At 44.1% G+C, this 72,089-nt stretch overlaps 2 protein-coding genes across 2 annotated transcripts in view; both read left to right on the top strand.

The window, feature by feature from the left end:
- Nucleotides 1-6,825: 6,825 nt before the first annotated feature.
- Nucleotides 6,826-50,802, top strand: T265_14111 (hypothetical protein; the record flags this gene model as incomplete). The annotated part of the gene is made up of 10 exons (XM_009172081.1): nt 6,826-6,881; nt 12,118-12,290; nt 13,750-13,825; nt 22,436-22,570; nt 23,626-24,055; nt 26,164-26,525; nt 28,398-29,180; nt 36,208-37,042; nt 41,932-42,328; nt 50,489-50,802. Coding segments are annotated over 10 exons (3,543 nt in total), but the record flags the coding sequence as incomplete, so codon positions are not given.
- Nucleotides 50,803-61,899: 11,097 nt separating this feature from the next.
- Nucleotides 61,900-72,089, top strand: part of T265_06736 (hypothetical protein) — a gene marked incomplete at both ends in the record, with an annotated part of 25,952 nt that continues 15,762 nt past the window's right edge. Inside the window, 2 exons of the mRNA XM_009172073.1 lie at nt 61,900-63,519; nt 66,184-66,239. Of these exons, the coding sequence (XP_009170337.1) occupies nt 61,978-63,519; nt 66,184-66,239 (1,598 nt within the window). The remainder of the gene's footprint in view (nt 63,520-66,183; nt 66,240-72,089) is intronic.

A 72,089-nucleotide genomic window follows, 5' to 3' on the forward strand; every position in this document is an offset into this window, starting at 1 on the left:
AGGAATTGCGCCAAAGCTTCAGAGCATTGATTGTGACACGGCCCAGCTAGTCTGGTGCCCTGATCTACGTTGGGCAGTCTCCGCAGCAATGCCAATGTCATACCAATGTTGAAACCAACTATCACTTTCAACCTGGAAATCGCAGGACCATTAGCTCCACCAATGTGTGGCCTGAGGCGATGACAGAAATTAAAACACAGTCTTTTTCCAACCGAATATGTTGACTAATTTGATGGCCCCTGCAACCAAGTTCTCCACAAAGCAGTTTTTTGTGCACTAAAAGTACTCCTGTAGACGGAATGCTCAACGAATTCAAAGGACGAGAAGATTATGTGGTGCACGATATTGCTCAATTTTTTGAAATAACTTTTGCCTGCTTCGCCGCCCCATTAGCTCGAAGGGGAAACTGTACGCTGGATCGGTATTATTGTCCAGGAAACTGGTCTCGATAGAGTTTGTATACAAATTCTCCTTTGCCAAAAATGTATTTCTTCTTAGCACGATCCGCGAGGCATTTTAAGGGTCCTATGGGTTCACATCGAGCGGCTTCTTGAATACACCAACGAAGGTTGCCTGCTCAATGTGCAGGAAAGATTTCAGTGATATTGCCAAGAGCGGGTGCCCGCTCTAAGCCCACCGAGNTAAGCCCACCGAGCACAAAACACGCCTGAACGTACCTGATACATCTATCCTGCATCGTCAGTCTCTTCATGGGGACAGCACTGTTAGGTAAGGTCTAGTCGATACGATATTTATTGCTGAACATATTTGGGCGCTAGCGTTTGTTGAAAAAAGGCATCCACCATTTTGGGTAGTTGGTGTGTGAGATAAACGTTGGGTCACAGTCTCAATCTGTGCCGGTGAGCCAGTTCAAGGCAATTTAATGTATGTTTTCTACCCGTTCTCGCGCGGGTAGTGTGGCCGTACCAGAGTAGATAAGCGGCGATGCACAATTTTTTAAACCTTTTTATGAGTTTACCAACAGAATGACAAGAAGTGGCTCGCATGACTGGTTTTAACAAACGAATCGGTGCAGTGCGTCAGTCCCTGAATTCGTGATCATATATACGCTGTTGAGCCCGCTGAAATTAAATTTCAAGGTCAGCCTGGTAAGGATTCCCAGTCTTCATCCTGTGTAATTATTGCTCGTTGGATTCTAACTAATTTATCATGCGACAATGATCACTGTTGTTTTTATGCAAATTAGTTATAAACTACTCTGTTGGTAGAAACGTTACCGTGAGTTGTGCGAGATTGTCATCTTGACTTCAATGAAACCGTTGACTTCGTCAAATATAATCTTTTCAAGGCCAAGCTACCCTCCTCAAAGATGGATATTGGCACTGCCTGTCCGATGGAAGAATGTCTGAGCGGTGCGTTCCCGATGCACTTCGGGGTCAGTTCTAACGAAAAATAACGACGAGTAACTGACTCTTCCAAGCCAGCCTTGGTTCCCCTACTATTTTGAATGTACGCTGATGATCTATCTTGGATGTTGAATTGTCGTTTTTTTTCTCTTTTCCTAGCTTTTAAAAATCGTGGGAAGCCAAACTAACGTGATTCACTGGGGCCTCAAGGGTAAAACCAACGATCTTCCCTCACTGCTTTCTGACACCGCCAAAATCATCCTACTTTCCAGGGTTATTGTGTTAGCGTACTCTTAGGAAATGTCAAATATAGCACAATCAAAAAAGATATCAAAGAAAGCATTAGAATAGTGCTTGCGAGGTGAACAAATGCTTTCGTCCACAAACTTCCGATCTGTATTTTCTACAGAGGAAAATGTTGGTTGCTCAGGTACGTAGATGGTTGGTCGTTGGCTTGTTCGCTGAGCTGGGCAATTTGATTTCAAACGTTTCATCACCAATCGAGGTGACATCATCACCACCAACCCACCGCTACGCACTACTACGCTCCACAATAACGCACTGATGACGTCACCTCGATTGGTGATGAAACGTTTGCAATCAAATTGCCCAGCTCAGCGAACAAGCCAACGACTACCATTCCGATCTCTATTTTACAGAAGCCACCACATCTTCAAACTGGAATAATCGCTCCCGCGAGACGTCTGAAGTAGGTTTGCAAATTCATTATCCATGTTAGTGCAGTGTCTGGTCTCCGGGATTGTCGGATGGTGGTGGACGCCACTGATGGTCGATCGAGTGACTTTGGATCGGTTTTTGTGAGTAGGCTAATTCGATTGGTTTATAAGGCTCTACTCTAGTTGGGATGTGTTTTGCTGTTTTTAGTTGAACTCGCCACATATGTCCCAACCCAGCTTGGGGGGCCAGGCGGTGGTATTCGGCATACCTCTTACGAGTGGCCAACCTGGTATGAACGACTCCGATTTCCTGGGGTTACGCCCCACTATTTACTTCGACGCTGGAGGGCCGTTCACCCCATAGCTGTTCTCTCCAAGCCCGGTCCTTGATGGATGCGACCGAGAGGTGGTCATTTTATCGCCCGGCAACATATCACTAAAACACTAACCAGTCAGATGGTCGTTGTTTGTTCACTGAGCTGGGAAATCTAATTGCGAACGTTTCCTCGTCATTGGAAGTGACAACATTCGTGCTAAGTTCAACTACGCTGCCTAACAGCTCATTGATGGTGTCGATTGGTGATGAAACGTTTGCAATTAATTTGCCTAGCTCAGCGAACAAACCAACGACCATCTACGTTACTTGAGCCATCAAAATTCCCATCAATGGCAAACCAGTTCGGGTGTACAGCGCTCGAGGAAGTTCGTCATAGGGAGAATTTCGCCATCCAACAAGCCTCTACACGTCATCAACCATACTTCCTACGTGAATGCGTACGTAGGAACGTGCGACCATCCAGTACTAATCACAGACCGCAACTAGACCATCCGCAGGCATGGGCCATAGCAAGGCAGCATGTCAAAAGAATGGTGAATTTAATGATCACAAACGCCTGGAGGTGTCTCAGGAAGTACGTACGAGTAATTGCTAACCACTCAAATCAGTCGGGTGGACGACTGCCGCCTCCCTGGATTGGGATTCCGGGATTCAAGTACATACTATTCAGGTTGAACCAGTAGGATATTGATACATTGAAACCCGTCACGCTCACTTTCACTCAGCCCTGACCGCGTGATTTTGTCATGTCTATCAGTGTCACTAACAGTTGACGAACTGAATCCTCGAGTCTCCATCCAGGGATGCGGCATTTGCCGACCCGACTGAGATGACTGGTTAGGTTTTCAGACTTCGTTACCAAGCCGCATGCTTTCTACCTCTCGGTTGCTTCCAGTCGGAAGAGGACTAAGCGGGGACAGATGTGTGAGTTAGAGCTTTCTTTTGCCTATGAAGTAAATGTCCTAACCATCGCAGCTTCATGGAAGAGTTCCTTTTTCCTAAACCGATCTCACTCACTTCAGTATTGATAATCCGATGTTCCTTCAAGACTCCCCCAATGCTTCAGAGACACCGTTTGTTGAACACCAGCAGCTTTTGTACGTCCTCTGCGAGTAGAGACCAAGTTTTTGATCCATGAAGCAGTATGAATCGCACCGCCGTTGTCCTTCACAGACAAACTAACGTTACATGGGCGCCATAAGTTTCGGACGGATACCGCGCAGTATAAATCAATGGATCGCGGAGGTATACAAACCGTGATACCACGGTAGGGTCTACTCTCTTCGTGTCAGACTAGGGACGAAAGCATATTATGTCCTGACACTCCTGTGCGTCCTCATGGAATGGAGATCAGGTGAAAAGAACCATACTGCTGAAGCACGGAATACATACCGACGACTAGCTCACTTTTTGATTCCTACTGACTTAATCATTACCAGAGCTTACGAACATGGTTGAGATGTTGAAAGATGTCATGCGACCATCACGCCCCTTGGTCAGCCCTGGTGGTATTGTTGAAGGAGAGAACAGAAAATTGTGTCTTTGTGATGACTAACAAAAATTAAATCATGTGACTCGACCTGATGTGTTTCCAATGCCAGGTGTCAACATTGAATTTGATCTTTGTGATTCCTGTTACGTTCCACCAGTAAAGTCCGCTCAACTGCGCTTGACCTTTGTATTCCAAACTTGTTACGCTGAGCAGTATCATATTAAAATTCTGGCATAAACCAAACCGACTCAGAACAGAGAATAGTCACCATTTACTTGGTCTAAAATAAGGACAACGTTCACTACGAAAAATGGTGGGCGTAATAAAAAGCAAATAGTGAATTTGTTACAAGAGAATGCAGATGTCTCCTGAGGTCCTCGTCATTCTAGTGGTCAGTTACCGATTGTTATTATATAATTGTTTTTATTTTGTTGTGTCGCCGATTCCTCATTTCCTTGTTCTCAAGACGATTAAAGCCTCCTTTCCAGGCGTGTCATTTTCCCATCCATACTCGTGAAATCTGCCTAGGACTTCTTTAACCATTTACTCGCAACACTGTAATCCTCTTGAAAATCTCAGAAGTGGAACGACTTTGATCAGGGCGTTTCGACAGGAACCACTCACCGCATTTACTGCTCAGCAGCGGACTCACCGGTTTCAGTTTCTTTTCTTTAATCAAATTTGGCGCTAGAAACAATAACAGGGTCTGAGAAGCGGACGCGAAGCGGCAGGTGTGCACGATGACTTGCTATTATTCAGTTAAATTGAGGCAAGGCTGATATACATGTGGTTGGAAGTTGCAGAAATGACGTCAACGAATTTGACAGTAAGGGACTTAAGTCGCGTGCTCTCCCTGCTGTATCCAGTAGGTAAATTGACCCGGCTATTGACATCACATGATGGTCAGTTTGTCATGGGATCACTCGTATTCGTACGGTGTACGAATATCAGAATTTCCTGTCTCCTGACTTTGCTGGCTACCAACAACCTATCTAAGTGGGAAAGCGGGTGCGCTGTGATGAAACCTCCCGATCAGTTTTGCCTCATGGCCTCTCGCTCTGTGGCTTCTAAGATACTGATTTTTAGTGCATTCCATGAGACGTGACGGAATGTTGCTATATCAGATAAAGTAACTCCTTTTGAAATTTCGGTCGAGTCCGGTAAGGATCTAGTCTACACACTATCACTGCATTAATGCCGGTCAATCTGATATGATTTAACCCGTATGTTTTAGGTAAAGCCAGTATTTGCTCACCATTCTCATTCAGCGTAATACGGTAAATGTTCAGTTATACTTTGGTTAATTTTGTAAGTTTTAGTGAACAATTAGTGGTCACATGTATGCAAACCCCTTACCCCCTTATAAACCTCATCTCAGTTCACCCATTTTTTATTTCTTTACAAAGGTCTGCATTTACCTTGTTCTTCCACCAATGTGTCGTTGGTTTTTCTATTGATGAGGTGGTACAGAGGTCCTAGCAAAAAGTTACTCCGAATCAAAGTGACGTCACATGAATCAGAGCTGGAGTTTAACCTTTCGGTACGTATTTTTCCTCATGGGTCTTCTACCTGTTTCTCTCCAGTCCAAAAGCACGGGCAAATATCTTTTCGACTTGGTGTGCAGTACAATCGGCTTGCGTGAAACATGGTACTTTGGCCTACAAAGCTACACATTATTGCCAAATGGAAGAATGCGTCTTTCACAATGGTTAAAGTTGGATAAGAGGGTAGATTACCCGTGCTTAGATATCCCCCTTACCCCTCTCAGATTGTTTCACAGAAGGATGAGAATGGTCAAAAACTTCGATGCTTCTTTTTTCATACCAAATTTTTTCCCGAAGATATTGAACAGGAACTAATTCAAGCTACAACCCGCCATCTGTTCTACCTGAGTGTCAAGGCAACAATACTGAATCGGAACGAGACGAACGTCAATGGCAATCTTTCAGGTAATTTAGTTTTTGTGGTTTCCACTGACCGGTGAAATCATAATTTTACTTAGATAATGGTGGAGCATCCAGACTAGTGCACACCCAGTAGGCCTGCCTGTACTCTCCACCATTTCTGTGTGGTAGCTTTTCAAAAAATCAGTGGTAGCTTTATTTATTCCGCTGAGTAGATTCCAGGGAAGCATGCGAGAAGAAGCACTCTCTCTCAGCTGTAATACCTTCTGGCGCCTAGCTGCCATGCGACCCGAAGCACGAGGGCTGGGATACTGCCAGGTTGTCCAAGTGTAGATAGGGGAAGTCAAGAGACAGAAGTCGGGTTCGAACCACGGACCTCGCGCCTCAACCAATCGAGCCACCTCGCCCTAGTGACTGGCCTTCGTCCGAAATGTATTCACTGTTGCGCTGCATGATCAGGTTCGGTGTAACTGGCCCTCCTCCGTTGCTCTTAAACAGAACGTAAGTCTTTCAACTGTCATGGCTGAAACTCAAACTTACTCAGGTTGATTCAGAGGTACGTTTCATCGATAACTTGGTTCCTCCCATGTAAATGAGCTTTTTAAAATTATTTTCATTCATGGTCTTATATACAGTCTTCGCTAGAAAACGCACAGGTTTACATGGAGGTTGAAATTCGAACAGATACAGGTAGTTCAGCGGACACAGTCATGTCAGGAGTGTACATTGGAACTGCCTCTCATGGGGAATACGAAAGCAAACTGTTCAGATGAACCGTTGCTTTCCAGATCACCATGTGCTTTCTCGTCATGCCACCTGACCGCATGCTCAATTCAAGTCCCACCGGAATAGGATAGTAGACCGATACGATGTGACGCATGATGTAACAAATAATGTCAAGCCGCTTCAGAACCACTCTGTCGATCAACCTTATCGACTGTGGATAGCAGCCAAATGAATCAACTGAGTATATTCCTTTGATTCTTGATCGTTTGCGCGCTAGTGAACGAGTCGTTAGAAAATTCATCGTACCTATTGTCCATTACAGGTGACCTTTGTCCGAGCATGGATGTCGCAATTCTTCTTGCTTCGTTGGCCGCCCAAGTGAGTTTGCATTTCTCTAGTCTACCCACCAACACAACAGCCTTCAACGGGGATTTTTGCAAGATACCATTTGTAGGTTTTGTCTTCTGTCGTGATAATCTAGAAGTCTTATGTATGCAGTGGTGTAGACTGAATTTCGTTCGCAAATCCTCGATTGATGTTTTCGTTATTTCCCCGTTAGACTCGGTTTTCAGCTAGCCGTCTTTCTGACGCATCAAATTTGACATTGGGGTAATGTTACCCTGCCCTACTCATCCACTTCGAGTTGTGTGGCCGTTTTTGCCGACATCCGATCAAACATCACACGTGCATTGTATCGTCGCCGTCATCAGTAGCAATATAGCAGGGATCAGCTTCGGTGGAATAAGTCCATAATAAAGAGCGAATAGATATTGGGGTCTATTTCGAAAACTTTTAGTGTCCATAGCGAGAGCGGTTGAGAGGTTTGAAGATTCGCTCATCTCCCTCCACCAAGATCACCTTTTGGAAACGCAAAAGGTGGCTTTGGCTGCTGGTGATCCTTATGTGTTGGGACGGACAGATTTCTCTAGGAAATGAGGGTCCACCTTGCTTTAGTTTATGTTCTCATTTCTATTCTATTCCTAGCTCGTTACTTTTTTGCCACATGTTAATAAGTGCGGTGCCTTCTGTACGCACTCGTCGCATGGACATACTATTTTCTCCCAATCAAGATGGGAAAGTTTGAGAATCTGATTCATGGTCCCTTGGAGTATTCATGCCGATCGCAAATAAGATTGAGGTGGGACAAGGCTGAGCAACTCCACTAGTTGTAAAAATAATAGTCGTTCAGCCATAATACCCTTTCGGTGCCTGGCTTCTATGCCACCAGGAGGGACGAGGTCTGAATTTCTGCCAGGTCTCCCAAGCCTGGACATGAACAGTCGAAGTGAAGGGATTGGGTTAAAACCAACATGCCTTCCGACCAGAAAGTTTGCGCCTTAACCACTGAGTGATCCCGAGCTCCTTATTCATAGTTTCTGCTTATACGGCGTTGTTTTCATTGGTTATTATATTGCCTTCTATACGTATTTTTAATGCGGAGGATATTTACTACCTTACTTCTCTAACCAATCCCATAATCTGATGACGGGTCACTGAGCATGGTAGGCTGGCGCAAACTGTCTTCCAATAAAAGCTCAATGCAGAAATTGCCAAGGTCGTGCTTTGACGCACAGTCCTATCCATGCCAGCCGGGGTCTTAAACGGTCGACCAAAGTTAGATAGAGACAGCAGATTGTTCGACATTTACTCGCTGTTTATACTGTCTTATGCACGTTCTATGCGCTCCTGGATTTGTGGTAACGTAGAACAAATGATAAATGCACACAAGACAGCTATTATTAGTGGGCTGATATTATTCACGTGTCTTAATCGTAATGTACATGCACTGTGTTGCCAGGAAGAGGACATCTGCGCACCTAAGCAGCTTTAGTTTGGATGAAGTGCTTATTTCCATTCTTTGTTTCTTGTTTACAAAAAATTGGGCGATCGAGAAACGGTCCTTGAGGGTGGTAGTCTATAAATGGAAGTTTTTGTTAGGAAATGAATGTATCTACACCGTGCACATCAGGTGTGATTCGGTCAGTTAAGCACACGAAGGTTATGATTAAATCATCCTCCCGGCTAACTGCGGTTCTTCTATGTTTTTCCTTGAATTTGTCCACTGACCTTCCAATCAGATTCACGCTGTTTTTGTTTAGGTAGTTCAGACCTTCATTTAAACTTTTCACGCTCGGAAGCGAGCCCTCAATCTAGGTTTAGTCTGGTTGGTAAGCGTATCATTTTTGAATCCATGTTGCTTCACCATCTTTCTGGATATTGGCTAGTCGATCGTATCCACATTTCATCTGATGTTCGTGGAATTCCATTCACTAGAAGACAAACATGCAACTCCATTTGATCACCCTTTCCTACTTTTCCATCCACTCGGCCGTGATTTGTGGTGGTAGTGAGAAGTTCATACTACCTTTCCCACAGAACTGCCTCGTATGCTTGCGAGAGTTGTTTCGTTTCTGAGCCTACCTCACAGTACGACTTTTTTGTTTCTTCCGGGGTTGGAGTTGTCTCACATTTTGTATGTTTATGCCTTTTCTGGGAGTTTGATGCATTCTGGTTCAAAGAACGACCACTTTTCCCTACCATTATTATTACTCCTCCCCTCCCATTCGACTAGACTCCGGCTAAACTGACGGTCTTAAAAAATTTACTGCGACTTTTTCTAGCGAGAGTTAATCGGTTTTGTGATCCTTCGTCGAGAAATTTCACCGATTATAAAGCGTTTTCACACGGCTTATGTCCTCAGCTGCGATTGTTTTTGTTTAAGATTTCCCGCCTAGTACATGTAGCTTTGGTTTTTAGTAAAGATTGACAAAACACCCATCCAAATGACCTGAACCGTGAACTGTAGTGAGGCCATTAGTTCAAGTTGAACGAAAACGATCAATTCGTCTCGTCCCTACTGACTTGATTTTAGTAGTAGTGTACAAACGGCAAGTACCAGGCGATGAGGGTTTACAACCAGCTAATGGGATATGCTCGCAATGGCAACATAGACAACCGTTCAGAGGATGTTAATCCTGAACTATCTTTGTTGTCCAGCTATAACTCCCGGCGCCTGGGTATCCGTTCTGGAGCTTTCCTTAAGCAATTAAGCTTTGTCTTCAGTGTGCACTTTTCAAGTGTTGACGTTGGAAATCTAGGAATCATTATTTCTAATCTGCGTTTCATCAAGGGATATCTGTCAGATTGGGTCACTGACCAGCACGACGGGAGTTCTGAAATTCCCAGCCCCAGGTGACTCACCTATCTGGAACGACCAGGTCACTCTAATTTGCATTACATGAACGAAATTTAGGGACCGCAGGTTCGCTCGTGTGGTCTTGTTTCATCCTTTGTAATGTAAATACGCAACAGGAGCAAATGAATCAAACGCGACACGAAAACTTCACAGGTTCAATTCATTCTACGGGACCGGTTCGTTTGCTCGGTTCTGGGGATTACCACATGCGAACTTTTCACAAATACTCATTAATCCGTCGTCAGTCAGCCTGTCAGCTATAATTATGTATCAAGCATATGTTACTTCCATCTGCCAGGGTTTTGGTCACCTGAAATCGGAGAAGGGATAACCAGACATAGGAAGCGATGGTATAATTAGTTAGTGTTGAGTCATTCTAGTTGTGTGAAGAACTGGGTAACTGCGAGGCTACGCATGGAAGCCGATAGTTTTGATACAGGAGGGACTATGTTGTTGATCTAGGTCTGTTGGTGTCACTAACCTGTAAGTTAGTTTCTCGGGTTCCTCTCTAGGGAGACGGCACATATTAACCTGACTGAGTTTACTGGTAAGTACGTCCATGCTTCGTTTCCCGGTCTTAGATCGTCAGTCCCTCTGTCGTTTAGACCCTGCTAAGATGTACCTTTTCGTGGTGCGACGGTTTGCGTAGCTTAGCTACCCATTGAGCTATATTGGAGAATACCCATGCGACATCCAGTCTTTTCCACCAGGTTAGTTAGTGGATAAGGTCTAACAGTTTTCTGGCCCTTCAGGCGACGTTTTGCTTAAAAGCTAAACTGTTGTAGTAGCCTTACACTCATCAGCACTACCTTGAAGTCATACCTTTGGGCCGAAGGCTTTGTTTTGTACCCTAATGTTCCTCCTGTCTACGTTTGGGTGTCCTGGCAGTACTCGATTCCGCATACACCAACGATTAAAAAACATGTTCACCTTCGTGCCAAAGCGGCAGTCGCGTGGTATCATAAGATGAGTCGCCTGTAGGTCGGATAAGCCAAAAATGCAATTCTTCATTGACCTTCATTATTTCCTTTTTTCGATCTGATGATCACTCGTATAGCCTATCAGTCGGACACTAAGTGACCTGATCAAATCCACACCACCGCTTCAATCTGCTGCTCCACTTCCATTCACCAGAGCCCGTTATCCCGTTTTTGTCGAAACATGTAGTGCCCGAAGTTCAAAGCACGCGGACCAACAAGCTTCCCTTGTGCACACTGTCTACACGTTTGCTGCACTTCTGAAACGAGAACACAGGGTTGAAGTACAGTAATTGAGCTCACGGCACCTTCGTCGCCTGAATGATACCAGTTAAGAACTTTATTTGATTCCTCAGCTGAAGCAGGTGGTTGCGCCGGTGTTCGTATAGCTATCAGCTCCATAGCTGAGGTTTCCTTGCTTGGTTGAAGATTTGCAAACTGTCACTTCTATGTCGTTCGTCTTGCCACTCCCTTACGGACTCGCACCAGTCGAACAACTAACCGCTGTTTATTTCCAGTTTATTTCCAGTGTGATCCATTGTTACGTACTGTAGGTAAACAGATATGATACACTCTTGCTTCCTCAAGTGGGGGTGGACTTCCACAACTGACTTCCGCACTTTTCAACCAGGTCGCCAATGGTGAGGTTTGTAAATTTCTTCCAATGCTGCATAGTTTTTCACCAATCAAAATGCAATTAGATGGAAAATCCAAGGATGGACAATAATGAACGGGCGGAAACGAAGGGAAACTTATCGCACTAGTGGGCAGATCCCGAAAGTTCAAGATCCAGCGTTTTTTCGGATGTCATGTCCATTTTCGCCCATCTCTAGTTTATCCACGACACTTCTCGGGCTGCTGAAGCACGTCTGTGGACGATTAATGTTTCGTCTAAAGTACCTCCTATTTATTATTCCCAAAAAGTAATAGGCTACTCAGAACGACTTATTTTAGTCGCCTTCTGTTATCCACTTTGATGAATTTTCTCTTGAAGATTCTTCGTTGGCGACGTTTCGGGAAGTAGAGCTATAAACGGAAAAGTAATGGCTGAGGTAAACTGGACGTCCAAAAGAGCAGCACACCGAAGACCTAAATATCTGTTAGCCTCGTTTGATTTCTCCTCCGACCAATCCTTCTGTGCACAAATGTCAATTACCCGTAAACATTCACCAGAATAGATGGGGTTCACTACTGTTCTGCTTGTTTTATTCCTAGTGTTTATTTTTACGTTGACGATTTACGTAGACGATTTTCTTGCTTATGCGCCCGTCCCCAATTAACTCATCATCAACGAGCGTGTTGAGCGCATGTTGTATACCAACTAGGTTGAAGTTTGGCGCGATAAAAAGTATTTATCTGGTTGGCTCCACGAATTGTTATTATGATTTTTGGAAGCGTGAATAGTATTCCTTGATATTCTTTGTATTGTTTTATTTCGCAGGCTGAATACGGTGACGTGTGCGAGGATGATTTGGACGGCAAAGATGAGTCTCCCTTTCTCCCTCAGCGTTTACTACGACTTCTACCAAAGACACTAATTCATCAAGTGCAATCAAACCAAAGTTTGGCACAAAAGTTGAAGGATTGTTATAAGTCCTACAAAGGCATCACCAGGTGAACCACTGTACTTTATCAACTTTTCATGAAAGTTCTGATATTTTCCAGCCGATATTTACCCCAGCCACGGTCTGATTGTAACCGTATTATGATTCAACCGATGTTTTTGACAATATGTACACAAAATTTGCTATACTCGAGCACATTTCTATGGATGTTGATGGAGAAGCGTAGTGCTGATGTTATTAGGCTGTAGAGATAGGTACGCTGATGTGGGATTTACGGCTTATCCGTATTTTAGAGCCACCTGTATTCTTCTATGAGGGTACCAGTTCGCTGCAGAGAGGGAGGCACGAAGCTTGGGTCTTTGTTCACTAGAACGTGTGCATCATGGGAAAATTTTGTTTATAAAATAGTTAGAACGTACGGAGATTAAATGCGTTCGTTAAAGTTCTGTGGACTTGTGTTGCCCGGTTTCATTGTTTATGAGTGTTTCTCTTACATTACTTTCATGCCAATTACTTCCTACTGAACGATTTACTTGTAATCGGCATAATCAGCTACAGCTTTTCCCTGGCGAACTTCCATTTCTACTAGCATCGTTCTAACCTGTCCAGGAACTAGGTGTGCATTACTCGCACCTGGATAAAATGCCAGTGTCTTTTGGACTGACGCATTACTTAGCCGACTCTTGTGTTGTTTATCTTTGGAAATCATCTAGACCACGTGCATCTGGAAAGGTAACTCGGCGACAGGTGCACACGACTGACATAAATCTGAGGTGTAACTTCTGTCGGGACGGGGAGAAAGTGCGCTGCACCCTGCAGAAATCTTCGGGGCTGTTTTTTATATATTGCTTGATGCGGCAGCCTGCCAACGACTTTCGCGTATCGAGAACCTGTTTCTTTTCAATCTGTCAATAAGGCAATGAGGTTATTTTTATGAAGCTGTTTTATACAACTACCTTAATCCCAAAACTTGATAACTTTTGGTCTTCTTGGTAGGTTTTGTATAATGGTAAGTTCATTATACCGTCTAGTATTCATCTGGTGACGAGGTTTGGCCCCCGAACTTGCTTTTCATTGTTTCTAATCTCTGTTTATTGATTTACAGGATGGCTTAGATGGGAGTACTAGATTTTCTGAAGTTGGGGCAGTTATTTCCTTAATTTTAAACAAATGTCTAATGAATTATGAACACGTACTACACCTGACGCCATACCTGGACCGACTTAAAGGTAGTCGATAAGGATTTCAGCATCAGTCAAACACCAGTGGACATAAGTTCGTTTTGCTCCTGATAAGTCCCTTCTTATGGTTTGTCGAACCTTGTCGACACTGTGTAGTCACGCACTCGTTTGGAAGATTAAAATGCTGTTGAAAAGAGACTCAAACGAAACCCAACTGGACGTCTCTCTAACCGGTGTGCTACGCATAAGTCGGCTCATGTTTCGCTGGGGCTGCTGTTGACGATATTGAAGTATTTTTCCTTGTGTTTGCCATCCTTACCTTGACAGGGACAAAGCGGAATTGCAGTACCTTAAAGTGGCCCAACTACATCACTTGTTCGGGGTGGACTATTTCCCCATTGTAGTGAGTATTCATTTTTTGAACCGCGCTATCGTATGCGAGCACTTTCAACAGAACAACCCTTTTCACCAACGTCTGCCTTTCACTCTCAGGTGGTCGTATCTTTACCGGCAGGCAGGTTTTTTTAATGCAAATTTTAACTACGAACTGTGGACAGGTTCGCTCCTTTTTACCATCCCAAAAAGTATGAAATGTATGTACTGATATAACATTGTTGGTGTTCTTCCAATGTACAAATTTTTATGCCAATACAAAATGATCATCAAGTACACTAGCCACGTTACTGATACGCAGCTAGGTGCAGCAAAATTTGTGACTACGGTCCCTTATATTTTCTGTTGGGTGAAGTTTACCTTTTAGACGTTCTGCATAAACGTTGCTGTCGATCGGAATCAGAATGACGTGACATGTGATTACGTTTCGCTCTTCAAAGTGTCATAATTGGATTGCTGAGCTCAGTGATACACTTTCCCTAATGTTGCACCACTATTTCACGCAGTTACCACTGCTCCGTTGTTCCGGGACACTACTGGGGCGCACAAGAGAGTATCCAAAAGCATGCAAGATTAGCAGCAACCTCACTGAACTACTTCTTCAGCATCCAACTACGTACCGCCTTTTTCGATGCTATTTCCACATTCTAGAATGTATTGATTTGAACAGATCGTGAGTAGTTTTCATTCTAACCCAAACGACAGCGAGATTAAACGGACTAGAACGATCAGTTCTAGTTTCCTAACTGAACCAGATTACAGCTGGCATGGATCATCGGACATTTTCGACTTGACCAGGACGAAACCCTTCCGAGTATCTGTATATTTACCGCGACTGCTTAGCACTTTGCTACACCGCATAATTGGAGTGGCGGACGATCTAGTTCCAGATGGGAAACTTCGAGTAAGATATTGGGCTGTCCATACACTCTGATAGTAACAGTGCCTGTGAATGGCTTGTGAACAGCTTCGGAGGCTTATAATTCTCGAGAACTGTTTTTCTCAATCCGCTTTTCTATCGTGTGAAAGACACCCAATTCAGCATCTTATAACCTCATCTGTGTCGTTGTGGTTTACGGTCGCGACTTATGTAGCTTTTTCTAGTAATCAAACTGTCTGCTTTCGAAGAATAACCAAAACGAATTGTAATCTTCACAACGTACCTGGGTGTCTGTCTCAAATGTGTGACGATTTTTTGAATTGAATGCAGTTACTCTTTAAGTTCTTGCCTGTTAATCGAGCCGAATTATCCTGCCATTTCAAGCAAGATTAGCATGTTGTGTGTGGCATAGACTGTAGCACAAATCACAGTTTCCCAAAAGCTAGTTGGGATCTACACGAACCCAACATTCACTCTTCGTCAGTTGTCAAACTGTCACCGTTGGTTCGCGGATTTCACGACGGCTTTTGACACCTAACTTTTGTAGAATGCCACTTGAATTGGAATATAGAAGACATGCCGGAACACCTGAAGCTCTCAGCTAATTCAATGTGTCCAAAACCTGCTTAAATTTCATAGGTGACTGAGGCGAAGGCCACTCGTAAACACGTCTTAACTGCTTCCTGGGGATGCCAGTTAAAGCGAACGACCGAAAATGCTCATCTTTACAAATCGTACTGCTGAAAGGTGATTCAATACACCACTACAGAGTGGTCTGTTTTGGAGGATCATCATTGCAGACGAGATCAACTGGTATTCACAGCCTTGGGTTGAAAAACGTTCAATATGAAACACAAATTGGTGTTTAGGATCTTCTGATTACATGGTTCTACTCCATAACTGTTGGCTGTGTGTTGATTTGCCGTTTTGATTGCACATCTTCCACGTGAAATTCTCATGTTCCACCGTGTTCCAATACTCGAACCAAACTTCACCTTAGCGATGAAGCACTAGGTCTTACCGTATTTTTATATTAACGATTCACGTTTTAGGCTTTTTATAGGCTTCGAAAGAGAATTCCAGTCACCTCTTGGTATCAACAGCTCGCCTACCTGTAGTTTTGTTATCTTTCAGTGTGTACGAATGAAGTGCCCTCGAACACTGAGCTTGACGCGTTATCTCACGCGAAATGAACTTACTCCGTGGCATAGCTGGGTAAGCAGATACTTTTAGCGTTCCTTGTTTTCCATTCAATATTTATGTTGCCAGAAATCCCGAAGACATATTGCCTCAAGAGAGCACAGACATTTTCAGCCGAGATTCATCTACAGAATGAACTGCCCGACCAAAACTATTTACGTCCTACATCTAAATTATTAACTTTTGTCGGAAGCGTAACCAATACTTCAAATACCAATATACTATAAGCACCCTCCACAGTTGTTACTGTTGCCCGCGAGTAACGTTTTTCCCATGAACACTTTTTGAACCTTCAAATCGACACATCGAATTGCAATGAGATATTTCATAAGATACGTTGCTATTCTTTTGTTCCTTCATTGTCTGGCATTCGATACGGATTTGCCTGTACACACTAGTTGAACCACCGAACACCTGAAGATAGTTTGGATAACGATTTGCCAGGAGTTGAACCTGCTGCAGCGCGTGAGCCTGAGACTCCTATATAAGCTGAGGGAATTCGATCTTCGGTGAAACGCGCAGAGAACTACCAGTTGGCGTAAGAATGACTGCATTGAAATGGACACCAGCACTAGTGTCGTCCGTCAGTTTCTTTTCGTTTTAACATACCGTATGGTACGTTATAATAATACAAAACCCACCTGGTTTCATCAAAGGCCAAACCTTTCGGTTGCAATGGCTAAATAAGCTAATCAGGTGCGGAAGGAGTACGCTTCTATTATTACGAGAAAAAAAGACCCTCAGTTTATTTGTCAGCGCTGCGCTACTGTTATAAGGGAACGTTGGTGTCCCGCAAGTTTGACGCTGCTCAGGTAGTTTCGTCCGCAGATCAAGCAGCTCCAAAAGTTTGCCTGTGTCCCCATGTTTCTCGCTAGTCACTTACGAATGAACCATTTATATTCGAGCATCGGTGTATCCGATGTCTTGATAAGTGTCATATTTTTGCGGGGAACTTTCTTTAGCTCGGGACTCAAAATCAATGTTTTTTAAACCCACCTGATTTCTGTTTCCATACCATTTTTTTCTGTCGGCCCTGAAAGCCATTCCTCAAGTGTTTGTGGAGCAAGTGTTTGAGGTTGCGATCTATAAACGATCTAGTCCGAACAAAGGCGATCACAGGAGATTCTTTTTAGCACCGTTGTACATCTGCCGTATTACTGAAGCGGATATTTATAAAAGACGCTCTCTTATGTCTGTGTAAGTTGAGTTTTCCTTCACGAAATCTGAATCGGATGATCTGACATTTTGTTAAACCTTTGCAATACATCAGTTTAAGTTTCCTGATGGCATCAATGTCCGGAGCCAATGTAGACACTACGGAGTATTTTCATCCGTAACACCCTCCTTTGACTCGTTTTTCTGCTATCCTAGCACGCTTTTTCTGATCGACGCTCACCAGAGCGAAGAAGCACTGGCTTCGAATTTCGCTCTCAATAGAGCTAAGCGGTGACCACTCGGATTGAAATTCCGGACACCCGGTTTACGAGTTGGCGTGTCACTTCTACTTCATCAGCGTAGACCTAACAAACCGTAATTGTCAACGCGGTCGATATCCGCCACATTGATTTAGTGACCGGCTTTGAGTACCGACCTGATCCAGAGGGTTGGACTGACCGGACAGGTTAAACGCAAGCAGCCAGGCAAAGTATGTAGATCTCTCCTACCCCAAACAATGGCGATGTGGTCTGGGAATGAAGTCGAACTGTCTTTTGTGACAGCCATGTTAAGGTAGTAAGCCTTCTTTAAACTACAAGACTTCCGTATTCATGAGGACAATGGTGATATCTTTCCCCAGGAACAACGACTTGGGGAATTCAGCCCTAAAAGTCGCACACACCGAAGGGCTGACCGTGATTGGTACTACAGTAGAATAACCAATAAATCTTGCCATGAGTCTGACGCGGTGTAAAACTGATTCGTTGTGTGTAGCAACACCAGGAGTTAGTCGTCTGTCTTATTTGTTGCAGACCGGACCCCACAGTCACGTGGGCCAGACTATTCAGTCATTGGCTCTAGGCTTGGTCTCCCAAGAAAACCTTATCAACCACCGTCATTTGGTTAAGACTTTTGAGTCAGGAGCAGTGGTAGCGATCCCAACAGAAACCGTCCATCCTTCCACAGCCTTGTGAGCCAGACTCTTGAATCAAAAGGCCCAGGATGGAGTACCTCGATCAATTTCCCTTGATTGTGTCGATCGGGAAGTATAATCAGACCTCACCGTACTTCCTACGGTGTGGTCCACGATTCTTCGCTATCCTGCAAACAAGCGTCACCGAGTCATTCGGTTCTAAGCTATCTGGCAGGTGTGCCCAATGAAATCAAGTAAAAACTACCAAATTCGCGAGATCCTTTCTACACAGGAGCCTTCAGCTCGTACTTTACATCGAATCGGGCAGCAGGCAATGCTCGCTCATATCTCTTAATTTCCTAAAATCGGCGTATACTATGCCTCCGAAACACGCATAGAAGACTCAAGTTTAGTAATTCACTTTAGGGTACTGAAAGCCCTTTGCTTCATTGATACTCGGCATGAAAATCGGCGTGTGTATCTAATGCCAGCTTATGCCTGGACGGACTTAAGCTATGATGCTGGCGCATTCTACCGAGGTCCATTTGATTCGTTGGGCGTTATCGTGCTTGAGCATGAAACGAATGGTCAGGATTAGAGAAATACATTTCGTTGCAAACAAATTTGGTTTATGCGAGAGACTTACCTGGAACCCAACTGAATGTCTCGTTTGTGATGTTTTCGGGCAACTGAATGTGCTGCATCAAGCCGCCTCATGTTCCAGTTGCTACGATATTCGGGGTACCGCGATACATATATATACGTAATTCGCTACTCATAGGGTTGCTGAAAATGCTTCGACAGCCCACAACCGGTTTCGCCCTTTTTGGAGCTCATCAGGTAGGCGCAGTCCTCAAATGCTCAGGGTTTTCTCAGGTTGTATTTTTCCCAGCCATGGGGAGATAGATTTGTGAAGATCAAGTTTGGCTTCGTCCTACAGGAGGAGTGCAGTGGACACATTTTTACTCCGACAGGTTCTGGAAACAAACACCGCTTCGAGCAGAGAGCACTAGTTTGCTTCCTTGACTTCAAAGTGCCTTTGTCTCTGTTGGCTGAGCGCTTTAGCAGTATCTGTGCAGCGAACAGGTGCTCTGTAAATTTTTAACCCTCTTTGTAGTGCTGGGTAGGTTTGTGCAATTAGCTCTCATCAGAGTTCACTAAATTTCATGATATCAGATACGGCTATCTTCCACCGCCCTTTCAACTTGTCATTATTATGACCATGGAAGACTCCCTGTCTGCCTCCGGCGTCTGTGAGGTCGAAATGTTCATAAGGTATGTTCTCACAGGCATCCAGTACACAGACGGTGCAGATCTCGCTTCTACCCCTTCTAAATGTAAATAATATTGAGTATTCTAAATAATTCTTCCTAATGTTTTGGTGTGCGATCCCTGTCTGCAAAGTGCGCTGCAAGATCCTAACTTTATACCTTCAGATAAACCGATTGAGGTGGTGGACAAATTTGCTTACTTGGGGGATGCATAATTGGTGTGCGATCCCTGTCTGCAAAGTGCGCTGCAAGATCCTAACTTTATACCTTCAGATAAACCGATTGAGGTGGTGGACAAATTTGCTTACTTGGGCGGATGCATAAACTCTGGCAATCTAATGCTCAGAGCAACCAAACCCTCCAAATCTTCTCAGTGTCACTCCTCGATTCACTCGTGAGCGATTTCGGTTGGTGCCTTCAATAAGTAGCCATCCGCTCTCACACCCAGGTTATCGGCGAACGAAACTGCGAGAATTAGAATCACTATGAAACATGTCCTCAGTCTCCAGGCGATGATGATCTTGTGGTCGTTGGTGCGAGTTACCCATACCTGTACGGGCAGCTTCGCTGAAACATTTTGACAGTTATACTTCCCTTGAACACGCGATACAATGGCTAGTTGGGATCATTTTTTCAGATTTGTTCGCAGAACACGACGTGCATTTGAAAGTTTGCTATTCGGTCGAAGCATAAACAAGAATATGTTCCGGAAAAGCATCTAGATTTGTTATCCGATTAAAATTTCTTAGCTCCAGATGATATTTGCATCATAATAGCGCTGCCTTCCGAATATACGCTTTCCGCACCATCAACGTTCAGTATTAGATGTGCGCTTTTTCCCCCGGGGTTTCTGATGTTAATCTGCTAGTTGTTTCGAGAGTAATTATTCATTTTGCCGCTTTCTGCTGGCCTTCACTGCCTGACCTTCAGATCGATTCGCATCATGCCAAATAACTCGATCTCGACGGGTACTTTCTGTGTGTATGTCTCGTGTGCAAGGTGCATCTTGCCATTGTATAAACATCTCCTTTCCACTGCAAGTAGGATAAACAAGGTATTTTAACGCAATTTCCCATTGGTTTGGTGTAATATTTTATGTTAATCGATTACCCAGACTGTGAAGCGGGCGTCAGGCGCATGAATACCGCAGTGCGTCACTAAATTGGCACACACCGACCACGCACAAGAACACTGCGGAAGATTATTCCGTTTAACAGCCATTTGGTTACCCGCGTTGCAAGCTGCATTTTATAACCGGAAGATTCCTCTTCTGACAGTTTCGTTAATTATGCTTTGCTGGTCAGGTATCAAATTTAATCGAAGGCAGACTCGAGTTCGCCGTGAGCAATCTTATTACAACCTGTGTCATCTGTAAACCGAATTCACAAAAAAAAGCACAACCCTAGAGAAACCTTCAAACGGGAAAAAGATGCCACAAGAAATAGTTCCTGTTCCCATACGACTTGTGTAAAATTTTCGAATAAAAGGACCCTCTTGTTCGGAACAGAAAAAAAATCTCAGGAGCATTGGTACCCCCAAACAAGTAACGGCCGTAGTACATCCCAGATAGACTCACTTGTGAATGTGAGATTTGTCAGTGAATGCAAGGTGTTTGCCCGCGTGACTGGACAGAGCATCCGACGGACAGTTGCCACGATTCGTTGTTATCCACAGAAGGTACGATTTGACGGGCTGTTTCGACCCCATGGCTAGCTGTTTCCCATTCAAGCAACGTTCATCAATGCGTGATGCGCCCTGAGGTATGAGACCATATAGGCGATGTGCATCCATAGTAATCCGAGCTCATGAAAAGATCTAGGTAGGTAGTTAACGAAGGCTTGCCTGGTCACATTCTCACCAAGCAACATAGAATAATCTGTTTCGCGGGAGCATGGTGTCTGCATTTTGCATATATAGGTCTTCTGCGCAATGCGTTTCTGGGTCTCCCTTCATCAGTAGTTCGTGGTTTGGATGCAATTTTTTTGCGCGAGACTCGAAACCTTTAAATGCTATATTAGTGCAATTGAGCATAGGTGATTAACGCTTAGGCCCGCACAATTTCACGCGCCCTTCATCAACCGCTGTCATAAGATATGCTAACACGATGATTATACAGTTCATGCACCCTTTCGTCCTTTGTACATATCCACCTACGGTAAGTGGTAAGCGATAATGAACACAGTGACCTTGGAACTAATGGTCCTTACTATGTGGAGGCTACTTTACAGCCGCTATCTCAGCTTTCACTGCTTTCAACCACCGACCAAAATTGCGAAGACAGTTCCGGTTGCATTGCTTTCATTAGTTCACCTGATGTTTTGCCCGACTTCCTCATAGTTCACTCAACGTACCTGTTTTGGGAAAAGGGCATCACTAACTAACACAAGCCCCAAGAATAGCGAAACCGGTCGTGGGCTGTTGAAGAGCATTTAGTGATTTGCGTCTATACAAGCACTTACTTTTTTCTTTTCACTTCGTCCTGTGTGGAGTTAATGTTTTCAGGGTATAATCTTTTCAGTGCTATAGACTTTACATGCACACAACTACTTATGGATATTGCTGAGACTCATAAAGCCTCAGACCATGATGGATGTTGAACGTAGAGCGCTACTCAAGCCATGATAGTGTTTTCTCGACCTCGGATTCGTCAACCCTTCTAACACAGCAGCAGACGCGTACCTCGCCGCATAACCTCGTGCGATCTGCACTAACTTCAGATACAAAGAGCCACGGACCAGTAGGGAAGAACACGCAGAGTGGAACGACCATGGATAGAATGACTCGAAACACGTGCTGCGTGTATTGACCTTATTCACGTAGCCAACTGGGTATCGACCTGAAATCCATCCTAGTCATCCACATTCGGCTCCAGGTAAGATCAGCTTCGCCCTCTGGGGGGGCACTCAGCCACAACGGCAACAGACACAAACAGTGGTGACCAAACCCGATAGTGATGAATGCGAAACAAACAGCTGGCTCTCGGTCGTATAAATCACCAGCAGGAACAGCACTGTAATGAGAACACGCGGAATTCAAATCACCTGACAGTAATCTGGCTTGACGTACAGTTCGGGCACTCCGATTCAACAAAACTAATGCGCAAAAGCTTCGTGTTTTGTTCCGCTACAGTTCGAGCCGTATGTGCTTCAACTAAGGTTAAAATCAGTATATAACCTCTGGTCATCTTCACTTCATTTGCAGGACAAACATCATACAAACGCCTGGTTGGGTGTGACGGCCGCAGGAATACAGTTGTATGGAAAAAATCAACGTGAGCGTCCACGCTATACATTTCAATGGAATATTATAAAGAACGTTTCATATCGTGAGCGAAAAGTAAGTTTCCTTGTTTTTCCGAGTAAACCTTACATCACTACTATCCCCCTACTGCAGTCGCTTCTAGTTGATATCGAGGAGACACCCAACCTCCAACGGACCCCGTGTTACTTTGAGACCAGAACGAGTCTCTAGTTCAACTGAGTTTGGAACGTGGAAAAAATTATGAGAAGTGTCGTGTTACTTTTGTGGAAAGAAACTCGCAGATAAACCGCTACTTGTTTTGCCTTGCTTGAGACTCATCGAGTAGTGAATGAAATGGCATATGCAATTGGGCGTCAACCACGTGGTATATTCTGTTTGACTGCGCGTATTAACTTACTTTACGGGTACTCATTGGTTCAGACTCCAAGTCTAGAGCTTCATGTGGACTAACTGGTTTGAATCGCCCATCATCTCATCTAATTGGTTCCCATTTCGGGGCGAGATGCCTCAGGGGTTAGAGCGCGAATTTACTGGCCGGAAGGTCCGTAGTTCGAACCCGTGCTCTGCATCTCGACTTCCTCTGTATAGGCTTGGACAACCTGGCAGTATCCCAACCCTCGAATTCCTGTTGCCTGTCCCGGCATTTTTTTCGTTCACATTCACCGGTTATGCTTTGGTTTGCCAGTGTTCGAATCAAATTCATTTTCTTGGAAATCCTACATGTTCTTATTCTGCGCTTTGGTGTGCCAATCCAATCCGTATTCATACTTAATGACTTCTCATCATCTAGACTTCAAACCTCTACTTTCCTGCATCAAACTAAGTTGCGTTGTAACTTATGTGACTTTGTTGAATCAGCACACGGATGATGGTGTGTTTTTCAACTATGGCTGTGTTTAGCCTTATCATCCCCAAACTGAACATTATTTATCGACGCGATGTCTACTTTTTTTCACGGCTCTATTCATTCAGACTGCTTTTCACCAGGATCCTGAGCCAACCATGTCCTCTTGTTTGCGCTATCTTTTTTCTTCTGGGCCTCGCAATGGCATGAGCTAAGTGTTTATCCCATTATTTTTGGTTACTGTATGCGGTACCTCAATGTATAATCTTGTAAACGTTTTCTCCAGTTCACTGTGAAGTTGGTTGATAACTGGCAATGTTCAAAGAAAACCAGCACAAGTCACAGTTCAAGCGCTGGTGGCACTTCATCCGCTCCTGCAGCAGGTCTAACTGATGCATTAAGCCAACAGACTGGCGTTCAGCGTCCACGTCAGTCAAGTCGAAGCACCGGTGGACGTAGTCCCCTGATGGGTTCTGGTGGGCCGACCTTAACTAACCTGAATGTCAGTTCGGGCGCCTGTGGTAGTGGTGCGTCAGCTGCGAGTTTACCTAGTACTCCTCTGTCTGCTCGGTTGATGTTACCGGCCGTGTCTTCTACGTGCTCGGGGAGTGGTCTGGGGCTTCCGACAAATGCTCGAATCCATCGAGACATCAGTTATGAGCGTCCCAGTCGTCATGGTGGTCACTCACCCACCGTTGTTAAGAATTCCAGTCGGAGTGAGTGACAAGTTTTAGTGTTTCTTTTTTCTCCTCCCTTTCATAATGGAGGTAATGTTTTTTTTTGCGTCCAAGTAGTACAGCAAAGTTTCGACCTACACAAATGGGCTCAATAACTAATTTGTTACTTAGTCAATCCTTGAATTATTGCATGTTTGCTATCGAGATATATCACTTGAATGATACTGTGCTATTCGTTTGAATCACTAACACTACGGGGCCGAACAAAGCATGTAAGTTTGGTACTCTTTGATATGAAGCCTTGGACGCCACTTATTTGGACAGTGCTGCACACTTGAACACGTACGCGAAGTGCCAAGTTCCTTTTTCCTTTCGAGATGTATATCGCCTTCCACTATGACAGCTCACTTCTGATGACAACCCGATCAGTGAGTGATTCCGGTGCATGTTCAGTGACTAAGTCCCCATGCGATCAAGGCAGCTAGCTTTTCAACGTCTTATCGAAGCATTTTGCAGGAAGTTTGACGAAACCACGGAAAGGCGCCAGGTTTTCACTAACCATCCAGCGTTACCTACCCATCATTTCGCGTTACTCATGCAGAACCTTAGTGGCGGTACTTGTGGTTGCCTGTGACTTCTTGTGGATGAGTATATTTCGTTGTACTATGCTGTCGTCATCATTAAGCCTCCAGAGTGCTCCAACATAGTTACCCTCAACCAACTCCCACACTAGGTGAGAATATCTGTTCCCATCTTGTTTCTCATAATGAGATAAACGTTTAGTTCGCGACTTCATCGATGAATAGGTTTTGTCGACCTCGCATTTTTCCAGAAGAGTACGTTCCATAACCCACCTCACCTCGATTGTACACGGATATCCATTACATATCATTGTTTCACACTCTGAATACATTCCGGACACACACATTAGGAAAACGACCCAAAGCACTTGGTGAAGTGACTTTTATGGTGTGGAAGTATCCTATTCGTGTATATACCAAATGTAACTGATATCAGAGTCCCTAATTAAGGGTGAAGACACGTGACTTGAATAGCTACGGCGGTGGTGCATCACTTAAGCAGTATTATACAATAAGTATCAAAATGTTCACCTTCGTTTGTGTTGCACAGCAAAGAAGAACATCTACAGCCCCTCTGAAGGTGCCTTTTGATGAAGCGTTTCAGGTATTTGTGTTTTGTAATGAGGGCGCCCCTGATGTCTTTTCAGATGGCATGTAAATTGTAATACCTGATTTCCAGTATTATCTTTAAACTATTTTTTCCTCAAAGGAGAACGAAACCGAAAAAACTTGCTTGTAGATGAGAAGTCTGGGCAGCTCACTACCGGTTTTGTCCTTCTTGGGGCTTATCAGAATTACAAACGAGAGATTCGGGTAACTTTTAACCTGAGACCCTCCTCCACGTCGACTTTATTTGCAAATGAATTGGCACTTGAGTACGAAATAAGTTTGATAGAAATTCGGGGACTGGTACTGCCTGATGAGCCCCAAGGAGGACGAGTTTTCATTGATTTTATTGTTAACACTAAAAGAACCTCAATATATCACTCCAGCTGAAACATGAGACTGCCCTTGTGTAGCACATTCAGTCGGGGAATATCATGAACGAGAGATTCAGATGGATTTTAAGTGTCTTGGCAACGCCAGGTCAATGCGCAGTGGATGTTTATCGCTATTCACCGTATATTTTGCGAGTGCCGCTAACTATCTGAAAAATCTGCAGAAAGTAGAAATCTGTGAATAGCCATGGGCACCAAATGTCAACCGGGATTTGGCGGGGTGACCACTGCACAAAAGGTGAATGGCTGTCGTCTGCTGAATTCGCACCTGGGTGGGATAAAAAAAGATTTCATGATGAGTTTGTTTCATTCCAGACATGGCAGCCAACTCTCATTCGACCTGAGAGGAACAGACGCGTTTTGGTGTGTTTGTTAGATATAAGCTGTTCATATTCGTGGACTAGTGGCTTGATGCCTAGCCGTTTTCCCCGTTGTTTAGGGTAACATGTGAAAGGTCTGTTGTGAGTGACATGAATTCGGATTCTAGCGCAACCAATATCTACCGCTGTTGATCGAGTACTGTAGTGGGTGCATTCCGTTACACTATTTTTTCATTCTTCATTTTCAGTGTTTAAATTTGAATCGGGCTGCATCCCGGGTCTAACCCCAATCGCTTCACGTTGTTCTACCAACGACTTACTGCTCGTCAGCAGCGGGACTTGTCTGACCGCTCCGCGTGTCCAGACCACGGATAGTAGTGGAGCTGGTTCATCAGCCTCTTCGAAAAGTTCATTTGCAGCCCACCACCGTTCGAATTCAAATCCACTGATCAGCGTGGTGGAAGTGTGGTTAGCAGATCCGAGTCAGGCCAAAACCGTGATGTCCATGTGCGCTGGCAATCATGCTCTGTTCATGCGTCGGCGCCAGCCGGACAGTGTAGAAGTGCAGCAAATGCGAGCACAGGCCCGAGAGGAAAGGGCTCGACGTGAAGTGAGCCGAAAATATGGTTTACCATACCACTTTTTTATGGACACAATGTTTTCGTCCCTGCCTTAAGGGATTTCTTGATTTACTTACTCCACACAACCGACGGAAACATTCACGTCTTAGTTCTGAATACTGAAATTATTTCACGAGTATACGAACACTAATGAACATTTGTGATTCGTTAGGTTTACTTAACTTGTTCTTTTTCACAAAGAGCTGTAAAGTTTTGATAGTAAAAAGAACCTTTGACCTGACGTTTTCTATGCATGTGAAAGGCCAATCAACTGCCAACTGTGCAACCTGAATGAAGAAAGCGGACTGAGACCTCAATGTTAGACAGGAAAAATGGAGGACATGATTTTAACCGTGAACCTTCCAGTTGTTAGTCCAAAGTCTAACTCATAACCTGTCCGGAACTGAGTGAAATCTGTGAAAACGTCGTTGTAAATGTCTACTCGCAGTCTGATATTCGAACCGTCTCCGTTCACTTTGGTCATTTTCTATGTTGTGACTGATTCGAAGCTGGTGTTTATAATCATCCTTCTCAGTGGCTATTGTGACCTATTCGGATCAAGTTAAGAATTCTGTGCATGTGATGCTTTTTTAGCAGTCCGCTGTCATTGGTCCACGGACAGCCCGATGGCCAGAAACCCCGTTAAGCAAAATACACAGTTACAGTCACTTGCGGTCAGGAGGCTTTTTACACAGACGTATTAATTCGAGCCCCTAGTCGGTGGTACTGAGCTGCAGGGTGTAGTCATTCGGAGAATGAGATGCGAAAAGGCCGGTTCATCTCCTGGTGGAAAAACAGGTAAGCGGAACGTTCGAAAGCTTGTGTGGGAGGCACAGTTGACACAAGTACTGGTAGGTATTTGCCATGCTAGTAAATGTGAGATACGTAAGGTAAAAGGTTTGAAAACTGTCCGTGAGTGATGAGATGGCAACAGGGCAAAGGATCTTTCCTTGACTACAGTTCAAGATTGAGAAATGGGCCGATGGGGTCCGACTTCAGACCTGGAAATGGTACCTGGGAATAGAAGAAAGTTCATGGAGCACAATTTGTAGGTGGATTAGGGTAACTGCAGCAGCAGAAAAGAAAGTTCACCTCGACAGAACATTACTCCTTGACATCAACCTTATGAGTGACGTTCCATCTCGATATCTCGAGTGTCATACCAACTGAAACGTGAGAGGGTCTTTGTGCCCTGCTTTCAGTTGAATGACTTCGTAAACGATGGACTTGGGTGGAACTCACTTGAGTCTTCCGTTGGAATCAAATTAGTTTGCGGAGGTCCGCCGTCCTGGAGACGTTTTTAGCGATCAGTTTGACATGAGCAGTTCAAACGAACATATCAGATACGGAGGAAGGTGGGAATTCTGGGCCAATAAAGATGTGCAGGTTCGGGGGCGTCACAGAAATATGGATAATTATTGGGGGGTATTGCACGGTTCGCGAACTTCAGCGACGAAAGTTGGTGGGGGAGATGTAATGGAATAGTAGGTAATTATGTGCAGTGAAATCGGAAGTAACGCATAGACTAGTCTAGTCTCATTCATGTAAACGGAACAGAGAGAGAGGACTGAGGGTGACTAAGATCTTTTTAGTGACTGGTGGTCTAGGTAGGTACCTACCTCGACGAAAACGGTATTTACCTGCCACGCTTTATTTCTCCACATCGATCGTTGAGAGTCTCGCAATCTAGGGATCTGAAATATGCGCAACAGACCTGTTCTCGTTTCGTTTGTCTTTTTATGGCAACCCTTATAGCACAAGTGATGCCACCAGGAAGAGATCTTTCCCCGTCTAGTTTTCAGAACTGACTAGCAAATTCTGAGTCACTCATTTTGACTTGGTACTTGTCTATTTCTATCCAGGTAGAGCGTAGCAGACTCGCGCGTGCACGTGCTGAGAAAGCAGAGGCAGTTGAAGCTAAATTGGCCTTGGAGTCGAAATGCGCTCAGTTAGAGCGTGCCTTGCGACAGCAACAAGAACTGCAACAAATGTTCCTGTCCGGTGCCATACCCACTGGCGATCATGCTGAATCGGTGCGTGAAAAGAATAATATCGTGAGACCACGGTCGACAAACTCTTCGCTGCGCTTTCCATCTACCGGACGAAAAGTGCTTCGAGAGCCATCAGATGACGAACGTTTTCGCACTCAAATCTGTCCGTCCACCGAACAGCCACACAGACGCGTTACCGACCCAACTTCTGATGGTGTTGATGGGCTATCTGGTGAACAACCAGTTGACGAGCGCCATCAGAGCGACATGCATTTTGGTCGGTGTGTTTTTTATCGGTCCGACGAACGTGTAGCTCAGAATGGTGGGGATCTAGGTGACTTCGAAGAGTATTCTTGGGACCAACTTCCCCGCGAACAAGGACATGCTTACACTCGCCAGACTTATGGGCAGCATCCACAACCGTTGGTGCCCCACCGACAACCACTCAAAATGTATACTAATGGGTCAGCCTCAACACCAGCTACTCCTTTTGCTCGACGTGCTGCGGCTGTGGCCGAACGAGAATTGAGGCCTCCCAATTATACACCTCAACTGTCTCGACGAAACCCCACGGAAAATGCCTCTTTCTTCTCCTCTGGCATGTTGGATCCAGTACACTATCCACCAGCAGAGACCAATTATCGTGCCGGACACGTGAGTATTGTTATCCTACTTTTTCTCAACCAATATTGTTTTTGGGCTGCTGTGTCATTCCTATTGTTCGCCGGGATATTTGAGTCGTTAGCTAAATATTTGTGTCCCAGTAACTGCTGGATTTAAATCCATTCTGAAGCACTGGTTACTGATAAAAGTTTTATATGGGTGTTCGGGCTTGCACGCGTGACACATGCAACTATAAACTATTAAATAATGAATTCTACGGAGTTCTGAGGCGCTTGCATGCAGTATACCATTTTGATGCGGTTGTTTTGAATGTAGAAGTGAACAGGGCCCAAACATGAATTCAGCGCTAGTAGAAGTCATCTAGCTGATTCATACAAGTGCGGTGACAGCAACCAAATGGATGCCACACAGTATTTTCTTACAAGTTCTCCGTTCCAGACCACCAGCTCGGCCAGCATACAACACTGGGACAGAGTTACTGAAAACTGATAGGTTAGCTCAAGCTGCATCCGTGAACATGCATCACACATCCCATGGTGTCAGAATAGTTACCACTCGGACAAACAATCATCGACGGACTGTTTTCAGCGAATTCAACCAAAAACGAGGCACCAATTAGAGGTACAAAGCAGACCCGTAAGTTTATTCGTAAATTCACCCCTACCTTTTGAAAAGCCCAACATATTGAGATACGCGAATTCTCGTACAGTATGCTTTATTTACTCCGCCTGTGCTGTTCCTTGGTAGTTGGTTCTCAGTGCCGTGCAAGCGTTTAGTTGATAGTCACAATGTGTAGTAACGGTATTTTCCTCAGGTTAGTTCTCGGTCTGAGCCTCCCAAAACAACCACCAAGGGTGGACAAGGTCTATTAATGCCCAAAACGAAGTCAAGAACAGTTGTACAGCGCTTCGTATATATAGCGTAAGCGGTTATAACTTTCTGGAAGCTCTGACGCGTTCTGGATGCGCCATTGGCAACCGGCATTTGGCCAATACTGGCTGTTGGGTCCAGATTTCTGACCAATCAGATCTCGTCTTGATGCCGGACCGGCAAGTGTCCCGAATTCTTGACCAATCTCGTGTGGGTCAGGCTTATCGGCCGTAGCAGCGCCTAAAGACGTGCGGTAAAGCGGGATCCGTGTGGAATTCTGCGTAACACCTCCCCCTTGAAGTTTGTTGACGTAGCTTCGAAGCCGAGGGTTCACTTGCAGTGGCCTCACTGGCTTGCGGATCCTGTCTGTCCAGCGTTGCGGTTGTAATCCGTTCTCAGGCTGGGCAACTGGTTGATTTTCTAGAATGGTGCCGAGATCAAAAGTGTCTAGAAGCGTTTCTAGACTCAAATCACTCGGTCCCGTGGGCAGGGTCTGTGTATCGGCCGGCCGGATTTGGTTCGCGTGGCGTATCCACTTGGCTGGACCAACTTGAATCTCGTAGAGCACTTTGCCGCGCCGGCGAAGGATGAGTCCTAGGGTCCACGTAGGGTGTCTACCACTATAGTCACGAGCCAACACTCTCTGGCCTCCGCTGAATGAGCGCGCAGTTGTTCCATGATGTCATTCGAGGAAATTTCCAGATTTTTTTCAGAGAGTGGCGTTGTACTAGCTTGTACATTAGTTTACCATCCTACCGACCAAACGTTATTTCAGGTACCTACTGCCAGGATAGTGGGATCGCCTTTCTTATCGAAGTTTTCGGCCAATATATGGGTCTTCAGAGTCGTCCTGGATAGCGTCAGCATCAGGTTGCATGCATCTGGTGGAACGAATGCCAGCAGCATTCGGATTGTTTTAAATTAAAGTCAATGTCCATCCAAACGCAACTATTTCATTACAATGCAACATAAAATCTTCACCGTGAGAAGTAAACCTGCATCCAGCTGAAATAATTGTGATGAAGAAGCTTGAAAGAATAGGGATGAGAGCCTCTGGCAGCTTGTTTGTGTTTACTTATTATACTTGTGTGTCGTTCTGGTGGTGGCGATAATCAGACAGCACTAGTCCCAGATGTTCGGTGAGAACGCTTAGGAGGATGTTGATTATGGAGCGAGCCACTTAGCTTCGTGAGTTTTGGGGAAGAAGTGGGCCAATGTATTAGCCATTCGGAACAAGTAGGTATTGCCCACTCTTGATTACCACACTGGTCTGCATCTACGTAGTGTAAACTTCCTCCGTCCAAACACGACTGCCGAACTTCAACCAGTGGATGTGGGGATCATCGAAAATGCTAAAGTAAATTAGTGGAATGATTTTGTAACTTATCTGCGCAATTATCTGGTAATGAACATTCCGTAAAGGTTAGTTGCTTTATCAAACGTTACATGTGGTGAGGTCAGTCTAGTGTGGCGCCGGCCCTTTTGTAGATGCAAGTAGTGATTTGGTTGGTGCATTATGTCCCCATCAACCGCGTGTGTCGGGATAAGTTGATGGTGACGGTTTAAAAAATCCAGTGTTTGCGGGTGAATTTTTGACAGTTACACCGCACACAAAGTGAACAGGTCGTTGCAAACCAAGGTCCTCCAGCTTCAGGGCAGATTCGAACTGACATAGTGCTCTGTGGGAGCAAGCGAATCATTTGAAAGAATCACCTATTTCATGAGGTTACAAAAAAGTAAATATCCTTCGGCCAATACACTATCCGACAACTTACTCGTGCTGCGTTCGTTTGTCTTTCGGCTGCCTTGTTCATGGACATAATGCATATTTCAATATCGTTCGTGCAACGACCAAATTGAACTCGTAAGTTCGGTAAGAGTTCGGTAACCACGACCACTGGATAAGATGAGTTTGTGACGTCTGAAGTGTTTTTCTTGTATGGATGGACTACTTTAGCTGTGTATTAATAGGCCAGCATTCAAATTTGGACGTTAATCCGAACCTTACGTTTTTCAGATATTGTAAGTGGTTAAGTCTGAGTTTAAAGTGAGTTTTGTCGGAATTTCTAATTTACACTCGATGTGCACAATTCTAGTCCAGCAATGAAGTGAATTACTTCTATGAAGGCCTGAAAAAACCTGGTGATATTTCAGCTTTTCTGATTTCTATGGACTGTAGTGTCTATGTGCTATGTAGTCTATGTGTCTATGAATGATTGACTTTTTCCTAAAACAGTCGTGTCTTTACCGGAATCAAGCAGCAGTTCGTACCTCGCAGGCTGCTTTGTGGATTCGGATTTGTAACAGTCCTGATATTATAGTATACCAGCGTGTAGGCTGCCTGCGGTCTAGCTGACTGTTTTGCCCCAGAGATCAGCGATAACCAAGGTGAAGAGTACTACCACAAGACCGACGAAGTGCACCGAGTATGTTGTGTGCAGCTCCAGGCATCCAATTTGAGCATGAAGCTATTTCGTTAGTTTTAATCGTTCCCCACGCAGGATTCGATGTTACATCCTCCCATCAACTCCCGGTCTACTGTGTCCAGCAGCAAAGAAGTTGTGCACCATATCTTACATTTCTCTCTCTCTCTCTCTCTCTCTCTTGACAATCAAATCCATATTGCTGTGCGTCAGATGTAGCATTAAAGTGGCCTTGGCTGTCAGCCTGTTTGGTGCGCTTTCGTTCTATCTCGGTGCGATGCGCCAGTCAGCCGCGATCGATACACACGTTACTCCCTCTTCTATTAGCCGCGAAAAGCCGTTCTGTTGGAAACAGGTCCGCTGTTGGGCACAATGTGTTCAATCTGAATTGGTCATTTATTTGTTGTATGTACAATTCTCCCATAGGTGGAGAAAAAACTGCCAACGCAGCAACAACTGATGCATGCTCCCGAAACTTTCCAGCATGTAGTAACACAGTGAAGCACCCTTCACGCTCTCGTTGTTCGAGACTGTTACGTTTTTTTTGTCTGTGAATACATGCCGTTTTATAGACCAGTCATGATTTAATCCAACTACACGATGTACACAGAACATCTGTTTGGATGCACACTGTTTAAACGTGAATAGCAAACAACCAGCTTGTTAGACGTCAACCCATCACCGTTACTCCAGTGAACTCCTCCATGGGACCTGCAAACCTAAGTGCAGTCTCAATGAGTGCCTTCTGATCCTTATTTTTTTATCCCAGGTGTACTGAAGTTTGGTATCGTGCAGTGCTTATTCGACTGCGTTCGATCCCTTGGTACAACTATTTGAGGCGGGCCTGAGCGTGCGCTTGTTAGGACAGAAACGCCCTTATCGTTTAGGCAAAACAGTGTTGTGAGTGGGTACCTTTGAACGGGAGCTACAATCATCCCCCATAAGGTTCCATATCATCACCATCATTGACAATAATACACCAGTACTACATAGTGCTGCTTAACAGCCATACAACATGAAGACAGAAAACCTTAGTAAGGTGTGGAAAAAAGTGCAGGTGTTGGGGCTTGGTCAGAGAAAGCCTTATTCCCCCAAGGAAAACTATCAACACTAAGTTTTCCACTTCTTCGGACAGCATTGAAATGAATACATCTGAACACCTTACCGAAGTAAGGCGTCTTCAGCGGAAACAACCCAGTGTCCTTTGTGAACCTCCTCGTCATAAGTTCAGCGCAGAACGACAGGTAAACTTTACCTAGGGAAGGGAAGCATGCGCGCAACTGGGATCAGTTGCGTGTCATTTCCTGCAGGGGTTTCCAACCACCCACAAGCAAGATCACGTAGGCCCTTGTCAGGAAGGCGTGGAGATCCCACAACACTCAGTTTGGCAGTATCAGCTTTCATTTCATATTGCCATGTCATGGCCTATTCGCCGCGAACATTTCGCCTAAAATCGTTCGGTTGATGGAAGTTTGGCATGCTTGACACATGTCCCAGTCTGGTAGGTTTAATCTGCTGCTCCAACGAATCGGATCTGTTACCCACTTACGCACCAAGAGGTTCCATACATCTTTCACAAAAACGATTTCCAGTTCCAAAAAACTTCCACTTAAGTGGATGGGGATTCTTCCCATCAAGTCTCTGAATAAAGACTGCCACGTTGCAGTAGGCGCCCTTTTTCCAACAAAACAGTGCATCATACAGATCACTCACAATTTTGACTATTCTCACTCCACCCTACGGAAAGCTGGTTTATGCGCACTAACAATTAGTCCCTTGCTTATTTCCAGCTTTTAATAGTGTATGCTATGACTGTATTTTCAGGGTGGAATTTGAGTGATTTTGCAGTAGTTGTCTTAAGTTCGTCAGCTGCATACCCCGGATGCGATGATCGATCAACCGTACTCGTACCCGATCATACGATTTAAGCTGCACCGATTTTGGTTGTGGGACTGAGAGCTCGTTAGTGTTTGGTAAGGGGTTGTGGAGTGAAGGTAAAGGAAGGGAACAAGCGGTTTAGTTGAAACTGCTTCATCTGTTGATTAGGGCCGCACACTGGTGAACGGAGAATCATTTCGAGAAACGGTTTTCTAGAGCGCAACGTGTATAAACGGCTGACGACGACTTGATATTATACACTTCATGCTCACGCCTATCATGATCATCTGAGCATAATTTTCAAGAGTGATCGGATATCGTTACCGTTTCTCGTCACCGTTTCTCTCACTGGATATCTCTGAAAAAATAGCCGGAAATCGGCAGACTATGATCCTATCGGGGCTCACTCACGAAGAGATGACTCAGTTGGTCGGAGCGCCAATTTACTGACCGGAAGGTCCGTCGTTCGAACCCGACCTTTGCCTCTCGACTTCCCTGTCTAGCCTTGGGCAACCTGGCAATATCCCAACTATCATGCTTCCTTCAGGTAGCATGGCAGTTAGCACCGAAAGGGTGCTATAGCTGATTCTTACAAAGAGAACCCCTTAGGAATATAACTCTGGGTAAAAATAGAGTTCGAATATTTAGCGACTCTGTTGTTGTAACATCAGTCTGTTTGGACTCAGACGCACGATTATCTCGGTACGTGTGGCGCTTTTATTTGAGAATTGCGACGTCCGACAACTCAGATGAAACCCAGGTTTCCGTCTCACTGCAAAGGCCAATAAAGCATAACAAAAAGATGAATCAGGTTTGGTTGCAAGCCAGCCAAAGTCGCGGCTTAACTACAATCTTTCAGAGCCTGATGGAACAACAGCTAAGGCACACGGACGGCTGTGAACACCACTGTCTTCATGTGGTGTTTTGTTGTTTTTGTTTTTCCGGCCAAACCCTCACACCTCCACTGGTATTGGCCAGAACACGCCAGTTTGTAATTTTTGGCCTTGTTTGATGCTTGCACCACTGACAGAAATGAGGTATTCGGAACGGCATCGGTCAGCGGTTTTCAGTACGGCTGGCCCCGAAGCTCGTTCACGGCCGAACAGTCTAGCCACAAACACAATTTTTTATTCACTCAGTTGTGACATAACGGACAACCGAGTCATCGCAGATACAAGGTCAAACACAACGAGACAATGTTAGTGCAATGCAATCAACTAATCTTTCCAGTATTAAAACCATCCCTGTACAAGTACCAGCCGTGGTTATCACATAAAGCGAGGAGCATACTTTGGAAATGATACGTTCTCCTTGTTGAAGTGAACAGCCATAAGAAGTGAACTTTGAGCGTAGTGTTTCCGAACTCTGTCGAACAAAACAGTGTCCTGTCGTCATATCCCATCCAATTCTGTTCATTTTTGGTTGAAGCCCGTCATCTTTAAACAGTGGCTCCCACTGACATCGAAAAGCGAATTTCCGCGACACTTTACCCGTCAACTGGGGCGCTCACCTTAACGTGATGTAGGCATTCTCAGGGTTTCAGCACTATAAGTCTGAAAAATTCGCCGTGCTGTCGTTGCGTGGCAATTGAGTTGGTAACCTCCTGGCAATGACGTTTTCACATCATTTGTTAGCGCTATTCCGAGTGAGCTTATACATTTCTGTGGTTTGTAGGTTGCCGTTAATCTAAAACGTAATGTAGAGTTCTTTATGAATTCACCTTTACGGTACTACGCACTGGTGATGTGCCATCCTACGGCAGTGAAGCATCGGTGTTGAACACGGATGTCATGCTGTCGATGATGATGGTGATGATGATGATGTGCCATCCCAGTCGATTTCTCAATGTTTTAATCTGGACCCCGTTGCTCTTTCAAATCTGTTAGATTGGTTCCCAAACGCATTGTTTCCACGGAAGTGGCATGGCTCCCGGTCACATGCTGGGTGCAATGAAACCTGGATGCTATCCAGCTGATCACCATCAAGCTTACGGTTTGCGATTTCTGCCTCCTCACCTCTGCACGCATTCGCCAGGCAGCCTTCCTGTCCTTAACGGCGGTTGCTATGGATTCACTTACCCTCCTATCCCTACCTATCCTGACGGTGATAGATGGAGTTATCCACCCAAACCCATGTACTCCTCATCCTCTTCATCCATGGCTAACCCACCGTACTATTCGGTCGCACAAAGTTCCTCAAGACCGCCACCATTTATACAGCAACCTGGTTTCCCGTTCGTACAACATCGAGACGAATGGTACTCCTCGCAGTTTCCACCAGTCTCTATGCATCGGCATCCACAAAGCTCTACAACTTACATCAGTACCTCTTTGTCAGCTATTTTGTCTCCGATTGCTGGCCAGCGCCGGCATCATCCCCAATTGAAGAATCCCTCCGGTGATGAACAAGAAGTCAAATTTTTCCCAGATTCCCTCGGTTTGGATGATCCAGCCCAGCACAAACACGCGAGCATATACCATCGCTCAGTTCCGTTGCTGGACCGCTCGGTCAGTCAACTTCATTGTGCTGCACCGCTTGGGCTTGATCCGTATCTGGTCCAGCATCAACAGAATAACTCTACGGCTCAGATACCTCTGGACTGGCAACAGTTAAGCACAAACCCCTCTCTTGGATATTCTTTACAGCGTTTGTCCGACCCTTCTGCAGGATTGGAGACAAATTCAAACGAAGGCAAGTCAATCTCTTGTCTTTTATTCTTCCGTAGGTTGTTGCTTAATCCTGACTGCCAACGCGTAAATCTCAGTTCGCCCACCTTCTCCATCGAGAGTATGCTTTTTAAAAGTTGGTTCGGTTAAGGAGACTACTCACAAGGTTGCTGAAAACTCTTCGACAGCCCACGACCGGTTTCGCCCTTCTTGGGGCTCATCAAGTAGGCACAGTCCCCGAGTTTCCATCAACCTTATGTTCTACTTGGACTTATCCACCCATGTTTGGTCCTGTGGTTCTTACTCATAAACTGGAACCGCTAATTATTGGTCGTTTCTCCGTTCACAAGCTCAAAAATAATTGGGATGCGTTATACGGGCGAACGCTGATAGGTTAGTCGTTGTTTTGTTTGCCGAGCTGATTACTTAGGCTGCAAACCACCACTAGGAAGTACATCAACTCACCATTGTGCAGTGTGGAAGTACGGTGCGTACGCATCAAACATCCAGGATAAATTTCGAAGCCTAAATCATTAACTGTTTGGCGGACGTGCAACTTGATGTGCCCTTATGCGTACGGCAAATTTACAAGTTGCCCTCGTAGTGCTCAAATTTTCCGACTATTTCACAACACCTCAACGTCAATGGTCTACCAATTCAATCTTCGTTTTTTATAAGCATGCGCGCTTTGGTCTATGGTGTTGTTTTTGGTCACATTTGTTCGAGGTTTGTACCACCGTCTACCTCTTGAGAAACCAGTATAAGGGACCGACCCAAACCGATCTGTTCTAGAGGGATATGTAACTGCTTAAAACAGCACTAGGGGATAAATCAAAAGTAGTCTCTTCTAAGAGATCCCTCCAGGGGCGAAAACTGCACTCGATGTAGTGCATATGGATTGGTATCCGGGCGGTTTGGGTCCTGCCCTTTGTTCCTTGAGTTTCCAACCGTCCTCTGTCTCTATACTCTTACAATTTCGAAACAGCGTAAGATACTTTTTTTGTGTGAATTTTGGCAAGATAGACCGAGAATAAGCTGGATCCCATGGGAAGGTTTAGGCGCAGTGTGGGATGTAAGTAGTAAGTGTGTAAATCGAAAGACATCACAGCCCTGACTGACGTTTCGATTATCGACGCTCTCTAATAAAACAGGAACACGAGTCAGTAGTTACGTGTTTTGACTGGTTCAACCAAGGGTTTAGTTGTGTTTGCATGCTTTTGTTGATAGCTGTTGCCATTGACCAAGGAAATATGATTATCTAAACCTATTATGGCCTTGTGTGGTTTGGAACCCAGACACCCTAGTTTATGTTACCGATAAAGCTCTCTGGTTTTATCCAGAGAGCTTTCATTGTGCTGAGTCGTATTTTAGTGTATCCTTGTCTTATGCGTTGGCTTGTCTGGGTGTTCCGCGCGAATTCCCTGGCAATCCTGTAATGTTAAACTGAACTTACCGGTTCCAAGAGAGACTTTCTGTCGCCACAACTATACAAACGAAACGGGCTGTCGGCAAGCAGGGATGCGATCGGGTTCCAATGTTAGGTTCTTCTCAGATGGATCTGCCGATGAACTGCTTGAACGTGTCATACGATGGCACTAGAAGTGACCGTGACCAGCCTAAGGTTAGCTCATAACTTTAGAAATGCTCACAACAGAGTTGTGTTAGTTCATTTGGGTGCTCACACCCGAGTGTTCACGTTTGACTAAAGCGTGACTGCCTCAATCCCATAGTCCTTTGAATCCATTCTTTAATTTTGCATGTCATTCCGTTTTTCTTGATTCGTACTTGTACCCAACCACAGATAACATTCGCTACAGTCGTGTGGGCGCCTGACTTGACAGGTTTGTTTTTTGTTTGTTCCTGTGCTGTTTAGCCATCGTCATCAACGTAGCCACTTAGGTGCACAATCACTTCAGTCACTTCTCTCACCTCTATAACCTGCACTGGACACTGGCTATAGTCGTTCATTTTCGGTGCTTGATTATCATTCTGAAACCTTGGTGATTATATGCCTTGTGTTTGTTTTCTATGTCGTTGTTGGTTGTGTTGTCTTTGGCCGCCTCAATTGCCTTAGTTCATTGTTTATTCAAAAATGGTTCTCTGCTCATTTAATGCGATTTGCCGAGGACTTCCCAATGCTTAACCAATCCATACGTGTTTTCTTCGTTGGTTTGATACTTTTCGCTCTGTCTGGGTCACCACGTAATTCAGCTTATTTGTATCTGGTTTTGATGTCCATAATTTTTCCAAATGGAGACTTGCCAGTGTATTGGTGTCGATTGCGAACAAACTCTCTTCCAGTGAGCACCAGAAGCAACGACTTGTCTGTTGTACATTACGCAGGATAAATGCAAAGCTAGTGGAGTTTTTAGATACTTCAATCGATTTGTGAAGTGAACTAGTTTTACGGGCAGAGGTATACGAAAACAAATGAACACTTATGCAGTAGATTCGAAAACATCTATTAACGGAATGATCGTGAATGGGAACCACTCTTCACCAGGGGGTCCATCGAACTGACTTTTTTTCATGAATCGGACGATCGTGATCGTGTGAAAGCAACGTTGACTGCTCACAGAATCACAGTTATTGTTTTCTTGATACTGATTACGCCTGTGCTTCGGTTTATTCTTCCTCCTCTGACCTCACACAAATGCGTGGGAATGTGCACCAGTCCATCCATCCTACCAATGAGCACTAGTCGGATTCAAGCCACATATTCCACCATGTTTGGTTAAACGATCAGCGCCGATAGACTAGTTTATCTGTGAATAATTCACTGATCCGCATGAAGATGTCGGTGCATTTTTTCCGATGTATAATCCAGCCCAACCAGGCAACAGGTGCATACTGTTGGATTAGTCAGAGTCGGGGAGCATGGTTAGAGGATTAACAATGAATCGGTCTCCCGATCATACATGAATCGAGGTGGTTCGAGTGGTCACTATGGTGGGAAATTCCATGCCTCTGTCACAATCATAGTAATCCGTGATAGCATAAACTTACCGATGATTATACCCGGTGGTTAAACTGAGGTGGGATCTTGGTCATTGCACTAGCAACGTCCAAATTTGGTTTAGCCAAAGTCAAACCACATGTCTTAGATGGTGTGGCTAGACGAGCAAATGCGAGTTGACTGGTCCGTTTAATTAAGCAAGTAAAGAAGTGTTCGGAGGCCAGCCATCCCTAATAACCGAGCATCACATCATGTGGACGGATGTGTCACGTGCAAGACACGGACCAAACGAAGACATGTCCTGATTAGTCAGAATGCCAGCCAATCCGAGTCAAGCACCTGTGACTCGACGCTTCTCGCCCCTTCACGGAGATTCTGGGACGAACTTGTGGAACACTCTGTGACTACCCTATAAATACAGTTGTAATAATCTTCCTTGGTCTCCATAAAGGGCTGTGTAGGGCTACCGTGCCTTTTGATATGCCGTAGTGAGCGGAGCAGGAAGCCTAGGGACCGATACAGAGTTGCACTAACGTTCAGCAAGTCACAACAAGAAGCCAATTTGCACCAAAGTCTGCTTTAGGTCATCTAGTGAAGTGTGATGCACCTCTTTCATATCATATCCTCAAGAGATTGATAGTAGCCTTCATGAACTATCCTCCATTCATTTACAAGGGAGATAGATACGTGTTCATTGATCACTTTCAATGAGATTTCAATGAGGCTCATATTCATCTTAAAGTCTTGAAATTCTGTTTGGATGTCAGTCGGCACGCTGACCACTGACCCTTATAATTCTGCGATAAAAGTAAGCGTAAGGTAAGTAAGGGTATGGTGCATTAGAGTGTGGGTTCTATCCAGAACCACTGGCCTAGTTGTGTGGCGATAAACTAACCGCTCGTGGTCTTTGAGGAGTTATGCTATCTCGGATACGTGCTTTTGATTCCTTCACAAGCCTTGACAGTGAGGTCGTCAAAAAGCAGAAGAGTGTAACTGGAGGTTGTTCAAATCACTGAAAAAATTCTTACTGATAAAAGTCAAGGCTATCGACTAAATGCTGCGCAGAAAACAATAATGTGTTGAGCACATACCTGTCGTCTGCTTGCCAAATGGATTATATGACACTTAATAATTTACTGGGCTTTGCTCAGAGAAACGTTGATTTTCATTACCACTTCAGTGATTGACAATCGCCCGAAACTGCGCCCATCACGTCATTCCAGTATATTTTGTTTCATCTTGATTTGTTAAATCTTTACACAATCCCCTGCGTTTTGCTTCACTGAGAGTCAGAATCTTTCGTTTCACCATTTTCCTTGATCGTGGCTGGAATTGAACAAGTCGAACCTGTCTGCTTCATATGTGGTGTTTACACCTCCCCTAAGCTATGTCAGTGCATCGCTGATCAGCGGAACGTCCGTTTGCTTGTGCAGCTACCGTGCGTGGGGTATGCATCAGAAGATACAATCGGAGAACCTAGTCATTCTTGATCCATTTCGTTTCCACATGTTCGTAAATGGCTTCAATGAAGACTTTATCAAGATATTCTCGGCTTTTACTCTTTTTGGACTGATCAAGTGTGTGTAAAATCTGTGGTCTTGTCATTGTTTCACGTCGTGTGTGCTGTAGCGTTTTTATGGTCCACATCACTGACCTTGGATATTAGTTTGTTCATCTTGGAGAACATAATGTTCGCTTTTACTTTGGGATTCACCTTTCCATACTCAACTTTTTTCTTGCCATAATGGCTGTCACTAGCATACTATTGTACAACTCGCCCGCCTTAATTCTCATTCCGCTTTCTCTCCTTAAACTTGTCGTGATTTGCTCAGTGTGCGGTGTAATTCCAGTGCCGCTGTTTGTTGTAAACCGCAGTTGGCTTAAATTTTAAATGTGCTGTGTGGTATTTCTGCTGGCACTGCTGTTGCTGTGGGCGTTTTTCATGCCGTTGGTTCCAATTTATATTCGTGATATATTGATTTTACCAGGTCTGTCAATCCTCCCGGGCATTCTTTCTGAGACAAATGACATTGGCAGCCGCCAACTAACGGGGACTGGCAGTCATCTGTGGCCAGGTGAGTCACTTCCAGGAGCTCCAGGACATCTTCCGGCAGTGCCACAGCAACAACGACAATGTGAAGAACTGTTGAGTGATGGGCCGACTGCAGAGGCATTTCAAGCAGGGCATCTTCGCTTGAATTCCGTCCAGAGAGGTTATCTGTCTTGTAGATTACAAGAAGAACGAGCCCGATTTGCTTTGCTCCAGGCACAGTTTTCTAAACAACTTTGTGACACATGGGCTTGTCTGCAGGTCACCCGCTCACCTGGAGAGCTAAAGTCGAGTGAACTATATAGTCCCATTCTGCGAAACCAATCCAATTCCAAGTGAGTGTTGACTGTTGCTATGTTTGGAACTATCGCTAATGGTTCGTGCGATTGTAGTTCTGTCTCTATGGCTTACCAGCTGTGTGGCGCGGTGAAAATGGTACAGAAGCGTGCTCTCTCATAGGGTGGCAAGTTTCGTGTGATCCATTCTACACGGAACCACACATGGGGTCTGTGTTTCTGCCACTCTCTGTTATCGTTCGACTCTGGTCGTCAAGTGTTCCTGTTCCGTTTTTTGCTAGAAAAATTAATGTCAACATCAGCAAGTGTGCATTAAATAAGATAATTTTTCTATGGGAACGTTATTTTAAAAATAAAGTGAGCCGCTTACCTCGATCTTGAAAACTTTATTTAGTGATCATTGACAGGGTGAGACGAAGCACAGCAACCAGATTTGAAAACGTCCCTACATGTAGATAATCATCATCATCATCGACAGCATGACATCAGTGTTGAACACCGATGCTTCACTGCCGTACAGCTATGGTTTATTTGAAAGCCTTATTGTAAAGAAAAGAATAAAGGTGGATGGGGAGGAGACTTAGTGCTAGCTTGCCACAATTATTCTGAGGTGCCTATACCTTGTTGTGTCGTCCGGAGGTAACCCGTCAACTCGCGTAAGGAAGAAGCCAAAGTCGAGCACAGGAACAGGTCTTTTTTTGCCGCGAAGTAAGGCGGTTTATATACATCGGAAAAAATGGCATGAATTGGCTGAGACTTTCTCTTCAACCAAATAACCAATAGGAACCAACAGTTATGCACGGTCGAGCAGAAAAATAACGAAATGCAACGACCAATAGGAGTCACACGTGAGAGCGGAACGAGGATAAATTAATAGGGACTTAGTACGATGCAATCTGGTGGCTGAACGTGTGGTGACGACAAATATAAGCAGAATGTGAGAATTGACCAGAAACGATCAGTACGTAGTTAAGACGAAATTTTAGACAATTAACAGTTTCGTTCTGGTAACATTTCCCCCTTTTAAAAATTTGGTTACCTGGGATATGCATAACTTTGTCTTCTTGGGTCAACCCGTAGAAATGCATGACTTTTTCCACTGGACTTTCGTAGTTCCCCCCTTCGTCCCATCCTTTCAGTAGTTTCTCTGCGTTTTCGGCTAGTTTTTCTGGGTTGTTTTCGATAAATTCTTTGATATGTTCTACTTTGTCCCATCTGGTTGGATGTAAACCAAACAGGGACCAGAAGTGGTCATAGAAGGGTTTTACCCAATCCCATCTATCGATCAGAGTGAAGAGTAGGTTTTGAGCTGGAATGGGAAATATGCGGTCGTACCACCATTTCTTTTGTACGCTATCCATCCTAATGACTAGTTGACCCAATTCATGTGTTTAAATAGAAGACAGGTTAGGAGCAAAAAAGTAAAATTTCAAATACTTTTAAAATACCAATTACGGAAATGGCAAGTACACAATTGACATGGGGGTTCTGGTAGTTCATCACTACCCACCTGCACATAAAATTTGTAGTAGAAACAGCGTTGTAGTATAGCTTTAGCGTCCGCGTCTAGTACATAATACACAAGATTGTTGGTGGTGGTGATTAGAACAGGTAGTCTTTGTAGTCGTTCGTCTTTTTGATGTTTTACATGAATATCGAACGGATTTCCTCCCAGTAACTCTTTGAAGTCATTCACTGTGAGTTGAGTAATTCTTGGTTCCTGCATGAGAGCAAGTGATTTGTTCAGCAAGTTCATGAGGAAAAATTGGCTGTGGTCACCGGATCTTTGAACAGTGCCGTATATGTAATTTTCGGCTATCAGTTTCACAAACAGGGTTTTCCCAGTGGTTGTTGGTCCTTCAATGACGAATGCGTTTTTTCTCTTGCACATCTTATTCATTACGAGAGCGAGTCCGTTAGCATTTGCTGTTTATTGATCTTATTCGCCTGCTTTAATCTATCTAGCCATCTTTCTCCTTCTAGGGTATCTGCCGGATGTTGACATTCTCTTGAATGATAATTTCCCATGAGTACTTCTTCAAAGCGCATAGCTAGTTGTTTTGCTAACATTCCTGCGATGTAGTTGTTTATGGAGTGTTTAGCGGTTGAATAGTTGTCGGCGTTTAGAGTGCCAACCACCTCGCTTTGAGAGAAACACTCGTGCGAATTGTTTGTTTGTGGATCACGGAGATCACTACCACTTTGTCTTCGAATGTTGTCCACAAAACAAAAACTGAACAATCCAAAGACTCATTGAAAGTGGAAATCTAGATAGAAGACAATCTATGTCTATTATGGCTACCATCCAACCAGTTATTAATTCGAATCACTTTGCGGCATACCTGGTTAGAGCTGCACAAACACCAATATCATGTGTGGGCAAGAAGTTGGAACACCTTCGTGATGACTTGTATATGGTGCCGAGGGAAAGAAAGGATTGTGCTACCCTATTACGAGATGATCGGGGATCAAAACAGAAGCACAATAACATCAATCGCAAACGCAGGAGAGAATTGATGAAGAGTCTAATAGAAGCTTATGACGCAAGGAGTTATAATGAATTTTACATGGCCATGTCGTGTGATGATCGCGATGATATCTACGATGAATACGGACCTCAATGGAAGGAAACCGCTGAACACTCCATAAACAACTACATCGCAGGAATGTTAGCAAAACAACTAGCTATGCGCTTTGAAGAAGTACTCATGGGAAATTATCATTCAAGAGAATGTCAACATCCGGCAGATACCCTAGAAGGAGAAAGATGGCTAGATAGATTAAAGCAGGCGAATAAGATCAATAAACAGCAAATGCTAACGGACTCGCTCTCGTAATGAATAAGATGTGCAAGAGAAAAAACGCATTCGTCATTGAAGGACCAACAACCACTGGGAAAACCCTGTTTGTGAAACTAATAGCCGAAAATTACATATACGGTACTGTTCAAAGATCCGGTGACCACAGCCAATTTTTCCTCATGAACTTGCTGAACAAATCACTTGCTCTCATGCAGGAACCAAGAATTACTCAACTCACAGTGAATGACTTCAAAGAGTTACTGGGAGGAAATCCGTTCGATATTCATGTAGAACATCAAAAAGACGAACGACTACAAAGACTACCTGTTTTAATCACCACCAACAACAATCTTGTGTATTATGTACTAGATGCGGACGCTAAAGCTATACTACAACGCTGTTTCTACTACAAATTTTATGTGCAGGTGGGTAGTGATGAACTACCAGAACCCCCATGTCAATTGTGTACTTGCCATTTCCGTAATTGGCATTTTAAAAGTATGTGAAGTTTTACTTCTTTGCTCCTAACCTGTCTTCTATTTAAACACATGAATTGGGTCAACTAGTCATTAGGATGGATAGCGTACAAAAGAAATGGTGGTACGACCGCATATTTCCCATTCCAGCTCAAAACCTACTCTTCACTCTGATCGATAGATGGGATTGGGTAAAACCCTTCTATGACCACTTCTGGTCCCTGTTTGGTTTACATCCAACCAGATGGGACAAAGTAGAACATATCAAAGAATTTATCGAAAACAACCCAGAAAAACTAGCCGAAAACGCAGAGAAACTACTGAAAGGATGGGACGAAGGGGGGAACTACGAAAGTCCAGTGGAAAAAGTCATGCATTTCTACGACACATATATGATATCAGGCACCATGCAAAGAAGAAAATTAAGAGATATGCTCAAAAAATGCCACCAATACCGAAACACCCAATCGATACCTAGATGCAAGATATGAATTATCGAAAAATAATCCCGACGTGCAACCCTACACAGGAGAGAAACTACACTGGCTAGAAACTAGACGCAAAAGATATCGACGATGAGACCCCATAGTAGAACAATCACCGGAAAATGATGATGAAATCCACTCCACACCTCCGACCACACCACCAAAAACCACTATAAAACCCGAAGAACACGAAACTAAGCCCACAACTACAACAACCACCGTCTCAGGACAGACGTACACAACTGACGAGCACAAACTTACCACAACAACAAAAACACCCGAAGAAGTCTCGATTATGGAACCGAAAAGACAAAGACTGGACACTAAACAAGAGGAAGAATCTTACGGATCAAACATCGCAGTAGCTAAACCTGCTCAATCACTGTTCGGTATCCACTACTACAAGACCGACATTACAGTTGTCAGAAAACAACACCTCACTCTCGCACAATACAAGCCAGCGGACACGGGGATCACGCAGTACTTAGTCACATGCATCCCGTATCAGTGATTCGAATTTTGCAAAATTAATAAAGGTGGTGACAACTTTAGAGACCCCTTGTAATCCTCGTCAAAGTCTACGACTACACACATTATAATACTGGTACTATTCGGTTTAGCCATTTTGTACCACTGCAGCAGAGCCTTAGTTCGACTACACAACAGGACACGCCAGCGCTCAACACAACCCCCTATGCATACATAGCCAAAGATTCACTAGGTATACTAGACAGTATCACAGCACCCACAGCAATCGACGTAAACGTAATGGGTAGATCAACAACTAAAACTATCAAGCAACACCTAGTGGTCGAAAACCAGTGACGAAGGTCTTATGGGACTAGCTAATGTAAAAACATTCCATCAAGGAGAAACATTACACTACAACTTCCGATTCGACAACCAAATTAACTGCCTGAAACAAGGTGTACCACAATACAGCAGCACTACAGCAACCTACCTGCCGCAAGCACGCCACGCCGGTCAATGCGGGGATTGCTATGTCAACCGTAATAAGTGATACCGTCAACGGAGCCATGCGCAAAATACGAGAATACGATCTGCCATTCCTATTCATCTTCCTCCCATACATTGAACAAGCCAACTCAAGTGAAACCATCGCAAGACTTTACGCCCATGTACTCATGGAAACAGAATTAAACTTCACTCTCTGGACAGTCCCTGATGGCGCCAAACATCTAACCGGCAACATGCACAATAAAAACACTAAACAAACTCAGTCACTCATACAGAGACAAATTCCTATGGCAACAAGCGTACCAATTCAACTAATGGAAGACCCAAACACTCTTATTCCACAAACTGCTCCCATTGACATAAACTGGATTTTCATAACGATCACCATGTACTCATTATAAAAGCCAAATTGTCTCAATAAATCCTCTCCTCTGCTCCACTGAAAGTGTCTTGTGTTGTCCTCTCCACTGGTGTTGCACGATTGGTCCCCGTAAAGTCGAAATCTGATTGGCTGGAATTTTTCTAGGTTATGCACACAATGCAACGTTGCATTATGGCAGAACCGCGGAAAAATTCCAGCCAATCAGATTTCGACTTTACGGGGACCAATCGTACAACACCAGTGGAGAGGACAACACAAGACACTTTNAGGACCAACAGCCACTGGGAAAACCCTGTTTGTGAAACTAATAGCCGAAAATTACATATACGGTACTGTTCAAAGATCCGGTGACCACAGCCAATTTTTCCTCATGAACTTGCTGAACAAATCACTTGCTCTCATGCAGGAACCAAGAATTACTCAACTCACAGTGAATGACTTCAAAGAGTTACTGGGAGGAAATCCGTTCGATATTCATGTAGAACATCAAAAAGACGAACGACTACAAAGACTACCTGTTTTAATCACCACCAACAACAATCTTGTGTATTATGTACTAGATGCGGACGCTAAAGCTATACTACAACGCTGTTTCTACTACAAATTTTATGTGCAGGTGGGTAGTGATGAACTACCAGAACCCCCATGTCAATTGTGTACTTGCCATTTCCGTAATTGGCATTTTAAAAGTATGTGAAGTTTTACTTCTTTGCTCCTAACCTGTCTTCTATTTAAACACATGAATTGGGTCAACTAGTCATTAGGATGGATAGCGTACAAAAGAAATGGTGGTACGACCGCATATTTCCCATTCCAGCTCAAAACCTACTCTTCACTCTGATCGATAGATGGGATTGGGTAAAACCCTTCTATGACCACTTCTGGTCCCTGTTTGGTTTACATCCAACCAGATGGGACAAAGTAGAACATATCAAAGAATTTATCGAAAACAACCCAGAAAAACTAGCCGAAAACGCAGAGAAACTACTGAAAGGATGGGACGAAGGGGGGAACTACGAAAGTCCAGTGGAAAAAGTCATGCATTTCTACGACACATATATGATATCAGGCACCATGCAAAGAAGAAAATTAAGAGATATGCTCAAAAAATGCCACCAATACCGAAACACCCAATCGATACCTAGATGCAAGATATGAATTATCGAAAAATAATCCCGACGTGCAACCCTACACAGGAGAGAAACTACACTGGCTAGAAACTAGACGCAAAAGATATCGACGATGAGACCCCATAGTAGAACAATCACCGGAAAATGATGATGAAATCCACTCCACACCTCCGACCACACCACCAAAAACCACTATAAAACCCGAAGAACACGAAACTAAGCCCACAACTACAACAACCACCGTCTCAGGACAGACGTACACAACTGACGAGCACAAACTTACCACAACAACAAAAACACCCGAAGAAGTCTCGATTATGGAACCGAAAAGACAAAGACTGGACACTAAACAAGAGGAAGAATCTTACGGATCAAACATCGCAGTAGCTAAACCTGCTCAATCACTGTTCGGTATCCACTACTACAAGACCGACATTACAGTTGTCAGAAAACAACACCTCACTCTCGCAAAATACAAGCCAGCGGACACGGGGATCACGCAGTACTTAGTCACATGCATCCCGTATCAGTGATTCGAATTTTGCAAAATTATAAAGGTGGTTGACAACTTTAGAGACCCCTTGTAATCCTCGTCAAAGTCTACGACTACACACATTATAATACTGGTACTATTCGGTTTAGCCATTTTGTACCACTGCAGCAGAGCCTTAGTTCGACTACACAACAGGACACGCCAGCGCTCAACACAACCCCCTATGCATACATAGCCAAAGATTCACTAGGTATACTAGACAGTATCACAGCACCCACAGCAATCGACGTAAACGTAATGGGTAGATCAACAACTAAAACTATCAAGCAACACCTAGTGGTCGAAAACCAGTGACGAAGGTCTTATGGGACTAGCTAATGTAAAAACATTCCATCAAGGAGAAACATTACACTACAACTTCCGATTCGACAACCAAATTAACTGCCTGAAACAAGGTGTACCACAATACAGCAGCACTACAGCAACCTACCTGCCGCAAGCACGCCACGCCGGTCAATGCGGGGATTGCTATGTCAACCGTAATAAGTGATACCGTCAACGGAGCCATGCGCAAAATACGAGAATACGATCTGCCATTCCTATTCATCTTCCTCCCATACATTGAACAAGCCAACTCAAGTGAAACCATCGCAAGACTTTACGCCCATGTACTCATGGAAACAGAATTAAACTTCACTCTCTGGACAGTCCCTGATGGCGCCAAACATCTAACCGGCAACATGCACAATAAAAACACTAAACAAACTCAGTCACTCATACAGAGACAAATTCCTATGGCAACAAGCGTACGTAGATAAACAACTAAAACTACCAAGCAACACCTAGTGGTCGAAAACCAGTGACGAAGGTCTTATGGGACTAGCTAATGTAAAAACATTCCATCAAGGAGAAACATTACACTACAACTTCCGATTCGACAACCAAATGAACCGCGGAAAAATTCCAGCCAATCAGATTTCGACTTTACGGGGACCAATCGTACAACACCAGTGGAGAGGACAACACAAGAATTCTTTCACTCAGGCGATCTGGATGGAAACTGACAACAAGTACGCCACTGACGTCGGTTGGCAGCCGTATATTGTGATGTCTCCAACCAGGCACAGTGAGGATCACGTGGTCCCAATCCCGGAAGGCGAGTAGCACCGACAACAAGCAAGCGTTTCGCCATCTCTTTTATACTCCTCTGCCAAGACAAGGGTTGGCCACCTCTCTGTTTACGCCACTCTGAGTTGGGCATGGAAAACAGCACTCTCTTCGGCAAACAATGGTCCGGCATACGCTCGAATAGGCCAATTCTCACGTCACAAGGGCTGAGACGACGGTTAAAACTTTGTGTGCATTGTTTGGTGTATCAGATCAAGGTTAAGCTGACTATGATTTTAATCTTTCCGTCGAACAACTTCTGCACTTTTTTATTTAAACGTTTTTAGTGACCTACGCCTTGACCCTGCTGGTGCTTCAGACGGAGCATCAACCGGTGGGGGTTGTGGCACTCTAGCAGTACCTGGAACTTCTAGTGCTTACGTAGCATTGGATCAACTTTGCATCGGGCTACATGAAAATGAACCTTCTGAGCCTCAGCAACCGACGCAAGCGAATCAGCTCGTTTGGGAGCAGTCAGAACCCAATATGGAAGATTTGTCAACCAATGAAATGACATGCGACCCATTTATGGATGAACTGGGTCAAAACCGAACTGTGCTGGAGCGCGATAATGACGCGTATCGCCATCCCGCAATTCCAAGTATGTCTCAAGGGTTGTGTTTCAGAAATGTCGGATGGCCCATTCAACACTGGTCTTACTTTATGCTGACCTTATACGTGTTTCTACCTATTTAGATACTATTTTTGAACCTTCTTTATCCTGGAGGACCCTTGTTCCTCATAACTAACCTGGTCTCATCCTTCCACGTGAGTATTCACTGTAGCCACTTATCGCTCTCGACATATCGTGGATTTTCGGGTTTTCAGACAAAACCTCCCGCGGCTAAGTGAATCATTGTAATCACTATCTAGGCTCCTTCACCAGTTTGCGACTTAATCAACCAACCATTTTTGCATGCACTGAATACTATCATATAAATCTCGGAAAAATGCTAGTGGCTGTAGGGATTAATCATGAGCATCCCTGCTAATAGTTCGGTATACAGGTTTCGCATCGTGCCTCTAGGTGGCTCGGAGTACTTTTCTTTGAGGTTTTTGATTTTGGTCTCTCAAAGAGCATTAGTCTTAAGCCACACCTCACCTAAGCGAATTGCATTGGTCTTCGCTGAAAATGTGAGTTCATCCAACGGAAATTGATTAATACCCCCTATACATATTCGGACACCACTGGGAAGCACTATGTTACTCTGATTTTTGAACGAAAATCTATCTAACCTGGTTTAAGATAAAAATATGATTCCTGACGAGGTACAACGTGTAGGGTTGTTGCGAATTCCCGGACAATCAGCTCTAACACAACATTCACCAGAACGCCTCCGTCGAAGAACGATTTTGAAAGCATAAAAATTTTTTTCACTGCAGTTCAGCTTCGATGAAGGAATCTCCGAAAACCGAAGTGAAGACACTCTCTCGCTTCCCATGTGACTGATTTGCCCTGCAAAGGAAAATGCCCCGTACCATTGGTTTGGATTTGTCAGTTTATCACTTGAAACAGTTCATATTATATGTACGCTTGCCACGCGTTTCGACTGAACTGTACTTGATGTAGCCGATAATCTAGCCTTGGACACGCGTAGCGCCACTTATTGGAACATTTGAAGTTGCAATACGGCTGAAGGACACAATGAGACGACGTACGGTAACTCATTATTTTACGGATCTCCAATAGTGATAATCGCAATAGTACTTATAATAGTAAATGTCATAGTTTACCTTTTTATGTAAAAATACCTCCTTAGTAACTTGCCTTAATTGGTGGTTTTTATTCAAGTTTAGCTAGGTGAGCGAACCCACAGTTTCTCATCCCAACCTCACAAAAGTTGTCAAAAGAAGTCCCTGGTGCAGGTAAAACTTAATCGTGTCATTGCATCATGCGTGCATTCCTGTTCCAAGAGGGAACATTCCCGTCGAAGCCTTTTGAAATACCTCGAATGGATTTCCTCCTGCCAGAAGGACACTATCAATTTTTCCCTTTTGAGGCCTATTTTTCGACTTTTCATTAGTCCACTGACTCTGTAGTGCCATGCCGGTAGAACTCGAGCGTTGCATACGTCATCCTCTTGCCCCTTTTTGACAGCCCTCCCATCCTGTTTTCGCTTCACAATCTCGCTCTTTTTTAGTACCGCTATTTTGTGGAGAATTCCTCCATCCATTGATGGATTCATCTCATACTATCCAGTGCTGTCTATTGCTTATTCTGTGTTTCCTGTCTTCACAGGTGTTTCACCGGAGTGCTGGTGTCCTGCCCTACCCCACCTTCATCCCTCTGATCCCAATGTGCATTCATGCTCTGAGCACTGTTGCCAAAACTGTCAGACGCGTGCCCCATTGCTACACTTACACGGCAAACCAAGTGCATGATGTTGTGTGTCAGTACCTAGCTGACATGACCAGTGACATCGGTTTCGGTATCCTGCCCTGCTGGATGTTTATTAAAAACTGTATATATCTTAATTTGTATTTACTGTATTGCATTTCATGAGCTTACCATGTTTTATTGTCCTTTTTAAGAGGCAGATCGAATCCACGTGCTGTCAAATCCTTTTCGTATTCCGTCAATCGCAAGCGTTTGTGGCGTGTGGGACAAACCACACTGTTGAAAAAATAAACACTATCCCCTTTCGCCTTCAGATTTTATTTTACAAGAAACCGGTATCTTTATCGATAACTGCTCGCGCACTAGGCCGATCAAAAGTTTTGGTTTTCTGCGTTTTTTTCAAAAAGGAATATCTTGGTACTTTGCAACTGTACCGTATACGGGCTGTTCGCCGACAACAATAAAGAGCGTAAACTGCCCTAGTGGCAAGCATGCTATCATTCCTTAGCCAGACTTCCCAGCTGAATTCGGTCTCTTGTTATATATAGGATTTTTGTTGAGGCAGCTTTGTAAGGATGCAAAGTACATCCTATTGATATGATTTCCCTGGACAAGATTATCGGGTGCTTACTTTTTGAAGATTTAGGCTTCCTCAAGTGTTCATTCTCCCCAAGAATTTAAGTCTTCATCTCTCCACACTACTTGCGGTTGAATGGCGGCCAAGCACTAGTACTTACTACACGTCTTATAAAGCAGGATGGTTATGGGTGTTCACCACAACAGTTAACATGGGCTTTTGTTTGGTTCGTTGAGCTGGGTAATTTGGTTGCAACTGTGAGTCGTTAACAGGCCAAATACGAACCTCATCACCTAATTTATCGTATGCTTCAGCTTAGCCGGCTTCGGGGCTAGATGACTAATCGGAGTTGCACAGACTGCCTTTTGATAGGGCCTTTATTAACTTGCCCTACCATAGCATTTGAAAATGCTGATCAAATCTGATCGCAATTCGGGAGGAATACTTTCGAGCACTCATCTTTTGATTCTCTGGAACTTCCCAAACTTGAGGTGGAAATCACACGTCTGCTGGTAGTATTCCTCATCATTCTGTCATTTTTGTGGAGGACTACATCATCCGTTCCGTTCACAACGGACCCTTCTGGCTCTTTTCGCGGCTATTTCAGTCACACTTAGTGAGCGCTGTGCACCGTTCAACTGAACCAGTCTGTCGTTTGCTTGGTTTCAGTTTGGAGAAAAGTATTGACTTTGGGGGGATTTTAATACCTGTAGAGTAAAAGCCCAACTAGCCAATAAAGAAATGGCCAGATGTTCTGTTGCACGAGCGTAGATCCTACTGCCCGAAAACATTTCAAAGCTGGAACACAAGTTGTTTTCATTGGTCCGTTTTTCACGTCACTTCTCCGATGAGCTCCGAATAATGAATCCTATAATTTTGCTGCAGGTTTGCAACGATATCCCTCTGGGCGATATCGTGAACCGGCTACCACGTAGAACATGAACCATTTTCCACGTAGAAGGGGGCGTGAGCTCAGTGATTAGAGCGCGACTTTAATGACCGAAAGGTCCGCAGTTCGAATCTGACCTCTGTCTCTTGACCTCCCCTGTCTAGCCTTGGACAATCTGGCAGTATCACAACCCTCGTGCTTCCTTCTGTTGGCATGGCAGTTAGGCACCGAAAGGGTGCTACAGCTGAACGATTTTTTCCGCCAGAAGTAACGTCGGTCACACCATGGGTATTCGTTTCGCAGAAAGCCTTTACCATGAGGAAACAGTGCAGTTCCCCAACCGTTGTTTTTTTGTGTCTCATGGCATAAGTGTGCATGTTTCTGTTTCATCTGTGCTGGCACTTGAACATTATTGCTCCCGTATTTGGTTGCTGACGGCCAACCTTCTTTGCATACTGTTTGAGCTATTTCACCAAACCGTTTCTCGTGCAACAAATCAAACACAACATCTTACCAGATTAGATTTTGAATAGCGATGAATTCATTTCTGACAGCGGGTTACGTTTCAAGCCGTTTGGTTGGGCCCACAAGTCATTTTAGGATTTCCTACGATCTCCATGGACACCTGAAAATTCACCGAGCTAAATTGCGTTCAGTTCGACTGGGACTATATTCTTCTCATCCTGGGTCAACGGCTTTCAATTTTCGAAGCTCAACACATTGGGATGCCGGGCGTGAATTGGCCTCCTGTACCTTTAGTACATCGCACGACCAGGAAATGCAGACGGGACAGCGTGCAAATTTGAGACTGATAACGACATAGTCCTCGCGATTCGACTCCACTCCTATCATACACCACGTGGCGTATTGGCAGTGAAATCATTTCATTCTATGTTTGCAGATAACATAGTTTAGACAATATAATGATCACCACTATTTTATCATTTGAAGCAGTCACGATTTATACTAACGACTGTAATAATCGGAAGCTGCTGGTAGAACGGAAACGGGGATAAAACAGCATTGGCCTGGGTATAACGTCGTTCAAACTTCAACACGCGAATAATCTTTCTATGCCAAATTAGTACTGACGATACAACAGGTCCTTATTTCTTGAGGAAACTGTTTGGATTTAGGGATGTTAATGCATCATTGCTATTCACCTAGGCGGGAGTGGATATGTGTAGCCACCGGCAGATGAAACGGAACATTCCAATTTTTTGTGTGCCATGAAAAGAATTCCTTAAAAGTCTCCAACTAAGAGGTATTCAAATCAAGGTCCAGCCTAGTGGTTTATATCCATTCATTGTTTAAAAGTGAGTGATACCGTAAGACACGTGTCCACCGAATTCACTGCGCTAAAAGTACGATCGTCCGCTCTCAGGCAAGGATCACTTCAGTCCCGCGGGTGTTGGTTTCAATTTAAAGTTAGTGGACGAGCACATCCCAACTAAAAACGCTATTCCTGAGTCACAGATTCACTTGCCAAGGAATTTCAGGGGGACAGCTCGTGGACAATGGTTTCCACTACACCGAAACTCCTCATTAGTAGCCACCTGCAAGAAAACTCGCAAAAGTTCTGACAAGGTGCCGGCTATCAACGTAAAAAATGGCTTGTCCAGTGCTAAGGCGCGAAATTTCACAATGGACATTCAATTGCTATCAGGAGTGTTTTTCTTTCACTCACTACTTTCATCCAATCTTCCCTTGACCAAACCAAGCGTTCCGTTCATGACGAGCTACTTACAGAACCTACCAAAATGTCGCAACAGGGATGCAATGCCTTGAGACAGATGACAGGACAGTCATTTACACCTCCGTCCACTTGACAAAAATTCACCGTTAAATCGCCGATAGCTGACTTTAAGGAGTTTGGTCAGTTTTGCCACTATAATCGGCCGAATCCTGAATCGAAACAACAAGATCTGCTCAGAAATCAGTGGTTGAAACCGGCCATCCGGGTCAAATGCGTTTTTGTCCCATCTCACTAGACCCAAGTAGGAAGTAAAATCGAAAATGGAAGTCCTGTATTAACAATGCCAAAAAACTAGAATTTGAAAAAAAGGCTGCTATCGTGTGTGCTTTATCATACTGCGACACTAGTTTGTCAAACTATTGATCGGGTTAAATATAGCACCCCTAATAGTCAGTGGCATCAATAGGCAGTGTGGAGACGGTACGAAAGACATCGGTTGTTTTTTGTGCCAGTAGACTCCGAGCAAGTAACAAATAACATTCATATCGTGTTTCATTTTATGGGTTAAATTCTTTGTCTGATGCCAGAAAGCATCTGTCTGGTCTCATTTAGCTTCTTTCTTCGGTCGGCGATTGAAATGAAATGAACCGCGCGTAACAAATCGTTTCATATGCTGTATGTTCCTCCGCTTGGTCCAGTTGGCACTGGACAGAGTGCTGTGCAAGTGACTCAGGTCACCAGTGTGCACGGCGGATGGCAGCATAATGAAATTTGCGTGGATAAACCGGAAATTCTATTGTATTAGTCAATTTAAAAAGGGGACAGGCGAGCTGCAAGTTACGAGTACGAAGCCAGTCAAATCCAGTTCTGTCGCAGATTGTAACGAACTTCGGGCATTTTTTGTTTCCAATTTTGATTATCAATCCTCTGTGTTAGCATGGGGTTAAATTAAAAAGGGGACAGGCGAGCTGCAAGTTATGAGTACGAAGCCAGTCAAATCCAGTGCTGTCGCAGATTGTAACGAACTTCGAGCATTTTTTGTTTCCAATTTTGATTAGCAATCCTCTGTGTTAGCACGGGGTTAAACATAGGACAGTGCACTGCATTTGATGTCCGTGGGGGCAGGGAGCGGTGTGGAATCTTCTTTACTTTTCACGTTTGACCCTGAATTCGGTCGATACCGCACAGCTGAGCATTACTTTACGTCCGGTTTGCATACCTCAAGGTCATAATATTAATAATAACAATAATAACAACAACAATAATAACATCAACCAGTCATAATGCTCGATAACTCATGTAGAGTTTTACACTAATTCCAGCTGCCACCGTTTCATGTACCAGTCATGTTGGTGTACGAGTAATGCAGCGCACTGACATCCCTGAATTAGGAACCTGGCTGCTCTTACGGGAATCTTGTGATGTTTTTATTAGTTGGGTAGTTACGTATTGCAGGTAATGGGTGGAGGTATAAACGCTTGTATGTGCATGACTGCCATATCTGTCAGCCAGTCCAATGGTTGGCATATCTCGTCTCTATTTCCGACGCGCCCAGCAAGTAACTGATAAGGCTACTGAGCTGGCTTGTTATGATATGCTATTTTGCCAATTTATTGGTCGATTTTTGTAACGTCCCCACTCAGCTGAAGTGCGCTTCATGGTGTTCGGTCTTTGCAGTGCGTGATCAATGCAGCTCAATGTGTTCAGTGTCACCAGTTCGTCTGTCGTTTGACATACCTCAACATTGTTTATCAAATGTTCCCATGGTACTTAGGTGAAACTTCGGAGACACCGGTAGTCAAACTCGAAAGGTTCTCAGGAATTCAATCAACCGGAAAAGGTTTGGAACCGATTGAGAAGTCATCGTCTTAGAAAAGCTGACACGTGTTGGTGTGCGGCCATCGGAAGGAAGAGGGGTCATAATCTGAATTACACTTGACCTCAACCCCCCTCAAACCAAATTGTCCGAACACTCACGACCTCACAAAGACCAGGAAAAATCTACCGGTGGCAACCAAGGTGAATCATCAACTGAAGCACCCTGAAGTGGAAGAGTAACGAACCAAACCCGATCAAAATTAATAAAAAATCCACCAAAGCAAGATTTTGACAACTTCACTAACCGACAAGAGCCGTTAATTGGCACTCAACACTGATCTAGTGTGATAATCTAAAGAGTATTGACTTACCGATTGGCTCCCCGTCTGCCTTATAACCTGGCCAATTTGGTGACCTGCTCACTTGGCCCGATGAAGCTTTTGTATCAAAAGCGAAACGTTGCCCAAATAAAAACTATCGATTGTTTATCAAGCTCTCAAACGTTGTCAGGAATTGTTTTCAAGTACCAGATGGCTGATCCGTTTAACAGCATGCAAGCGTGTAATCTCTACATTGGACAAGTATAGCATTGACCCAAATACGTAGTAAGCTGACTAAAGTCTCCCTTCCTATTTCGTAGGCTTATTTCATTCTTCACCGGATTATAAGCAGCTTATCAGGTAAATAAATCTATCAACCATATCTACTGGCTCACTTAAAAGTACAAGGTTATGGGATTTGGTTACCTTCTTTCTGGGGTTCTTGGACGGGACTTGCACCCACGACCTCCCGCGTCTGGTTCGAGCGTCATTCTCTTCTTTATCACTTATGATGGGTGCTTGAAATACAGGAGATACTACCGAATCACATGAAAGTCTTGCAAAGTCAAAAATTTATGTGATCTTGTGGAGCCCTGTTTATACCTTCCTCTCTTTCTGAATGAATGCTCCCGCATTAGAAAAGTTGGTTCTGGTTTGGAGTCTAAGCTTAGGAGTTCAGGGTAGAATCCCAGTGCGCTACACACTCAGCCACAGCCCACGTAATCAAGGTTGTCGCATTCAACAGGTACCCAGTAATGTCCCGCTCAGCGGTGGTGGCACTGAAGACCGCGTTCACTTTGAGCTGCGGAGTTTCGTTGTGTGGCTTGAGCCCTATAATTTTTTATGTCTGTTCTTCATACCTTGGAGGAGGGTTTCTATCCATGCGTGAACTGCTTCACCCCACCTTCTTCAATAACTGCAACCTTGCCTGCTCCAATCGGTGTTCTGCAGCTTTCTGAATCACTGCGGTCTAAGATTACCATTACTACGAGCAGTGTGTATGTGTCCATTTACACAGACAGTTGAATGAAACCTGATGACCTTTCTCTTCTAACTCCCGTTATTTGTTACCCTGACCAGTCGAAAACCATCGGAAAATTGTTAGTCTATCGTGTATTGTTCTGAAAGTTGCATATCGTCATCAAATACATAAAACGGCCCGCGCCCGTGGAGGCATAGCTCAGTGGTAGAGCATTCGACTGCAGATCGAGAGGTCCCCGGTTCGAACCCGGGTGTCTCCTCCGCTGTTTTCAGACTGCTGGCCTGGCATTTGGTGTTCCTACGGAATGTTTGTTCCTAGTGAATTGCCTTTAACTTTCGTCCTCTTTGTTGTAAATCGGTTGGAGCTCTGGGACAAAAATTTGTCACTCTTTGGTTAACATTTTGACCGGTTGCATTCACCCGAAGATGTCACGGAGACATGAGTTGGTTTTTACTGCATCCCTAATTTGCGTTCATCGGTTGACGGAGCGCATCAACTTAGGCATTAATGGTCGATTCTTTTGGACGCCGAGTTTGAGTGTTGGGCTGCTAGCAGTAGTAGTCAGTTTGAAATAGGAATTCAGATTGCGCCTATGCTACTAACAAAACAATGAGTAGCATGTTTCTAAAATAAGGTAAACGCATACTATCACCTGATGCTATTGGGAACCATCAAACCAGTGTGTGAATCAATTTTAATGAACGAACTTCGTATCCCAACACCTGATGCTATTGGGAACCATCAAACCAGTGTGTGAATCAATTTTAATGAACGAACTTACGTATCCCAATATATTTACGGCATGCGGTTGTCTACTTAGCTGATACTTGATAACAACGCAACCCATTTTATCACAATCGCCAAAAGAGACGTATCTCCAGGTGAATGAAGGGGAATATATGAAAGCAGATCAGTGTGGACAACCAACACTATGGCCTTGATTTCACTGAGTGGACCATAGTTTCACGACACTTTGCTGAAGCGGTGGCGATTCAAATGGAATTTGTGATTGCCTCGCTTTGGCTCTCGAAGTCCGACAATGAATCATGTCCATTGCCCTAGTAATTTCTTTTATCCAGATTTGGGATCTGATAAACTTTGCTGGCCGTAATGGTTGAACTGGAGTATGTATGGTCGTTTGTCAGTTGTCCTGCGCCGGCCTTTGGTTTTGAAAATATTGCTATTGTAAACCTCCGTATACTTGTTATGATAAAAAGTTTACACACTTCAAGACGTCGACGCATGACACCTCGGCCATTCATACTCATTCTTACAACCCTATGTTGATAATTACTGATAGGATAGAAGACTGGTTGTTGATCAGGTGGTTGTTGATCTGTTCACCATGTAGGGCAGTTGACGTGCAAACGTTTCGTCACCATACGAGGAGATATCAGTTGGGTGGGTACCTCCTATTTGCCCACCTGCCTTAACATAGCATTAAAAGGCTACCTATTATCTCCTAAAGTGATTGGCTAGTTGGTTGACAGCGTTTTTCGTGAATTTATTGGTGCGTTAGTGATCTTTGTTGCGCCCGGTTTGTCGGCACATGAGTGGTTGCTACGCTGACTAGGCGGTGCAGACAATCGATGTCCGATGAGTCAGCTTAATGCGGCGTGTTTGTGCGTATGAGAAAAAAGACAAGCCTCGCGATCCAGTGAGCGATTGAGTTGAACAGTCAAGTATATGGGTGACTGCGTCGCTACATCCGCTCCATGTTCTCCATTGCATTGATTGACATCTTTGCGTCCGTTGGGTAATTTGGTACTTTGGTTTATTGATTTGGCGCCTTCTCCGATTTAAGTGACATTTCCGCTTGGATCCGACCCACTTCTTAACGAGTCCCTCATCTGGTTACTTGCTCGGTTCAGAGCTACGTGATTCTTGCGTTCTCTTGCTCAGCGGTTGATAAATGGGTGTACACGGTGATTTGCATTGCCAAACGACAGCTGAAATGTGGTCATGCAGTATGTAGTGCGACAAGTCGCTGTTGACGAAATTCATGGTGGCAAGCAGGTTCGTCGTAGGCGTTGCCTTCGACTTATTAGCGGAGTGATTCTACATTTAATTCGGGCAGTAATAGGAAAAAGGAAGCCATGGGCTTCAGTAGTAATGTGCTCGACATAAGACTCTAACATACGTGACAGGTTTTGAGTTTCCGCATACCGTGGTCGGCTAAATAAAAAGTTGCCAAAGGTCAAAAACACTCCCACTTTACTGACACATAATTAGACTAATAATTTATTTGTAAGTGTGCCTTTAAGCTTCCATTATCTAAGGAAACAGCAGCCTTTTTGACAGGGAACAAGTAATCCAAACTCAGGAAGGTAACAAGCCGATTAATTCGTGCTCTTCTAGCTACGACTAAAAGATGGTTAGGTTTTATGGCTCATTAAAACGAACGTAAAGCAGCACTCGTACTGCTCGCTTCGTATTTCTGATCGGTTCTTGACCGAAAATGTAAGGTTGTTCTTCATAAACAGGGATGCCATGCTGTGAGCAGAAACAATCCATTGCAACCTTGTTTTAAGCACAATTTCAGACAGCAAGTTTAATTGTCCGACTGTGTTATCCTTACGGGTGAACTCATCGTCTGTCTAGCCGCATATCCTGCTTATTCACTCACTTGTGCAACTTGTACATATTTCATAATTATGACGTCTCATTTACTGTGGAGCGCATCGTCAAAGATGAAGAACTCATATCTGGCTTCTTTGGACTTTTCACCTTCGAGTTTTCAAACGCATTTGACCGGGTTTCACACATCACACTGTGCTGCATGTGCCTGAGGCCTACAGCGAATGTAAAAAGGGGGCTCAAGCGGATTTCCCACTAGCCTTTATCCTCTGAATACAAAACAATGAAAAGTTTGGAGTAATCTGTACCGCATTTTCAACCGTAGCAGTTCATTTGTTTACCGGGGGGAATTTTCTACGCCCTGTTTACATGTACTTCCCATTCAGATCCCCATTGGGGAGTTTTTCTGTCGCGGATGGTACTTGCTTTGTGTTAGATCATATGACTAACCAGAATAACGTTTGAAAAGTTCTGGAAATCAATATTAGAACCAGACACATTCGACAACCACTGAAATACTAACATTCAACTGCGACTGATAGACCCACCAAATACATGCATCAGAGCTAAAAACTCAACATGGATCAGCTCAGGAACAGTTCACCATTGGACTTACAAGCTATAAGTCCAATGTTTCTTCAGGCTAGCGACTGTCCTAATTATCGGCTAGACGATCACTTTCGTTTAACAGATGATTCTGAAACATCGAGTATAGGTATTTGGCTTGAAATGGATCGAAACTTGAATGCACTCGAAGACAGACATGAAAACAAACCAAGTGAGTTAGAAGACATGAATATCGAACGGATCGGAAGTTTCCAAAGTAGCCGTATCAGTCCTACAAATGTTGAACATACCAGCCCAGAACATAACCTCACATCGCTGGGAACTCATGTAGCACCTCTGAGACGAGAAGCAAGGCCTTCAACCCATTCAGGTACAGTGAAATACACTACAAATCTTCGAGCCCTTTCTCCAGACGGGAATATTGTCCAATCAGAAATAATACGCAATTATGAAATACCAAGTGACATTATTGCGGAAGGGTCAGATGTACCAATTGTTGACGAAACAGATGAGCATGGAATATGGTTAGATGGTTTGAAAGGGCATCAAGGCAAAGAATCTATTACAAATATTAATTTCTCTACCCACCTCAAAATTTCCAAAACTGCAGAAGGGTCAGTTATGGGATCAGATATTTCAGAGAGTGAAAATCGTCCCGCCAGTTCTACAATTCCACTTGGAGCGAGCGCGGTGACGCCATTTGGGTCACCTGAGGCAACATCAAACTCCCAGCAAGAGCCGTCAGGGACAGTAGATTATCTGGCTGAGGCCAATCAACAAGATCGCATGAAACAAAAGCGGAAAGAAACAGAGTCTCAAAAGGAACAACAGGACATTGCAAAAGAGGAAATGGGACAAGAACCTGACGGAAAACAGACGCATGATGGATTGTATGCTCTAGAGCAAAACGTAGGAGACTCAAGTCAGAATACCGTCAGCCGCGAGCAAGAAACAAATAAAGAAAACCTAGAGGGTCAAATCACTTTGGACGAAAAAGATGATGGGAGACAGCGATTTGAACGTCCCAATTCACAGGATTATCAGACTGAGCCAAACGCTCTGGATGATCATGGCAATCTACTTGAGGGTTTTGGACTACCACCCGGAGATAAAGCTCGGAGGGTAAAACCTGTTGATGACAGTGCGCAAGGAACATGTACGTCTTCAAAGATCACCGATGCCTCACGAAGCCACATTAGAAAATTACATGTGCTTTTGAAAGACACGTGCAAAGACCTCGAAGAAATACAATCGGGCATTTCTCAGAAGGATTTCAGACCGTGCAAGCCGTTTATTGAACATATCGACCAGATCCCAAATACACTGAACAACTTGATACCCACACTAGAATATAGCCCTTACGAGGAAGATCTTTGGAAAGCGCATGAAGGGATTGTACGTGTATTGGAAGAGACCAAGAAAAAGCCACCACTGATTATCCTACACTTACTTGAACTGGGATTCTACATATTCGAAGTTGGCACACTGCTGTGCGAAGATTTGCTTCCGTCATGTTTTGCACACTTGGTGCATGCAATTCTCTCACGAGTACAAGTAAGTTTCGAAGTTTCCGGTGTTTTGGCTCCAATAAGGAGTACCTGATAGTTGGGATATCTCATATTATAAGTTCATTTGTTTTCTTGCGCGTGGTGCAACTCGACAGTCGCAGAGGTTGAGGGGAAATTTTACGGTCATCAAACTTTTCAGCATGGCAACGTGAATACTTCCTGGGACATAACGCTCAAGTGTTTGAATCCGGTTGTTTAATTGACCTAAAAATGAATAAGCAAAGTCAAAGCTTACAACACTGCAGGTTTGTCTGAACAACCACCCTTAATTATTCCCGAGTAAACCCTCGGTGGAGTATTTCATTGTAGAAGGGGTGACCACACTCGTCTTGGACTGTGGCTATAGAATGTTATTTATATTTAAGTGTTTCGAAGAATTTTGAGTGTGGGGTAGAATTTTTCAGATACTGTGGTGTGAATGTTCGACTTGTTTAATAGTCAACGACTATATGGATGGACCAATAATAGGTGACTAAAAGAATTACGATGTACAAGGCAAATTGTCGGAACTATTGGTTCTAATCTAATAGGGAACACTAACAATGGTGAGTTACTGTGTCTCAGTACTGTGTCATCCAGTACTTCAACCAACATTTCTTCAGGGATATATTTCAACGACAGATGGGCGTGTGGGGGCCAAAGTGAACCGCATCACTCCTACTTTTGAAGTACTCGGTAGAAATGATAGTCTGGTAATAAATCCCGGTCAGTAGCAAAGGACATTTTCACGTAAGCCATTCTTCATAGACAGCGAGGCAGCCACTCGAAGTACTAGAAAGCCATAAGTGGCTCGCAGGCGAATCGCTTCTCGCGGAGTTTTGGCGTTCGTGTTTATTGTTACTTGTCGTTTAGGTCAGCCAACAAAAAGCCGATTGACATTTCCCGAGAGGGTAACGAAACATTTGTAATCGAACGGTCAAGTTCGACATGCTCGTTAATACTTCTAGAGACAGGAGTGACAAATCTAGCGCTTTGAGCTTCTGAGCGAACAACCAGAGAACAAACGCGACATCATTGGTTTGTGAGTGAATATGAAGGCAGTAAGTAGGCCCACAACAGGAAAAGTTCCGCCCGTCAGCGAAGTGGCACTTACGTTTGGCGAAGAGCAAATTACCCGTTCGGCCATAATGTGCAATTCCTGAGGCGTACAGATAAGATGAAATTTATAAGTTAGCAGGTGAGAACAAAACAGTGATAAAATTATGAGCTCATAGAAGGTTTCCTCGAAGAAAGCGTTCCTTGTCAAAAAGGCGAAATGACAGATAAGTTTCGTTCACACAGACTTTGGCGGGTGGAATTCACAACGAAGTTAAATTAACGGTCCTTCCCATAATTTTGACACACGAAGCATAAGGAAGATTAACATCAATTTTATAGTAAATTATTACTGTTCACATCTCAATATCCATATATATACTACTGAATAAAAGAAATGACTGCCTATTAGTGAAGTGTCACACAGTGATCCACTAGTCCATCATAACAGCCCTGAAGCATGCTAGTAATTAACAAAATCTTACAGTACCATCGGCTGCTCTCATTGGATTGGAAGCTAGACACAGAAATGGTGGTAAAATAGACTGCTTACCTCGTTTCTTAAGGGCCATCACCATAATTCCTAGGTCACACTATCACGCCACATAGTCAGCAGGCAACTGTTCTCTATTACCAGGATTGATATCTTTCGTTGACCGCTTTCGAATCAAATACCCCTGTTGCAACCTAATCAGATGATTTCTTCGCCGCAGACTAATCCGCTTCATATGTTTTTAAAAGACCAGCGGGATAGTTCTGTGAGTTGGGATTCCGCAAAATCCTGGCAATTTTTAGCCTAGCGCTAGAATAGTAACAATGTCGGTTCGGTGGGTGACGTCGGAGACTGTAAGTGGTTATACGCATTTGCTGACAGCCTCTCCGAAAATCCATCCCCGAATTAGTGCCATCTGCTGGTGCTGTCAGTCGCAGAGATGCAGTGAACGGCTACCCAAGGTTCTACAAAGGCTCGAACGATTGCTCGAGCGCTTACATTTTCTACTTCGTTGAAAATCACCATGGACCTCGGTTTCGACCACCCGGATTAGCATCTCCGCGCGGGGATCTTCAAATTTGCTGCTAACAACCTCTTGAAATGTGTTGTTTCATCAATAAAGATGTTAAACAAGCTCTCCCGTATGTTTATGTGGATGACATCAGACGATCAAGTAAAGCGATCAGTGGGTAGTAAATACCGTTGGAGAATGGTGAAGGGCCGACCAATTCCATTCCGATGTGCGTCAACCAAGGGCTTACCTGAAGCAGCCGATAAATGGAAAACGTTGGATCTTGATCTTTTGGGAGCCTCGTGCGGGCCCATTGGCATGTTTCTTTGCGTACTGGACTAAAATGTCAGAATGATGACAGCTCGGCTGTAACGTGGATGCCAAGGTAGGGACTTTACTTCGGGACATCGAAAATGGTGATACCTCCGGATGGTCTCAGGTACTGCTTTTCACTCTCCAAAGCCTTACCGGGCTGTTAAAGTATGAAATCTTCGCTCTACTTGAGTGGCAACTTGACGGCTGCCTGTTTGGCTTCCCTGTATATTTTTCGACTCCTAATGGGCTACCAGAACTCGTTTATGATATTTCTCAACTGAAGATGCCACACACAGACCGCCTCACTTTTCAGTCGTCATGATGGTCAAGATGTCGTGGCAACTTTTTTGGAGTAAGTTTGCTGAAGACTCTTTGACAGCCTACAACTGGTGTGCAAATTAGTGTGCAATTGAGTGTTTCACGAAATGCATGTAAGTTGGGTTCAGGTGGAACATAAACTTGACGAAAACTCGGGGACTGTTTTTATATGACGAGCCTCAGGAAATGTAACACCGGTCCGAAGTAGCTCAAAATGTCAAAACTGGCATTAAAACAAGCAAGATAACAAACTAGTCTTGTTCTCACACTGGACTCGCCTGACATTGATGTGTGCTGTATATCTGAAACAAGAATTTAGGATGCAAGCACAGTGGTTGAGATAACTGCCTCATCACTCTACACTCGCTTTCGGCTGTGCATTTCTGGTGGCTAAGAGCCGCCGCGGAAGAATATGCATGGGTCGGCATTGTCCTACGTAAATGGATAGAAGGATTCTTGACCGACTGGATATCCAATGATAGTTACCTTTGTGTGGTTCGTCTGGAAGCGTCCACGAAGGAGTCTCAGAAGAGGGAAGTTGATTGCTTTTTATTTACCGTGTCTGCTTGTGCCTCTCACAGCACCAAATACAAGTTGTATGACACAGTGAATGCTCTGCTGCCGAGAGCTAGAAGCTCAGATGTAGGAGGTAGTAGCCGGAAATATGAATGCACAAATGAACAGGTTTAGCTCCCCTGAGACTCATTTAGGTGGTCGACATAGACTGGACTCGATAAGTACGGACAATCGTAAACGAGTCTTTCATCTATGTACTGACCACAGGCTGCTTTTGTTCGGTGCCACTTTCGCGAATGGCTGAAGTCGTCTGACCACATGGTGCCCTTCAAAGGCGTGCCGGCTACAAATTCAAAATAATCATTGTACTATCCGAGCAACTACGGATCTCACAGGACGATTGCGGCTACGGATTATACGCAGTTAGTATTCAGTATGCAATAGGAACAGATGGACTGGGGCAGTAGATGATGTATTGGGAACTGAGCAACTACGGATCTCACAGGACGATTGCGGCTACGGATTATACGCAGTTAGTATTCAGTATGCAATAGGAACAGATGGACTGGGGCAGTAGATGATGGGGAAGGAACTGTCAAGAACTGGTTCTATAGACAAACGGGTTATTAAACATCGTGAAATGAGCAGAGCGAACAATCAATGATGGCACAATCAACAGGAGCACGAAAGTAGTCATTGAGGCAGCAGGGAATTCTGGAAGCAGCAGAAGTAAGTACCAAACGATATACAGACGTACAGATACGGCAATCAGTTAGTGTAAATGGCCGTAAAGAGGGATAACGGCGCAAGAAATATCAATACGTTCAGGAGGTAAGGAACTGTCTTTAGCAGAGGGTGCGAAGCGGCAGCTCGTGTCGCCTGAAAAATCGGATTGTGCGCCTAAGTCCGTTTAAAACAAATCTCAACAAATCTCAAAGACAAACGGGCAACATATATTGACATCGGTTTCTAGAGAATCAGAAGACCTTAAGTAGGAGCGAAACCGGGAAAACGAGCGACAAGTTAACTGAAGAGGCGTTGGATCACGCCTACCTCATCGTTACATCACGCTACTCATGAGTAGTGAGGAAAGAAGAGAACCGTTGATCCCCAGGAGGAATCAACAACCATATTGCCATCAATTCCGGTAGTGCCGATCAATAAATGGGTGCCGCTCATGTTGGAACGCGCTTGTGAATTCTGATCATGCGCTCGCCCGGAGTTGCTTCCTCCTCCATTTTCCAGGGTTGCGGAAGGTGCGGAAAAGTCGCTTGGCGCTACTAGGCCCGCTCAACACCAGACCGAACAGTGGCAATACATGAATCTCGGAAAAGTGTTCACACTGCTCTCGAACATAATTCAGACAAATGAATTAATAAGTCCAACTGAAGCTGAGCGTGCGCACCGACCACCTGATTGACACGGAATGCTACTAAAGTAGATGTCCGGAAAACCGGAAATGCCTGAAGATTATTTCACTCGATGCCTGCGGCCGGTTCTAGAAAACCGCTTGTGACCGAGAAGATCAAGGATCAAAGTGGCGCGACCATCTGGAATAAAGGAAATCTCCTCGGCCGCTAGGCCATATCAACTGTGACTACTGGGGTGACAAACTCAACCCTTCTTTTTTGAACTTCTTTAGAGAGAGGTCTGATATAAGTCACAAATCCACATGGGTGAATCTTTCGGCTGATATGCTAACTTATGTCAAGCACATGTGTGACGTTTTTCTTCACCTTCAGTCGGTATTTCATTGATAAGGTTGGCACTTGCTTGATGCGCCACGAGCCTTCAAAATTTAGAGTGATTCTGTGCAACTGGGTTGGAATTATCCTGTCTGTCTGGTTGTTGGTCTGCTCGTCACTGTTGGCAGTTTGATTTTCATCATCACCAGTCGAGGTGACGTCTTAATTGCGGATTTGATTGGCGATATCACTGACGATGTTACTCTGATCGGTGATGAAACATTTGTAGTCCCACTGCCAAGATCGGCAAATGGATAAATAACGAAGCAATGGACCCGAGGTGGTGTATCGATTACGCCATCTGCTGCGCAATTAGAACACACTATGTGGTTTAGCTTTGATTTACGCTTTTCCTTATCCTTTTCCTCTAGGTTTAAGCACACAATCTCAGAAGCAATGTAGATATGATCAGACAACTAGCTTTCCTTGTGTTATGCTGATGACTTTCGATGGGTTATTGGTGAACGTCTGCACCACGATCTGTCCAGAGCACGGTCCAAACTTTAATCCTCTCTTAGTGCACGAAAACCCATACAAGCCCATATCATCGACCTCAACAATCTTTGTATCGTAGCAGAATAGGAGGGAAAATATTGGTCTGATAATAGAAATGTGCCAGCAATAGGTTCAAGCCGAGGGGCTAGGATACCTGGAATGCAAAAATGCACTATGGCTTTTTACCGTTGAAAACGCTGTTAGGCTTATAAGAAATGACTGACCGAAAAAGATCAACCTTAAAAGTGTGTATCATTTCTGTTGGGATACGATTACACCCAGAGGCTATCCCTTTACATGCCAGTATACAACACACTAACTCAATCAATCAATCAATCAATCAATCAATCAATCAATCAATCAATCAATCAATCAATCAATCAATCAATCAATCAATCAATCAATCAATCAATCAATCAATCAATCAATCAATCAATCAATCAATCAATCAATCAATCAATCAATCAATCAATCAATCAATCAATCAATCAATCAATCAATCAATCAATCAATCAATCAATCAATCAATCAATCAATCAATCAATCAATCAATCAATCAATCAATCAATCAATCAATCAATCAATCAATCAATCAATCAATCAATCAATCAATCAATCAATCCTATTACCATCTATAAACCGTGTGCCATAGGCACATTGGTTCCAGCTGCTACACTTTCAGTCACCGGCAAAAGGGGAAGTGGAACACACAACCAAGCCTTGCAGGCAGAGGCATGCTCAGTTTGATCGGAAATTGGGTAGCTATGCATTGATGGCGACAGTACTGATGCACGAGTGCCACTGACTGCGCGTTGGGCCATTTCCGCCAGCGTCACTAACCACTGGTGATTTGAGCCCTGGGGTCTCCATCCAGGGAGGCAGCAGTTGCCCACCCGACTAAGTTTACCGATTAGCGTCTTCATAGTTCGTTGCCAGGTCATACACTTACCACATCTCGGCCACTTCTACTCAGCACAGGGCTGGGTGAAAAGAGCCCTGGGGGGCAGACGATTTTCTGGCATGCTGAATACATGACCCAACCATCGCAGCCTATGAAGCGTTAGTCATTCATCTAACGCGGGAGAGTTCCTTCTTTCTAAGACGATTTGGCGTACTTCAGCATTACTGATGCAATGTTCCCACCAGAGTTGACCAGTGCTTTGGGGACACCGATGACCAAACATTGACATTTTCCGTATGTCCTCTGAGCGGATGGGCCACGTCTCTGATCAGTAAAGCAGTATGGATCGCACCACCGCAGTGTAAACAGACAAACTGACGTAACGTTGGAGCCATAGATATCGGTTGGTAAAAGCTGCCCTGGCCTTCCTGATTAAAAAATCATCTCATCTCCAGCAAGTCCACTGGAACGTAGACAGCTGCCCAGGTAAACAAATTTATCTACCACGTCGATTGGCTCACCGGCAAGCATGAGATGTGGGTTTGATTCCACCCAGTCTTGTAGCAGCACTTTAGACGTTGCAGGTATGAAGCGCACTTCAGACCGTGCGGCAGAGTTATTTAGGTTATTTAAAATCGTTTGCATTTGGGAAGGATCTGAACCAGGGAGAGCAATATCGTCTGCAAACTCGATGTCTGTGGGAAAACTTACCGGGAGCATTTCAACTCCGGAGGTTTCAGAGGCAGGCAGTGGGATTTCAAGCAGCATATCAATAACAAATTTAAAGAGGAAAGGGAAAAGAGGACAGCCTTGTGATGAACTCAGGCGAGAGCTTCTAATATACTGTACGCGCCCACAGGAGTTCTCTCTTAAGGGAGGGAAATTTGGAAAGGACACCTTTGATCGCCAGACACTGCCAAATTTGCCGACGATGGACAGAATCAAAAGCAGATTTCAAACCCAGAAAAACGATCAACGTGGGACGCCTGAATGACTGGTACTGTTGAAGAATTTGTCTCAAGGCAAAGATATGGCCGATGCATCCTCGACAGGGTCAAAACCCAGCTTGATTCTCACGAATCTTTTTCTGCCGAAAATCCAGCAATTTGCGCAAAACAATTCCAGAAAGTACCATAAATGCGACAGATGCCACGATGGTTTTCACATGATGTTCTTGCTCCCTTTTTTGAAAATTGAGATGACGGTTGAGGAGCTTCATTCTGCTGGTTTTCTGTTTTCGTTTCAAATCTTCTGCAGTGTGTCAGACTGTGAGTGTCAGACTCTTCACCAGCTCCTCATCACCCTTTGAATAACAGAGCCACTTGTCAGTTCGCGTAATGGATCAAAATCGCTCGCTTGGCTCACTAGCTGTGGATCCAATGGTGGGTCTAAAGGTGCTAAAGGAGAACCCACGCTCGAAACAGTGCCCGTTAAAAGGGCCATACATGCATTAAAGAGAAGTATGTAGTGGAAAGAGGAACTTAAATTAACGAAACAGGACACTGATGCTCTGGCTATGGTGTAATTTGAATTCTGCAATCCCAACAAATAGTGAGGATCACTCGAATTCAAAACTCGATGATGGCATTTCCAAAATGTACCATGTTCTGCGGTAAGATTTCGTACGCAAGCTATTCGAAGGATAAAACTAGAAGCAGTTTGACTTCCACGGTTTCACTGTGCAACGCAGTTCGGATTACTCTCGCTTGTAAATAAAACCAATTACACTGATTCCTACTGTATGTTACCTCTGTGCTCAGACTGCGACCACCGAAAGCTGGCGATTGCTGGGTTAAATAAGTTTCCTCATTTGCGTCTGGTTGTACGCACCTACGACCAAATCAGCATACCATTTTTTGCAGTTTAGGTGCTGTATTCAGCTTACCAACCTAAGAATAGCAGAATGAAATTACAATATTGGTCGCCTGTTGCAATATTATCATTCCCGAACGACAGAACTATTCAGCCTCTGGCTAGGTCAATCAATCAATCAATCAATCAATCAATCAATCAATCAATCAATCAATCAATCAATCAATCAATCAATCAATCAATCAATCAATCAATCAATCAATCAATCAATCAATCAATCAATCAATCAATCAATCAATCAATCAATCAATCAATCAATCAATCAATCAATCAATCAATCAATCAATCAATCAATCAATCAATCAATCAATCAATCAATCAATCAATCAATCAATCAATCAATCAATCAATCAAT

Source organism: Opisthorchis viverrini (genome assembly GCF_000715545.1).
Source record: "Opisthorchis viverrini unplaced genomic scaffold opera_v5_144, whole genome shotgun sequence".
Lineage (NCBI taxonomy): Eukaryota > Metazoa > Platyhelminthes > Trematoda > Opisthorchiida > Opisthorchiidae > Opisthorchis > Opisthorchis viverrini.